The sequence below is a fragment of the Poecilia latipinna genome, unplaced genomic scaffold, assembly GCF_001443285.1.
Source record: "Poecilia latipinna isolate Pla-1442-1.1 unplaced genomic scaffold, P_latipinna-1.0 Scaffold2087, whole genome shotgun sequence".
NCBI classification, from domain to species: Eukaryota; Metazoa; Chordata; class Actinopteri; order Cyprinodontiformes; family Poeciliidae; genus Poecilia; species Poecilia latipinna.
In genome coordinates this window covers 115,105-170,007 of record NW_015114703.1, presented here as the reverse complement: position 1 = coordinate 170,007, position 54,903 = coordinate 115,105, and the positions used below count along the sequence as shown (strand labels likewise).

Below are 54,903 nucleotides of genomic sequence, written 5' to 3'. Positions count from 1 at the left end.
CGTCAGTCGGTCTTTGAGTCGCCTTTTTTTCCTCTTTTGTTTGTTAATGGAACCGAAACGCACTAAATTGCGCAACACCTTGTGTTTTTCAGCATCTTTCCATGACCTTATGTGACCTTTGATCTTAAAATAATTAATGAAAACAAAGGTAGGAAGGCTAAAAACTGTAAATAGGTCTCAGTAGTTCAAAAATTTATTAAAAAATGACTTTTGAGATAATCTAGGATGATAAAATAATCTCTTCTTGCAAGGAGACCAGTGAGTTTTGCTCAGGTTCACTGATAGAACTTCACATTTATGCGTTCTTTATGACGCACCAACACACTGTGTACCTGTTTAGTTTATAAATATAGATTTACGTCTGCCAGCATGTTCCACCTTAACAGTCTACAGAAAGACAAGATCAGGTGAGGATAAAAAAAGATATGTAACGTTTACAATTTTTAAGTTGTTCTGTCACCATAATTTCTGTTGCAACCGATAGCTGGTGTAATGCATGATTCTATGACTAATAAATATTTCTTGCAGGATACCCTTTCTATGTGTAATTGGAAATGTGGCGATAAGTCATTTCAAACATGCCTTTTATAGTTTTTGGTGTAATGTTTCTTTACACCTAAGTGTTTCTCACAAAGGACAGAGAGGCAGAGAAGAAACATGACGTAAAGGTGAGGAATGTAAATAGCCCACATTACTATGTTATGAATGTAAGCCTGAAAGATTTACATGTATATATCTTTCTCTCTGTTTCTCCCACATGCTGTGTTTTTGGTAAGTTAAATACGCCATTTGTTTTCCTGATACACCTCAGGTGACTGGGCCATGTGTACATTCCTTGGATTCAGTTGGAGAGCTAAAAAAAGCACCACCTATTCCTGTTTCTCTTGATCATGCACTTGATAGTGGAAAGCTGGGCAAACGGCATCAGTCATTTGTCAACAATGTTTCACGGAAGTTTATGCAAGCTTCAGATGCCACAATGAGATAATGATCAAGAAATGAGGGTAGGAATAGCTCACTCATAAGTTTACATCTACTCAACATCGACATAAATGTCGTTTTACCTTGCATTGTTAGGTATTTATTAATCATTTTCTTCACATTTCTTAAATTATTTTTTTAAAACAGAGATTGCCAGTTACAAAAGAAGTATAGTTTGATGAATAAAGATCTCCTATTAGGCATCTATGTCAAGCCAGCAGTTGTTTAAAACTATCTCAAGGATGTGTACAGCCCTTATGTCAATGCTACCAACACTTGATTTGGATGGTTCAAGGATTAAATGGGAGACGGACCTGAGAAGCAGCTATGGAGAAACTTGTGCCGACAGGAGGTCACCTCTATCTTAAATGCTAGATTTAGGCGAGCCTGGCCACTGACTTCCAACTCAAATCCGCTTGATTCTCATCTCTCTTCACTGCTCCATCTGGAATTTCTCCCATTGAAGTAGAATTTCAACCAGGTTATTCAGCAAAACAGAAAGAGAAGATATGAATGACAATATTAGTTTTCTGCACTGTTTTAGGACTGGTGTCTGCCTGTGGTTTTAGGCAGCGGAGGGAGTAAACGCAGCTGTTCAGTTCATGTTCCAAATATTGAAATCACATTCCCAGCTGCCTTGTTCCGTTTGTAACTTCTCTCTTTGCAGTGCAGGATGGTTGTCTTTAGTACAGGCAATTTCCGGTAAGCTTCATAGCATCGAACAGGCGCATATTGTATGTCACGCACAAATGTTAGCAGCTGGGTAAAAATTAAAACTTGAACAGAGTTCACACCTCCAGCAAATCTCAATATCCAAGGGTCAGAACCCTCTGCATAATACAGAGACTAGATTTAGACTACAATTCAGCTTTTTGCATCAGCTGTATTTTATCCTGTGTAAGTTACATAAATATAATTCCAGTGTTTCACCTCTTTGTTTTACATGTGGGATGGAGGTCATTCCTCCCCACTAGTGTGCTAAACTATAGCGATTTTGGCAGCGGGTTCTATCATTACCTGGGTCTGATGAATACATCTGATCGACGAATCGGGGGGCGTTGTTCCCTTTGAATGAGGTAGGCCTCATTTAAAAATACATTGAATGTCTTGTTTTATTTTATTTGATCAGTGTGATTGTTTCATGGAGTGTAATGCAGTTATGCAAAGCTTTTTGGAAAAAAAATAAGTGAAAAAAATACAGTTGAAACCCTTAATGCCTGGGAATTAAGTTGGACATAATGTTGGTTAGATAGTCGTTTATTGTCACTGAGCTGAAAACAGACATGATGTCAACCTATAGCAGGTTTTCTTTATTTCTAACTGGGTGTTTCTGTTGTTGGAAACCAATCTATATATATTCAATCTGTTAGCTCACTCTTCAAATATCACCACAAGCTGCTGCTGCTGCTGATCATCATATGATACATCTTAATTAATCGTTAACTTTTTGTCTTGCCACTGTAAATATATTTCGTGTTAGTTTTACCCCCTCAGGGATATCTAACTTGATTTAATCTTGTCAGTTAGTAACTGTAACCTCCACACCCGCTGCCTCCAGAAGTTTTCAGAAAAAATGTCCCCGAGCAAGTGAAACAGGATGACTTTTACTTGTCAGAACTGGAGGACTTGATTTAATTTGGTTGCCTTCCCTGGAAGGCCTGGCTTTAAAGTTTAGAACAACAACTATCAGTGGGGTTGAGGTGAAGAAGTAAAGTTAATTTTCTGTGTGATTTTGACATCAGTGATCCGTCTGAACACCAAGTTGTGTTCTGTGTCACATCTAGTTGTTGATTTGGGGTTAAGTTTTGTAGCTGAAGTTGCAGCAGAACAGACCCTCATCATGAAGTCACCACCACCATGCTTGACAGTTGACATGTTTATAGGTTTGGAAACCTAACCTTGACGCCTTGATGGGGGGCTTAACTTGTTCAGCTTCATGCATAAAATGGTTTTGAAACAGAATAATGATCCTAAATATGCACTGAAACTCATTTTGGAATGGAGAAAACAGGTCAAAATTATGTTTCTGTGATTGTCTTTCCAACAATAATGTTGAAAAGAGAAGTCTGCAGCAAGAAAACAGACTTTTAAATACTTTTAAAGAAAAATTTTAAAATCCTGAAAGGAAGAGTGATCTAATATTCAACTAGACTAATACAAGGACCTTGGTAATGACTGAAAGTCTGCAGTTGAGGTGTATGATGTTAAGAGACTTTTAACTAAATATTTCTGTGGGTGTAAGTAGTATTTTACCCTGAATACATGGTTTTTCTTTTAGCACTGAATAATATCTATCATAAAACAACAAACTATAAATATTTGTATAATTACTATGGTTTGTTATATCAGTATAATAAACTAGAACCTGCTGTTCCAACAAAAAGTTCTCAATGATTCTCAGAAAAGCTTTTTCCCCCCCTAATTCTAAACTGTAATAACAGTCTAAATGCATCATCACCTAAATAAATGCAGCATTCATGTCTGTGATTTACAGTACTTAAAGCCTAATTTCTAAAGAGTAAAATAAATATTTTCTTTATGACAAAATTGTTAATTAGCGTGAAGGATTAGCAACATCAGCTCTTCAACATGGTAAACTGCCTTTGGACTGCATGCATCAGCTACTGTAAATTTTCTGAGCTTAGTCTGCAAAACAGAAGACATTTCAGTAACTTTCCTCTGTTCTGGCCCAGAGTGGAGTTTTCCTTTTCAGTCATTCTTGGACACAAGGACTTCCAATATTATGACATCTGCTAGTGATTACGTTGTTAGCGTAAGAATCCAGACATGTTCTTTCACATGGCCAAAGTAAATACACGTTTGTTCCTCTTAATGGGGAAGTTTCATTTCCTGCTCTCTCGCCACATTTTAAGCCAACCCTGAGGAATGCCTCGTGGAGCCTCCTACTGCGTTTTGTGGCTCTGCTCTGTGATGAGTTTTAAAGTCATTTAATGGAAATTATAAAGGTGATTCCCGTAAGATGTCTGTTTTTTTCCGCTGACTTTCTTTCCCAGCAGTGGTGTAAAGTAGAGGTCAAAATATGCTTTGCAATGAAACAACAGCTTCTCTTTCAAACTTGGAGTGATACACCTTGACCCGATTTCCCCCAAATACTGGTAGTTTCTGCAGGCAAGTCTACACAGGTGTTAAATTATGCTTAGGGCTAAGATTCCTTCCTGTAAACTTAAAAGTTCAAAGCAGTTCATCCCTTTTGTCATTCTTTGAAAAACACAAATGACAAAGTTTCGTTGACTGAAATTACTGTTTGAGCAAAATCTGAAAATAAAGATCATTCTTATATCTTTATATTTGCTACTTTACATCCTGGTGTTTTTCAGCTCTGGTCATCAGGGCCCACTGTCCTGCATATTTCAGGTGCTTTCCTCTGCCACACTCCCAAGTTTAGTGGATGGATGATTAACAGGCTTCTGCAGAACGTGATGAGATGCCAGAGGATATGAATCAGGTGTGCTGAAGCAGAGACACATTTAAAACATGAAATGGGCCATGAGAACCAGGATTAAGAACCACTATGTTAAATCTATTTAATAGTAAAGTAGGTGTTATTTGAGATGGTGTTTTTAGTTGAAGTTATTCATGCTTCTCAGTCAATAACTGAAGTAAATCCAATCAAATCCATCAAAGTATCATGCATTTCACTTACTTTGACACAGCATCTCTGTAAAACATATTTCTGAATCTTGTGCTAGAAAGAATAGCCTGAAATGACTCAGTCTTTTATATTGTTAATTGCCCTGCAGGAGGCTAATTCACTTACATGAATTCTCGTAAAATGAAGTTTCCAGTTTCAGTTTGAATAAATCCTTTGACTATTGCACCGACAAGCTCAGCTTAAAACCTTCATGTTGTATCATTGCTCATACTGAACTGCATAGGTGCTGGGACTTTTTCACATTTCGTTGCGTACAGCCGCAGACGTTTGGGAGGATTTTATCTAATAAATCATCCCATAAAGTGGAAGGAAGCAGATTCTTTGTAGAAATAACAGCTTTGCACATCTACTGACTGGAATTCTAGCCCAAATATTTCTGCAATGTGTGTGAAGCTAAAATCACATCGGATGGAGACAATCTGTGAGCAGCAATTTTCTTCTTTCTACAAATTGATAATTGCATTGGACTTTGGGTTTTCCACACAAATATACTTTGATCCAATAATACCATTGTAGTTCTGGTTGCATCTTTGAAGTCTTTGTTCTGTTGGGAGGTCAACCTCCACTCTAGTCTCTTGATGGTGTTGGACTTCATTAATTTTTTGTCTCTGTGCTCCACCCAGGTTGGTTAACCAGTTTCAGTACCCGGCCAGAACCCCTCAGTGTAAATTACTTTGAGATGTAATGAAAATTGGTTATATATGAAAGCAGGCTTTAATACCAGAAAATGATCAAATGTTACAAGTCATACAAATGGAACAGGTACAGAGTTACCTTCACCGTCCAGTGCTGGGCCACACTGAGCTCACCTTAGGGGTGAAACCAAGTGAGGCAAAGATTGTAGGGCAAGTTCAGCTTTTTATTCTTCTCCCTAACGGGCAGTCTAATCAGTTTTAGTCTGCTTACATATGTCTGGCAGCAGTCACACATAAACATAGTTATGTAAGCTGCAGTGTGTGCGTGTAAGCAGATAAGAGGCTAAAAGAGATGGAGGAAAAGACAGAATCCATAACAATGGAGATGCATAGATGGAAAGCTTTAAGTCTGCCTCTTGAAGAGAGTCTGAAGGAACTGTGTAACAGGAGCAAACAGCAGAAATACAATTCATATCCTCTTCAGGTCTGATCAGCTTCAGTTCTCCTTGCAGCAACGTGCTGCCACCACCATGTGTTCATTGTGATTTTGAGAGTTTTCTGGTTTCCAAAGATTTTTCTCTGCTGCTCAGAAATTTTACTGTCAGTCTAATCTGGCCAGAGCACCTTCGTGCATATGTTTGTGGGCGGATCGATCCAAAATATAGACAATATTGATACCAAGTCGACAATATAGACACGATATCCTAGTGTTGATAGTGTTGACTCTAGGACTCTCAACTACATAAAATATTTATTTGGGATAAAATGCACAGAAATTTGTTTTGTTTTTCTATAGTTTTAGCTTATCTTTTTGATATGTTAAAGTATTTTTAGAGGCCTATCAACTTTGTCCAAATTCTGTCCGAGGTTTTAACAAAATAATTCAACAGCAAAAAATCCCTGTTTCCCCACAAAGACACACAATGGTCAGAAGTTCGACGATATTATTAAAATATAAATAACAAAAAGTGTCACATCATTATCAGCAATATGGCCCAGTATTTACTTGGTGTCATATCGATACCAAAAAATGCAGTATTGCAAACCTCTTCAATAAAGCCATATGTCCTTCCACTAAAGCTGTATACTAGTTTGTGTTGATGTGTAACATTACATTTGGATAATACAGTGGGCATTAAAGTTTTTGTTTGACAAATGTGCAAAAGTTTGAGGGATATGCAAGAGAGTAAATAAGCTACTTGAAACAAAGAATACATAGAAACAAAAATGGAAAACCAAGAGAGGCAAGTTACACATAAAAGGTTTTTTCATCCAAATGTTATGTCTGCACAGATGCTTGCCAGTCGTAGCGTCTGAAAGGACTTAAGGGAAACGAACACTGGTCTGAGCCACTTTCTTTGTGATTCATGGTGAGCAATGACCTTTCTTCTCTAAATGTTTTCCAGCTTATACAATGGTGCAAATGTCCTAACTATAGCAATAAAATTAAATACCAAAAACATAAGAAGCAGGATAAAATTGTCATTTTTAGGTATTCGATTACAGAAAAATGTAATCAAGGACAAAAGCATTGACTTACTGTTTGTATCTATCAAACAAAATTCTCATTCATTAACTGTTCAAATTTATACACACAAAAAAACTATGTGAAAGTTTATGCTCTGATATTATCTAAGCCCAAGAAGAGGAAGTTTTTATAACAGAGTTATAACCATTTTAGCATAAAATACAAAAACAAAAAAGAAATAAAAATTAGCATGAAGCATAGCTTGCAATGTGCCCTAATAGCTGCATGACATATGAAAAAAGGAACAGGTGGAGCTAAGGTTAAGAAACGTCACAATGGTTTGTAATAACTCTGGTAACAGGAAACAGTTTTGCATGTTCTGAATTAGGTCTCGACTTACTGAAAATGTTTGGCTATGTTCAGTAAGTAAATGGTCTTGCAAACTAGATTAAAATTAGTTTCTTATTTGGCTTGTTGAGAATGAGTCTCGTTTAGGAAAGTTTTGTGGTCAGCAAAAGTAGCATAACTAAAATTGCATAGTATAATTTGAGCTTCAGCTAACTTTGTACATGTTTAGCATAGTTTTGTGAAGAGAAATATTTAAAAGTTCAGAAAAAAGCCCATTCTAAGGAAATGTTTCGACATGGCAAGTGGGGGGTGGGGAGGGACGCATGGCACCCACATCTGCAGGCCTGTGCACATGCATGAAAAGCTGGTAATGTGAGGGCTCAGGACAGGATTCAACAGAGAAGTGATTCAGAGCTTTTGCAATGGACCTCAGTTTATCAATTATCTTATCTTCTAGTTTTAGCTCCTTAGTTTCTCTACTTCTGTTATATGTCCTATTTCCTTACTTATTATAATGACTGAACAAAAAAATAGCACTGAAATCTAGATTTCTTTTACAGTCTTGTTTCTATGTCAGTTACAAAGTGACCCTTTTTGTTTTGGGTATTATTACAGGAACCTGGCCATTATAATTGCTAGCTTTTCTCTGTAGCTTCATTGAGATGCTAGTTGAACATCCTCCACTTGTAGACTATTTACTGTACGTCTGATTTCATATTTGTTTGACAGCTCTTTAAAGCCTTCTCTGACTCACAAACTTAATGAGTTTTCTTCCTGAAGACCTCAGACAGCTCCGTGGTTCACTCTTACCTCCTCAGTCGAAGGAAACCAAAATAAACATCTAAGGTTTAAACAGAGAAAAGTCTTTCAAAATGCTGAGGAACCATCTGCTTATCATCCTAATATATTTTAGGATTCTATTCTAATGCCATTTTCAGTTTTAATTCAGTTTATTATTTCACATTTTTCTCCTTTGTGTGTGTTTGCAGTATTACTGAACAAAATTAGGTTGTTATTTGGAATATGTACTGGTATAAATGACAGAAAAACAAATGTAAAAATGTTTTGAGCCTGGACACAGTAAGAAACATTAAAAAGCTCATCCTGCAAAGGTAGAAATTCAGTAAAAATAAAGCCCTTCTCCAATTTTGACCCAGAAAATTTTGATCCAGAAAACCGGAGGAGGGGTTGGATTTCGTTCTTCTTTTTGATTTAAAGTGCTTAAATGAAAAATATTTGTTCATTCATTCACTCGCATATAGATCATCTGAAAATTACAGATGTAATTTTCCTATTTGTCATCTTCCAATTCATAATCTGCAGTGTTCCTGACATTGAGAAATAAGAGAAAGTCACATGAGTCAGGGCAAGGTGGCGCTCAGTCAGCAGATGAGTGGACAAAGACACCCTGACTGCTCTTGTGAGTGTTTCTGTTGCGTAACGTCTTCGCCTACGTACAGGAAGAAGGGAAAGGCTAGTCAGCTCTCACCCGCATACATTTTTGTCCAGTCCCTGTTATATTGTTGATAACCGTTTGTGGATGTTAGTCACTATTCTGCTTTGTTAGTGTTTCCGTTTTTCAAATATGACGTTTGCAAAAACGTTTTTCATTCATTCATGCACTCGTTCATTTGTTTATTTTCCATGCTGGTTTTGTCTGGCTGAGGGGAGGGGAGGGGAGAGTGGGCGGGCGGGCGGGTGAGGCAGAGGGGAGAGTGGGCGGGTGGGTGGGGTGGGTGAGGGCTTTTCCCAGTGTCTGGAAGCTTCTTCAACACCACAGGGAGGAGCTGCAGCAGCATGGAGTAAACGGGAAGGGCTGCTGTAACAGCGAATCAACAAAATAAAGGAAAAATGTCAACTAAAGATTTACAATGTTTACCTCTAGTTGTGTGATAAACATATTATAAAATGGAAGATTCATATCCATTACTGCTCCCAACAAAACTAAGTATTTCCATACATGCTGAATGGAATTTGCACAATCATTTGCTCTGTTCTTACTCATTTTTATTTAACATTTCCAAGATTATAGCATGTCTGTTTTTCCATACTGATATATGATATTTGACATGTAAATACTCCAATGTGTCTATTTCTGTTATAGTTATGTAAAGTATAATTATTAATCTTGTTTTTTATATAAATAGTTTTAAAACTTTAAGAACTTCTTTTGTGAACCTTTATATTTGGTGCTGCTCTTTCCCAATAAAGGTTGTTTCTATTCTATTCTATTCTATTCTATTCTATTCTATTCTATTCTATTCTATTCTATTCTATTCTATGATCTAATTATTTAAGAAGCACAAGCAAAATGCCAGAGAAAAATATTATGTATTATTTTCCTTAAAGGTTTCATCTGTCTTACAAGCAAACACCAAAAAAAAAAAATAAAAAAAATCATTATTTAGGATAAAATGATGTTAATTCCCACCAGTTTATGCCACAAAATGCTGGATTTAAAAAAGAATGATGTCATGTTTCATCAGATATTCCTACTTCCTTAGTTTACAGAGTGATGACAAATGTCAAAGGATGTTCCTTGGCTACAAAGCTTACTTTCAGAGTGAGTAATGATGTTACTACAAACATGAAGCACTTCAGAGCGGTTTAGGTCAGTTTAAACCAGCTGCAGGTTCATTCACAGATCATCTAGTTGTGTTTTCAAACATCCACAGCAAGCTGTGACAGCGACCTAAACTCCAGGAATTTTCATTTCTGAGAACTTGGATAACTGATACTTGATGATTCACGTTTTGTCACGCCACGCAAATTTCAAATTATTTTAGTAGAAATTTTGGTGAAATATTAACACACAGTAGTACATAGTTGCTAAGTGAATAAAGGTTCTTTATTTCATCAATAAAAATCTGAACTGTGCGGAGGGCATTTAAATTCTTCTGCCCTGAGTCGATACTTTGTAAAAGCCATTCTGGCTGCAGGTACAGCTGCAAATCTGTATGGGTGTGTCTTTACTTCAGATTAGGTAGATAAAATCTGTGTGTCATACAGATCAAGTGTCTTACATAGTTTGCAGTCCTTTGCAGCTGCTAACATGCCTCTCTTTCGCTCCATCCATCTTCCAGTCAACCGTCATGCTGCTCTGACCTTCATTATGCTTTTTCTTCAGTGATCTTCTCGAATGAACTTCTGATTCGACATTCCACATTTCTTCACATTTCTTCTAGAAATGTGAAGAAAAAAAAGATAAAATATTTTTGTAAAATATATGTAAAACTCACTGCAGGATCAACTTTAAGATCCTGGTGTAAAATAAGTGTGCTTCAATAAGTAACTAGTGCTTTATTTAATGTTTTTAAGGACTTCTGAAGGCAGCTTACTGCACTTTTTAAAAAAATTAGCGTTAAGAGTAAAAAAGGCAAACATTTCAGGTTTTCTATGGCTTTCCTTCCACTTCCCCAACTTTGTGTTGCTCTATCATAAATAAGTTAAGGGGATGTTAAAACCTTTTTTGTTTGTTTATTTGCATAATTTGTATTTCCATTTGTTTTGAATTAAATTATTGTAGAAATATGAAGAAACTAATTATTTTATAGAAAACCACAGGAATGCACGTATAAGGATCACTTATCAGAGAATAAGTAAAAAAAATACTTTTATAGATCATTTTAAAAATTGTCAAGAAAGTTTCTATCCTTGGAAACACAATACAAAGGAAAAATGGATGACTCAAGACTGGATAGTCCTGTGTTTGTAAGACATAATATACTGACAGAAACCAGTTATTGCAGAAAATCTGTATGCGCTTCAACGCTCTCCACTCCTCTTCCGTTCTGGCTCCTGTTTCCACCTCCTTTATCCCACCATGACTCATCCAGTGTAAACATACACAAACTCTAAGGTTTTCCAGTGTTGTCTCAAGAATTATGTTATCATCTTAAATATGAAGAATCGCTGTTTTTGCAATCACTGCCGTTGCTCCTGACATGACATCATGCTCCCAGAAAATACAAATGCTAGATAGTTGACCAAAGAGAAGTAGCATTGTATCACATTCTAAGTTATACTGGCTACTCTACATTTGCACAAAATGCTCAGGATTACAATTTTTTATTTGTTTCAATCGAATATTTAGAAGTGGATTTATGAAACCAACACTGATATTTCGCAGCTTGGTGACTGATTCCTGACTTTTTTCCTGTCCAAATGATCCGCAGACATAACTCTACAAGCAAGTCCTCAAAGTTGTGTGTTTAAATACAATCGTGGTCAAGTAGGTGAATTACAGCCAATAAATATGTGACTTTATGTCTGGTCACAAAATATACACTGTCTAAGAAAGGAGGTTTATTTGTGGTAGCATTATGTTGCAATTTACATCCATGTTTTTTTTTTATAGTCAACACTACTAAATCATTAAATAAATATGAATGTTTCTTCTGTTACAAGGTGAATTTCTGGTGAATTACTTGTGTTTGTTTCTTTTATGCTCACCATTGTTTGTCCCTTCAGGTACTGCAGCCAGGTCAGGTGTGTGGGACGGCTGGCCAACATTTCCTCTTTGAATTGGTGCCACTGATTGCATCACTGGGTAGAACCAAATGGAGGATTTTCCTTTTGTATTACGTTGTTTATTCTCTTTAAAGGAACCTCCCCACTTGCGCTGTTTTAAATGTTTTAGTTTGCAGGCCGGTTAGTTGTGTAGATGAATATGAATGAATATGTAAATTAGTTTAGACTTTGTTGTGTGGTTCGACCTATTTAGTGGTACAGATTAATGCAATGCAGGTGTGTTTCTAATCCCGTTTAAAACTAGTAAGGTTTTTCATGTCAGAAAACAAAGACAGCAAAGAATAAAATCCACCAGGAGGAGCATTGAACAGTCTGCTGATTTCTTGCCACCTTTCTTGACGCTCTGACTCCACTGCATCACACACTGAGGCACAGACTTATTTTATTATAGGAGGATTTATTTCAGACTCCGACATCTGAGTGCAGTTCACACAGCTTCCCATATTTGACATTTTTAAACAGCCCCACCTATATAAAACCATGGACTTCCTTCTCTGCAGGCTCACACTTCCCAAATATGGCTGTTGCTTTGACTGTCTGTAAACACTGTTGGCCATCCATAACTTTCCTTCTTAGTCACTCTAGTGAATCCCTGTGTCATTGAAATCTCCTCCTGAGACATAATGAAAGCTAATATGCTATCAGACACTTCACAGATATTCTTAGGAAGATGTATCAATGCGGAAATGAGGATTGTGTCTCATCTTAGTTGACAAGCAATTTTTTACGTGTGTGTGCTAGAATTACACTATCAATGAAATTAAGGAAGTTGATAAAAGGCTCCTACGTATCGGAAAACAAAAGTAAAAGTAGAAACTAATGACTGCTACCCATATACGCAGTAGATTGTGCACAATATTTGTTACAACATTTAGAGGACTCTGGAAGGATTGATGGAAAAATATTTTGGAAAAATCTAAAATAGAGATGCTTTTTTTTTTTCTTATTAAAAAAATTTCGTTTTTTGGCTTGGTGTCCCATGTCACACTCTTGGGTTCTTCTCTGTTTAATGTAAGATTTTTTTATTTATTTATCATTTTTTTTCAATTCAAATGATTCTGCTTACTTCCTGTCATGGTTTGTCATGAATTCCTTTCAATTCGTGACAAAGCAACCTTGCCTGGAAATTCTGTTATTCATCTGTTCACCAAATTGGAAGAGTTTTTCTTCTTTTACTGCTGGATTTAGACAAAGCACGGGATCCAATTTGTGCGAACATTAACATTTAGAGATTGATGTGCAGCATGACTCAGGCATTTGAACTTTAACAGGTTCAACATTTCAGGTTTTTACGTTGAATGTTCAGACTGTGACTCACTGAAAGAGGAGACATATTGCACACAATAAAGACACGTTCACGAATTCAGTTTGTAGGGGACTATAATTAACTAAGACAATAAGTGAATATAGAAAACATCAAACTGAAAATTTCCACTGAAATTCCACTGGATGTGAGGCAACATGAGCAGAACAGTAACAGGGAGTATAAACTGAGCATCAGGGTCTAACTACGTAGATAGTGACAAAGGAGGAGCCAGAGGGAGGAAAACTGAACTAAAGGGGAAATTTATCTGCAAACAATGAACTGCAGAACCTGGTTTGCATAATTTTACTGGAAATAAACACAACTAATGATAAACAGGAACAAGAGAACAGAGATAAGGTTTGCACAACCAAGAGAACCAACCAAAGAAAGAGCAAACCTAAAACATACCAACCTTCACAATCTCTAACCTACACATCTTAAGCTCTTTGATAAGTGAAAATAAAGGTTTTGCGGTAAATAAAATAAGACATTATAATCATATCAATCCGATTCCACTTTCGTCCACCTTAAACATCGGGTGCCTTTCCATTTAATGAGAGTGAGGCTGCGTCACTGCGTTGCCTGAGAGGTTTTGGGGAATGTAGTGTGAAAATCATTAAACCACAACTTATCTGTGAAGCTTATCTCGTGCCAGCCATGTTAAGCTTTACTTTCCATCACGTCAAATGAATAGGAATGAGGAAACCACCTGCAGGTTATTAATGGTAGCACTAAAAACTAATCAAAACGTTTTTCTAATGGGTGCTGTGGGGGCGCAGGGGCAAAGCACAACCCATGTATTGAGGCTTTAGTCCTCATGCCAATGGTTGCAGGTTCAATTCCTGGCCTGATGACATTTGCCACATGTCTTCCACTTCTCTTATAACCCTCTTTCCTACCAAACTACTTTCAAATAAAGGCCACTCGAGCCAACAAAACCCTTAAAAGAAAAAAAAGTTTTTCTATGAAAGTGTAATAATAGTTTCACACCGAGTGAGTAAAGGGAAACACAAGAGAATGTAGCGTTCAAGTGAGGGAAATATATGCTGATCTTCATAAGCTGAGAAATTACAGCTGGCCTAAACTTGCCCTGGTCAGAATAATAAAAACAACTGGAACTGTAACAAACAAGGGTGGACACCACACACAATGAGAAGAAGAGTAAAAATCCCCAAACTCTGTTATCAAGGTCCTGTTAGAGCTGTGACTGAAGCTGCACTTCACACCTTGTGAATAACTCCAAAACTTATGAGTCCACAGTCTTTCCAAGGCTGTGACTTTATGTGACTTTATGTTTTTCCTTCCACTAAATTTTCCATTACTAAGCATATCATTAGCAGATGTCTTTTGCCTTGTGGTATTGTGGAGAGTGGCAACGCGTGTTTCACAATGATTTCCTCATGACTACCTTGATCATGACAATGTCACAACTACGTGTTACTGTGTCATTAATTTTATAGGTTTCATGTTATATTTTTATTTTTGGTTTTATATATTCTCCATTATAAAATAAATGTATATAACACTGAAGGATTACTGGAATAAATTAACTTTTTGATCATATTATATTCTTTGCGATGTGGTTTAGTCAAATAAAAAACATTATTATTTGAGTCTGATACTTATATTTTTGTATCTCTTTTATTGAAATTCTCTACTTTTTAGCATTAAGTCTTCACAAAAACTTAAAAATTTTGTCTCTGGCATTAAATTAAGTGTATTTCTCACAGAGCTTCAGTTTAAATGTGGGAGAAAATGTCACCTTGTTTAACCCACATTCACAACATTGTTCATCAGCTGCTACGTGCAGAATCTCAACACCAATTAGATGTTGTTTTACTGAATGTTCTCCTCTGGGTGTTCTGTGAATGTCCTGCCAAATAATACCTCTGTCCTCCCTCTGATTCAGAGAGCTCTTTGATTGAGATTCATACTTCTTTTTATTTACCCAAATGAAATTAATTAAGAGTTTTCTGGAAATATTTTATCACGCAAACATTACAAGAGGAGTTCCTGTCTGGAATGAACCTTTTCACAAAACAAATTACACATTAAGGTTTTTGTTCACTCACCATTTTTACTCCCATGCAATAGTTTTACAGCAACTGAAAAGGTAGATATTACATGGAAAAATTTGCTTAAATTGTGAAAGGCCTTTGACTGACACCTTAAATATGTCCCTGAGACATCCTATTACTAATATGGGAAAGGGACAAAATCTAACAGATGTCATTTTACAATTGTGTTTTGGCATTAGTCACCATGTCTGATGAACAGACTAACTGATCAACACAGATACCAAAATGTGACTGATAACAGGTGTTAGTCTTTCTTTATGAATCACATCATTCACAACATTTTAATTTGAAAGAGTGTACCCAAGGATTAAGACGTTCATTTGGAAATATTTTACTTTGGGTCAAATATTTAGTTTGGGTTAAATATTTAATCTGGGCTGTGTGAATACAAGGTGTGTATTCACACATGGTTTATGGTTATGATGCCCCACAGTCTCATTCACAGCTAAATGATCAATAAACGAAGCATAACAAACACATTTTGTCTAAGTACATGTGCTGCCCCTCACACAGAAGGACTCCTGGGTGAAGAGCCACATTACCAATATCAGGACCTGAAACCGTGGCTGTAATTTCACACATTAGGGGGAATTCAGAATCAACAATAAGCTTCACATGCAAAGTTTTTGAATAAAATACCTGCCCAGCTCACACAGAAACGTCCCTGATTCAGAAGCTGTGAGAGCAAACACAAACTACGCCACCTGTTTCAACACCTAGATTATAAAAATCAGTAACACTCCTGTCTACTAAAGTTTTACAAAAGGTAAATACAGAGCCATGTCAGTTATTTAAGAGGAGAGTCGAGATTGGTAAAGTCAACAAATGGTCTTTGTACTATGTAAAAGACCAACACCACAAATGTTTAACCAACATTTGTGGTGTTACTATTTTAGACATTGGTTTATTTTTTTTAATGCATAAAAAGTTGGGTAAACCTTAACTTCATAAGAAATTTATATTCTTAAGGAAGTGCTAGTTTTCCAAAGTTATTTTACAATAAATAAACTGTGCTGTTATTTCATCAAATCTATCTTAAGCCTATCACTGGTATGCAGGAGGCAATGAACGGAAAAATGTTGTCTTCTCCCAACAAAGCAACACTAATTAGTATCCAAAAAAACTAAACTTCTCCTGAGGATTTCTAAATATATTCTTATTAGTTTTCCGTGCAGCTCAGACAGTGAAACCTGATAAACGGTATCTCTCCCAACATTTCTGGCACGCTATTTCGTCTGTTGAATCTTCTTTCCATAGATGGCTGCAGGGCCATGCAGAGACCTTTGGAGGGGCAGGGGCTCAACCCCCCCGACGCACCCCTCTGCACATGCCTGGATGGCCGTGTTTAACATATTAGAGTGATGAGAGAGAGTGTGTCTGATGGACGAGCAACTATATTGTCGATGTAATCTCATGTTGACTTGTGACTGTTTTAGGTTTTTCTGTGTCTCTTTATCTTACGTAACACATTTTGATATATAAACAATATTGTTTACTGTGTTACACGCAACTCCACAAGCAGCTTACATTTTGAAGATGTTTTAGTGTTCAAACTCTTAAAAACTGGACGCTTGAAGCGTATTGTAAACAGCGGACCTTTTCAACTGTAGCCTGAATGTTTCGTGGAAAAAAACCTTAACTTTGTAAAGATGCTGGTAGAGATGAAGCTTATGAACAGTTTTAAGGATGCTTGTTTAACCAATGGAGGATCAATGATTTACTCAGAAATAAGACTGTCAGCAAATTCAGGCAAAAAAAATGAACGCCTTCAAAACTTCCTTAGAATTATGATGTAAAGCTTCAGGGAAGTGAAAGTAATCAAATTCATTTCATTAATTCATCAGCAAGTTGGAACACCTCTACACAAGCCAAAGGCATTTCAGTTTACTGGTATTGAATAAAATGTCAAGCTGGAAAGACGTCAGAAAGAATCTTTGAAAGCTATTGTTGCTGTAGGCTGAAAGTGCTTCAATGACATTTTTGAAATAACTTGAGGTTGGAACAATTTGAGTAGAATCAAACTGACAAGTGATTGAACCTAACATAGGTGACAATTACTAGATAAAGAAAACGTGGTTGTTAGTGAAGAGGGGAGGAAGAGAGAACAGAGTGAACATATTGAGAGGAATGACTTATTGAAATAAAATGACACAATGAAAACACAGGGATCTGACTAAATATCTTAAACAAGATGTAACCCCCCCATTACGCCTAAAAAGACTAAATACAAAATACAAAGCTACAACACAGAAACACAAGAAGGGATGTAAAGACAAACCACAAAACTCAAAGTGCTTAAATCCTAAGAGCCAAAACATACCAATTTCAGACTCTTCAAGTCTCAGTTAAAGACAGGATGATTAGAAAAAGATTGTACATTTATTAAAAATGATCCTCTGGAGAAAAACTCCTCGAGGAAAAAAACAACATGGCAGCTTGACTTAAGTTTAGTTTGGCTCAAATTATAGGCGATTGAATGAAGAAAACCAAACAGAATATCGTCAGTTTAACCAGCTGTTAAACATGGTGGTGAAGGGCTTCCTGTCACTGAGTCACATTCGAACTCTTTGTTTTGCAAATGAGAGGCCATCAGTGCTATAGTTGAACTTTGACCCCAAAATGGATCATACAATTGAAGTAATGTCTAAAAGACACCAAAGTAATGACAGACATTAATTGTCATTCGGAAACTGTGTTATTTGTGCCAGAAGGTGTGTGCAAGCTTTTGAATACCTTTACAGACATCATTGGCAGTCATGAAATGTTTCTCTCTGTTTTGTATCGGCACCACAGACTTCTTGGCAAAGAATCAGTGTCAAATGCTATCAGACACCACCCACACCCTGTCAGTTTCTGAAATTAAAACTATGAAAATAAAATATTTTAAATGGTTTTGAGTAAGGAAGTGATACCCAAACCGTTATTTACTGAAAACTGAATCTCTTTAATTTGTTTAATTTTTCCCTTTGGGGGTGTGAAGGGTCTCACGCCCCGTCTTTTGTCCTCTACTTATCAATGGTCGTTAGATAGTGGACATTAAATTTGTGACTAATAAAACACAGAGCCCCCATGCCACCCAAGACATTGTAATGTTTACAGTTTCTTAGGTCAGGATAGATCCTATTAAGGTAATTTTGGTGTGAGAAGTGATGTTGAAATTGAACGCATTGCTCATTGCTTTGGCAGTTTCTATGTGCTTCTGAACTGCAGTCATCATGTGTAACATCTGGATTGTAAATGAAAAAGTATCTCACACCGAAAGTCGCCGATGGATGAAGTGGTGACATTGGAATGAGGATAAGGAAAAAGTGTTTTAATGTTTGAATTATTTACGTTTTCTATCATTTGTCTCTATTCTTGATACACATGCTTCCTTGTTTGCTTTTTAATTTGGTAGAGTATGTTATTAACCTGATTCCCTTAAGGTCGTTATTGTCAGGAGTCAATAAAACAGAAAAAGTAGTAATCAATTTTTAGATCTCTTCCTCCTTGGCACACAATACCTTATTGTTGGAGGAAATTTCTCTTTCTCTGGCTTTTTCCTGAACTTTCTGAAGGAACCGCTTCTTGTTTTAGGCGTTTTCTGTAACAAAGCCGTGTGAATAAAAACTTTTTTTAAAATCAAAGTCTGACATTTCTTCCTCTGCGTCATATTTCATAGACTGCTTTTCTTTTTTAATCCGTCTTTTTATTACCTGATGTGAGAACTGACTGTGGACTCACGTGTCCACAAACCACCTGACATGTTTATGGGTAAACCCACAACTACCTACAAAGTTTTGTCAATAACCATGGTAACATTTTATGAATTTTAACAGGCCAAACCTAATAAAACATTAAAACTATTTGTTGGTAGTTTTCACTTAGCCTTGAATTCCCCCCTCATCAGCCCCAGGCTCGTTTCCTGTCACCATTACCTCAACGGTTTGTTTCTAGTTGAGGTATGACAAACGTGTTATTAGCTGGGATGCGTCAAACCCTGAAGCAAAACCTCCATCATTAAGAAAGAATGACATGAGGATGTTCCCTGCAGCTAAGGAGCAGGATTGTTGAGTCTTACACCAACATTGAAAATAGAACCCTAACAAGTCATATGATCAGTTTGCTTTTATTTGAGTTTATACATTTTTTTTAACATACTTTGTACTGTACAAACCAAGGTATTCAAAGTGAAGGTTAAAAAAATTCAGTGTCCATTTTATAACTGATTTGTGTTAAACCTCACAATGATTTTTCTAGATTTTTATGGTAATTTTTATAGCTTTTACAGGAAGTGTGAGTTATGTGTGTTTAGATGTTCAGAGAATATTTAAAGTCCTCACCTTCCCTTTTACATTTGGGTGGAAAAGTCTGTGATTAAAAGGAAAAATATACAGTACAACAATGGAATAAATTCTGACCACATCATTGTTGCAGCTTAAATAGGATTTAGGAGGGAAAATAGCAGCAAGGTGCTTCGGATATAAGTATGAGATTAACAAACGGTGTGTGTTAACTCAATGTGCTAGCAGAAAACACATCAGCACTGACTTTAGAGAAGAAACTGTTGCTGCCTATAAATGTCAAGTCAAGTTTTAACTGATTTATAATAGTTTTTCACTTGATTGCTCAGGTTCGACGTGAGTTTTGAGGGACTTCTAGAAAAACTAATTTAATTCACGACAATTCAGAGCCACATTTCCTTTGTGCCTTTGCACCACTTTCCAGCTGACCTACGCTGCACCACTTGCAAGGTGTCACGTAATTCTGGTGGTGGTCCCACTCCCACTGTAAGTCTGGCTCCCGAGCAGTGAGAAGGACAAAAAACATGCTGAGCTGTCCTGATCATCTCCTGCACTCGGGCCCACGTTCTGTTCATGCTCATTAGATCCACACAAAGCAAGATGGGTTCCCCATGCCCGATCTCATAAAGCAGGATCTGAGCAGGCCACACATTGACGTACAACCAAACAATAATAGTCACAGTCATGCCCTGGCATCAGACAGTGAGGAAATAACAACTAACTAATAATGCCCCCACACAATCAGGTCGTTTTCGTGCTGTGATAGGCCAAGTTCTTCCAGCGGGATATCCCGAGCCAAACATTATGTGATGGAGAAGCAACTCTTTATGAGGATGAGCTGAGATGACAACTGATGCACATGACTTAATTAATACAATGCTCTTAGTTCTGCATGTGGGTGTGTTTTCATTTGGATGTGGAAGCTGATTCTTTTGTGAGAAATGCGATGGAAAACTTTCTATTGAGGTTAGAGAGGATGATGTCTAGTGCTGGCGAGCTGATTCACGACGCCATGCTGCCTGTCACATCAGCATTTTTGTCACCGTGTTTGACTTGGACAGGGTCCTCTGGAGACTTTATCCTCCACCCACTTGCTGTATCTCTTCCAGCAGAGGCTCGGTGTATGTTTTCAGAATGGGTGGTTTTTCTTACATCAATTACAGTAAAGCAGTTTTTTCCTCCAGAACCTTTTCCCAGAAATGTTGACTGCTGGAAACCATAATAATGCCACATTTTGTGTGATAATTTCCCTATTTCTCTTTCATTACACACAATGTAAGGAAATGTCATCTTTAAACACTGAAGAGTTTATGAAATAAGCCAGTAAATCTCAAAAAAACATAAAAGTTTAAGAGAAATGCACTGAAGCCACCTGAACCATTTCATCTCGTTACTTATCTGCGCTGCCTTGGCATAAATCTCGTTGGGTCAGACAAGCTTCTACATGTTTTATCTGTTCTGTTGAGATGTGAAAGCTCTTGTAGCTGCACAAAAATGTGAGCGTAGGCTGAGTAAATCCTGCACAGAATACTCAGAGTACTACTGCTGGTTTATTAAAGCTCACTGGAGCTTTCATATCAGTCACATTTATTCTCCTGCTAAAAGAGCTCAGGAGCAGAAGTACAATACTGAAGAGGTGAAACATTCACCAATAAAATGATCAGTCAGGTGTTTGCTTTGTTCGGTGCCATTTAAAGGTAAACAACTCAGATTAATAATTACATTGTTGTTCCCATTTTCATGAGAACAGATAGGGTGTTTATATTTATATATATATGTTTAGTGTGAATGGCAACTTCACTTCTTGTAAAGTGTGAATGTCAAAGTTCTTGACCTTGTGAAGCACAGCTGACTGAATATTTCATAACAGGAAAGCAGAACTATGTCCTTTTGTCACTGTTTGACCTCTTCTTGTATTTGTGAAATTAATTCCCATGACAATTTGGGATCTGGTTGCTAAAATTTAACTCAGCTTAATGATTTGAAACATGTAAATGGGAAATAAAAGCAAAGACAAAAGAAAGCTGTGAGGTGGGATATACATTTGTAAAGTATTGCCAATGCAAAAACTACTCTGCAAGAGTCAGAATCCTGTTTTTTGTTCTGTGGACTGTGTCCGATTAAAATGGGGACGAGTACATGAGAATGTGCGATTTAAGAACGAAATGCATGTTGATGATCAGAATTCAGGAAAGGGCTACCAAAAGTAGATACTTGCCTAAAATTGCACAGCCAGAGCAAGAAATAAAAAGTTTAAAACAAGTGAAAATGGTGAGGACTAAATCTGACTGGAGGGACAATTTATTTTAAAATTTTTTACGTTTATCTTCCAGGTGTGGCAGTAATTTTGGATGGAGCTGTACTTGAGGCTCAAAAACATCAAGTTAGTTATCTAGAGAAATAAGCAGCAACAACAAAGGGTGTGTTTTCTTTTTTTCATTGGTAGGCTGATTAATACATTTAAATGATTGCAAACAGGCCTAAAAAATTCTTGAAACAAGAAGTTTCAAGAATTTGAAAATGTGTGCTTTAAGTTTAAAGTAGTCAGAAAGGAAATACAAAAAATCTTCCAGTTCTGTCAGAGTTTATTCAATTCAAACAACATATCATATAATGCTTGTAAGTCATATTACAGAATTGACAATATTTCATTTGAATATTTCTGCAGTTTAGACACATATAAACACACATTCTGCACATATACTCACATAACAGTCCAAGTTTTCTTTTATTAAAAAAATAAATCTGTGAATTAGTAGAAAAAATAGAAATGCATCGGAGCTATAAATAAGTCATGGTGAGTATAACCATGTAGGCTTCCAGTTTTAGTCATATGTGTGCAAATCTACAGAAATTATCCTCATGAAACAATAGAAATACAATAAGTACGACTGAGGCTGAAAGTCTACCACTTCAAGTATTAGGTGTCAATGAAGTTATTAATTCTTTTTAAATTACAAAAATAACTTAAGGCACTTAATAAATTAACACATTGGTGGAGAAAAGATGAATAAATAAAAAACATAAATACACAATAAATATTAAATAACATATTTTCTTTTGAACTGAGTATTTAGAGCTCAGAAGTCCTTTCTTTCAGAATAACTGTGGGGTTGGGGTTACTGCCGCGCGACTGCGACGTGCTCGAGTTGATGGTCATGGATCCGGTCTCTTTGATGTCAGGCACATAAAAGGACGCCACGGGACAGGGGCCTTGAACGTTGTTGCAAACCAGCCTCTGCAGGGAGGCGGTGTTGACGATGTCAAAGCCGACTGAGCCTCCAAAGGTGCTGGGCTTCCAGTACTCTGGCGAGCAAATGGGATTCCCCATCAGGCCTTTGAGGGAGAAAGGAGCCCCCATCTCCACCATCGTCTCCCCAAAAATGGCGTTCGGCCGGGGCTTCTCCACAAGCAGGCCGGGGTAGAGCTCCACAGCGTCGACGTCACCGTACAGCTCTTCCAGTATGGCGGCCATTTCTTTGTCTCCTGTAGAGAAGAAGATAAACAGTTTTAGCTTGTGGTTCAGTCTGGCTCGTCTCACTTGCACCACTTCTTAACTTTCCAACTTGATCTTTCCTTTGTCTCCTCACATCTAACCTTTTCCTCAATAGCCTCTTAATACATCTTGGGGTAGTTTTCCTATCCCTCCCTGGAGCTGCTGGTCTCCCTTGTAAGTTTACATCTTTGCTCTTTGTAATGACAATCTGCTTACATTATGCCAGGATGTAATGAACATCTGCCTCTTACAGACATGGAAATAAACATTGAACCTCCGAAACTGCTGGGGTGGAAGTCCAAAAGCATGTCCTTAATAATACCAAAGCGCTGTCGAGAGCTGTGTTCAGTAGTTTTAGGTATGCTTTTCAAACTTCTTGACAATTAGACAAAGCAGCGAGAGTCTGGAATTACGTAGAAGAGTCAATAATAATCTCCTGCTAATCCTTTTGCGTCATCTGCTCCACCTACATGTATCAGACTTTGTTGGTGGTGTTGAATTTGTCTCACCTGTCATGTCTTCAAACGAGGAGTAGGGCTTCATGGAGAATCTCTTCCTGTAGGCATTGAGGGATTGGTAGCGCATCTTTCTGCTGTTCTCGATGGACTTGATGGCGACGTACAAGATGGGTCCCGGAACGTTCCGCCCACCAGCAACCTGTTACAAGGGAATAAAATGTTTAAAGTCATGAAGCTTTAGAGCCATGTTGGGGTTAAAATGTGGCTGTTCCTGCAGCTGCATTGAGAGTCCTTACCCGTCCTGCAGTCTGCTTGGTGAATGAATCCACCAGGTTGCCGATGCCATGCTCGGTCATCACAGTGGTGTTGAAGACAAACTCTTTGTAGCTGTAATCCCTCTCCTCGATGTGGAAGCTGTCAGGCATCAGAGGGTGCCAGTGGTAAAGTGTGTTGAACTCGGATGCGATGCGGTTTTGGTACTGGAAGCGTTTGCTGAAGAGCAGCTCTGGGTCAAACTTCAGTTTGAAGTGATAACCGCTCAGGTGCTGCACGTAGTCCTCGATCACAATCTTGATGGTCTCACCTACAGAGATCAAATATGTAATCAAATTTTTTTCTGCTTAATTTGCATTTTAAATATAATATTTCCTCTACCGGCTGCAAAAAGGAAACTGACATTTCATTACTGCCAAGCCAAAACACATTCCTGTGATTATCATCAATAGCTCTATTCAAGGAATACCAAAGCTGAAACCACAACTTCCCCTGCTCGAAACTAATATCAGTCATTCCGCCTCCACGGCGCCGTTGCAGGAAATATCTTTAAAAACTGTTTGCAGAAGTCAAAATTTCTCACCAATAAGGATGAGCCGAGAAGTCTGAAAGAGTCTTTCGTCATCCCAGTCTGGGTGAACTTCCTTCAAAACGTCACACACCCGGTTGTGCTCACGGAGCCAGATGGTGGCGTACATCATGAGGCCTGGGACCAGACCGAACGCCTCGTGGCCAACAGCGAAGCGCTGAGAGTCTGGGACGTGTGGCGGGTAGTGCATTTCAGCACCAACATCCTTAACCAGCGGAGGGTACACCTCTCCGTTTACAATCTGTAGCGTTACACAAGAAGGACATACAGGAAGCGTGAGACACAGATGTGCATTTGAAGCCTTCGTCTTAATGAAATGTGGCTCTCTGCTCTTACCTGATACTTAAGCTTTCCATCCTTGAAAAGCCTCAGTTTATGTTGCCTCTCCAGGTTGTCACCATAAATGTGGCCGAGATCAACCTAAACAAAGGAAACATTTTCAGGTCATGATTTAATTTTTTTTTACAAGACTTCTTGTTTAATAATCTATTCTGAATTAGATTTGGCTACTCACCCCATGGCCTTTAGCCACTGTGAAAGCAGGTCCGTTCTTCATATCAGACTTGAAGAACTGGTGTGTGAAGTGTTGCGCGAAGAATGCAAACATCAAGCTGGTACCCTGCGGGTCTGGAATAAACCGTCTCCTCACCAAGAGCTTTTCCGCCAAAACCTTTACATCAGGTAGCTCCTTTTTACCTGAAAACAACAAGATAAACATCAGCTCAAAGTGCAGCAGGAAGCTGGCTTGTTATGATAGGATTACAGGGCAAACGCTTTCTTTGTTGCATGCTGGGACAGGTTTGGGCTCGATTCATAAGACTGTTTCCTCTCACACCAGCAGATAAACAAAAGGTTTTATTGTGATCTTCCACTGATGTAATAGGAACGGGATGCTCTTGTGCTCTAAATAGGAATCTAAGAAAACTGGTTCTCCTGAAGCGCAGAAAGTGAACTCACCTACGACTCCCATAGGGGTTGGGCAGTCCGCCGGAACTGGAGGAAGGGCACGAGTGTAGTAGGATAGGTTGGAATAGGCTTCCCAGCTTTTGTATCCATAGTCCGCGTTGTAAGTAGGAGGACTGTCAATCATATGGGATCGTGCTAGAAAGAGGAAGGACATTTATTTATTATTCATTTATGTTGCATAAACCTATTACTTGTCTCTGTATAAATTACTTAATTTCTCCACTGAGTAAAAAGCAGAGGACTTACATGTCAAGACGTATTTCATGATGGCATCTCTGAGAAATGAAATACTGTTGATGATGTTCCAGAAACCCTTGAAGTGGGTGAGGATGTAGTGCACCGTGTTGGGCGAAGGCTTTAGGGAAACTTTTATCCAAGTGAGGAACTCAGCTGCAGATGACAGAAATGGGGAAGATGAGTTAAGATGTCAACAGCAGCTCCAATGTAACAATTTGAAATACAATCTGGGTTTCTTTTTATATACTTACGTGTTGTGCAGTTTTGTCCATAAAAACCAGTACGTGTGCAGTCACATTCATAGTTTTCTGAACCCATCGCTGTGCACACACCCCTGTTCTGGCATGGCTCTGAGCAGCAGGGGTTACCTACAGCGGAGACATTTAGTCAAAATAAAGATCAATATCCTAGAAAGCACTTTAAACATTTCAAATACATCTTTCAGACACAGACTGGAGAATCAAACTTTAATCTAAAACAAAAAAAACTTAGTTCTAAAGTAATGTATCTAACTTAAAATTCATACGAAATTAATTTTAAAGTCATTTTCTTACCTCCTCTGCATAAAGAAAAACTGATTGCCAGCAGTAAAGTAGAAAATGTTATGAGATCCATTCTGCGATGTACTCTATTCATTTTGCGAGCCTGTCTCTTTGTCTGCTGGAAGCAAATAGGAGGTATCGCAGAACTGACTCTACATTTATACTCTCTAGTCCCGCCCACTCTGCCAATGACTGACCTATTACCAACCGGAAGTCTGATTATGGTCTAATAACCGAAGAAAAAAAGGAAAATGTTACAGAACACTCAAATTTCATAAAAGAAATGTATTTTATTAAAATGGTGTTTGACATTATTATAATTATGTTTATTAGATTTTCTATATGTTACTCTCGAAAATTGAGATAGATAAAAAATATTACAAGGAAAGACAAAAGGGGTTGACTTTGAGACTTTTTAAATTAATTGCATAAATAAATAGTTATTCTTTTCATCATCGGTTTTAAAATTTATTGTTAAATTAAATAATTTCAAGAATTTGTGCTAACAGTGTTGGTCCAGAAAAATGAGACCCAGTAGCCTCGATGTAAATCAGATGAGGATCGGACAGAGTGGTTTTAACGAGGAGGACGGCAACGCGATTTAGTTTATGTAGAAAAACAAATATATGTATGAACATCAAAATAAAAAATCTTATAGTATTTGACCTAAATGTAATACATCAACCTGAATGCATTCCATAGCATTTTTTTATTATTCTTCCGATGTATTAATCATACAGATGACAATTACATTGACTTTTCAAGCCGAAATGAAAGGTCCGCAACGAATTGCAGAAACATAAATCAATGTTCTTGTTGGATAAATTAAGTTAAAGTGATGTGATAGTATTTAAAAAATAGATGGAAAACTTTAATCATACTATAATTAAAAAACCCACAGTGACTAGGGACAGCAAATTGATCTAGTCTGGATTGTATTGAAAAAAAGTTATGAGAGGTCTTGTCGTCATTGCTGTGTCATATTCGCTATTATCTCACCAAAGTGAAAAAAGTGCCCTCGTGTGGAGGAAATTACGCGTTGGAGCCCATTTGGAAAAGTTCTCTGGGGGGAGTTACCAGCACTGTAGTCCTGCTGAGTCAACTTCTGACTTTTTTTTACTGTGAGATTTCCACACTGTTTACTTTGACAAATTAAACTTTTTTTCCTTTTGAATTTTTTCCTTTCTTCATCTAACTCAATTTTATCTGTTGCATTAGTTTGGCCGCTGAACTACCCGACTACCGGGTGCCGAGAAGCGCCTCCTCCTCCATCTTCATTCTTGCACTACGATTATGCTCGCTCAACATGACACATTTAAATGGACTTATAAATTGAAACGCGATCTTGCTCAGGTAAGTTTTTGTTTCCTTCTCTATCTGCACACGGTCTCTCGCCTTTTGTGAAAGAAATTCGGACAGATGTGTGAAAGTGTGTCCATAAACTCGGCTACTACTGGAGCCTGGTTTTGAAGAGTTAACGCAGTGGACGCTCACACAGAATAAGGAAGCTGAAAATACATTATTTACGCGCATTAACGTGCATTTTAAAAGTCCAGTTCATAAATGTCTGTTTCAACAGCTAAATTTGACAGATTATTGTAAATATAGCTTCTTGCTGGAGGATGAGACAGAGAAAATCCGTACACAAGGAGCGTATAAGTTAATAAGAGTGAGCTTGTATTTTAATGTGTAGCTCTCATTGTCATCTGCATTGTTTTGCATGATCAAAACCAATGGATTAAAATCAATAAATGTGCACAGCCATAACACTGTCAATCCGTCTCCAAAGAATCAGGCCAAACCAGTCGTTGGTGTCGAGTGGCCGGTTTTTAGAGACGCTTGGGAAAGACTGGAAAGTTTTCTCACAGTAAAAGTCCTTCTAAAAAGTTCACAGTGATTCATACACGTAATCCTCCATAGTTTTTGTTGTTTTAATGCCTCAGAGTATTTGTAGCAAAACGAGGAAGCTTTCTGTATGTGCTATAGTTTGAACTACTGCAGCTGTTTTGCATCATGGCAGCTTGGTTGCTGTACTTTATGAAAATGTTAGTGCCGCGGGGGCCGTCCGTGGAGCTATTTTGGCCGCCTGCATGCGCTCATTGTGTGCCGCTGAACCAGGGCAGCCAGCGAGGAGAGCTGGCACCGACACAAGTTGAAGCTTTTTGCTGAAAACTACGTGACGGCTGGAGTGAACACAGAGACCCTCTACGTGCTCTCTGTCCACTTGATAACAGCACGCTTTGATGAGCAGCTGAAAAAAAAAGACTCAATGAACTTCAGCTGCGTTATCCGCACTGTACATGTACATTTGCGCACCATTCATGCAAATTTCTAAAGAGTGAAAATATTTATGCGCGGCTAAAAATAATCACCTTGTCATCTCTTTTGCAAATATACACCAAGCTTTACATTTTACTGCTGGTTATGTGACACAGCAACTTTGTCACAACTTTGTTTATTCTCATTGAGTCTTCTGAAAGTATCTATACCCCTTGTCTGGATGTTACAACCACAAACTTTAGTGGATTTCATTGCGGTTTATGTGATTAAACAACACAACATCTTGCTAATTACAGAAACAGTCATGAATTCTGGTTGCTCTGAGGGAGCTGCAGAGATCTATTGCTCAAGTAGTGAAATATTTTGGCAATATAACTATTAGTCATAATAGTTATCTTATTATAACTATTAATAAGATGACTGTGGCTCCACAAATATCTGAATTTGTGGAGTCAGATATGCTCCACAAATCTGACTTGTATTAAAAATGGCAAGATGAAAGCCATTGGAAAAGTGATAATTACGCCATAAATGGGAGGCAACAACATTTGACTGAAAAGCTCCACACTGAACTTTTATGGCTTACATGCAAAACAACGTGTTGGTCAAAAAAACTAATCTTGCCCATCTCACTTACCACAAAAAAAAACAACAAAACAAGCAAACAAACAAACAAACAAACAAACAAAAAAACAAACAAACAAACAAACAAACACACTGTAAAACATGATGGTGGCAGCATCATGCTGTGGGGATGCTTTCCTTCAACAGGGACAGGGAAGCTAGTCAGGGGAAGATGGATGGAGCTAAATCCAGAATGATCCAGAAGGAAAACCTGGGAGGGAGGTTCATCCCCCTCCCAGGTGGAAAATGGAAAATGATCCTAAACATTCAGTCAGAGTCAGACTGAGACGTTCAGAGCAGGAGTGTCAAACATTTTGTAACGTGGGTCAAAACTGGCAACTTGAGTATTCACAGGCCAAAAAAAAAAAAAAATTCTGAACTATAATCATCAATTTCCTGCGCAACAACAATCTAGACACATTAATTAAGCAGAGAACATGTTTTTTATTTTTTCTGTGGAAACAATGTCTAAATCATTGTAGATTCAAAGCTTCAAAAGGGTTTTGCATGTTTTTTTTTATTGGAAGAAAGACATTCACTTTACTAGTTTAACATATTTAGTCTATTATTACAAATAAAAACATAATTTAGGACAATCTTTATTTGAAAAAAGCTTTAATATTGTAAATAAAATCAGACTTGGGTCCACCCAAGTCTGCATTAGCATATAAATCAATGGATCAATGCCGTCCCATCTAGAAAGCACAAAAGCTTGGTCCTTAAAAGATGAATACTTTGTGCTGTATCTAACATTTTTATGAGAAAATTTTAACTTATGGGTTATAGTTTTGTCCTAATTGGATTAAAAAGCCTTCATCTATCACCTGCACTGGTGGGATTCATTTGTGTCATTCAGGGGCCACACAAAATCAGTCCAGGGGCCATAAATCATATTTAGCTGTATGTTAGAATGTCCCAGTTTAAGTTCAGGCCTTGGAAATTTGTTGTCAATACTTGAACATGTATGCTTAAAGACACTCTCTCCAATCTGACAAAGCTTGAGCTTTCTGTGAAGATGAGTGAGCAGGAATTTCACCCTGCATGAGCAACGACTGTATAGATAAGCACATAAAACATGTCCCAGTAACTACACTGAACATATTAATTCTCAGGGGAGCTGAATATTTAATACTTGCCACAGATTTTAAGGTTTTAGTTGTAAAGCAAAGACAAAACATTTAATATTAAACAACTTTGGACTCAACAGACTCACATTTTGACGGTTCTTGGTGCTCTAACTTATCCTCTCAAGAACTGCCTGACAAAAAGATGTATGAAACACACACATTCATACACACATTTGCTTTTGGTCTGGTTGTCTTATCACAATTAGTGGCTCAGCACACTTCCTGTTGGGCCTGCCAAGATGCGAAGGGTTGTGCTGATAATGACGGTTCTGGTCTGCACAGTGGAGCAAATGTTGAAACTTTTGCCTTTTAGTACCAAGGTATTGGGTTCAAATCCCAGCCTGGAATCTGTCTGCATGGATTTTGTATCATCACTCTGTGTGCTAATGGGTAATCCATCAGCGCACCAACCAGTCGTCCATAATTGAAACTTATCGCAAATACATTTTAAAATGTTTTATAAACTTTTCTTATTAAATGTATGAAAATTCTAACTGCAGTTTGTCAGAAATAATATATTTCTGATGCCTTTTTAATTTTTAGTTGAATAAAAAATAGACATTTTTGGGATGTTACCTTGTTGCATGGTGATAATTTTTTCTTTGCCCTTTTATTTGGTGTTGGACTCAAAACTCATACCTTCAAAAAGAAGCTGCATAGATTATTTTTTTCCATGGTTAACTCCTTGTTGTAGTTAACTGCTGACCTTAATCAAAGCTAACCTGTGCAAAGTTTTGTTTGCTTTAGTTCTAGGGGGAAAAAAATCAGAACTTAATCTAAATCGGCTTCTTTTGTTGTTGTTTCAGGCCAACTGCATCAGTGTGTGACTGAGATGCTCTGAGTCAAAGTTTGCATCACGTCGAGGGCTTTCCTGAGAATTACTCTCCAAACATTGCAATGGCTTCCAATATAATTGTGAGTATGGGACGCTGTGATATTTCTAGCATAAATGAAGTGAAAAAGAATGGTGCTTGGCATGTGCTAGGATGAGATGCTCATGGTATGACGTGAAAATATCACAGTGTTTCATGTTATCAGGGTACTAAGACAAAAATTTGAGAACAAAAATGTACCTGACGTTCCAACTGGCTTTATAAAAAAAAGGGCAGCAATCAAAGACTTTATAATCTGTAACATTTAGTATCATTTTGACTTTTAAGGAAAAATATTAAAGGAAGTTCTTGGAGTTTACGTTTCTTAATTTATATATATATAAAAAACTGAGCTAAAATCACTGTGTTAGCTTCTTTGTGCCATTAAATAAGAAATCAACAACAAAAACTAGCTATACACTCAAATTAGTTTAGTTTTGTGTATTACACTTTAAAATGTTATTATTTAAAATGTCTTTATGAAATGGCACCTCAGTATCTTGCAGATCATCACAGAGTTTTATTCAAATCAACTAATTTTACAGGTTCTGTAGTCCAGGCTGAAAAACAATCAGGACCAAAACTCTGGATCACTCGTTTCAATTAACATCTGTTCAGGAATACGAAAAATTTAAGGGAACTTCTGACAGCTTTCTGCCCTGGTTGAGCTTCTTTTTATTAGTTTATTTTATTATATTGTTCACCTGATTTATTGAGCTGGATTTGCAGTAATTTGTACAGCAAATATGTGCATCATAGATTGTCTTAAATGTGCTTACTGGTTTTGAATGTGTAGCTTTTTAATAATTTCATTGTACCTTCATACATGTAGCTGCTCTATGCCAACAAGTAAAACATATCTCAGGTGGTTCAGTCGTTCCACAGAACGACTCGGATCATTTTCCTTCAACAAATACAGATTCAAGTTTCAAAAACCCAAACTGCTAATGTAGAGATCAGAGGTTTTTTATTAATTTGAACACAACTTTGAGATAATCTTTGTCAGACTTGTATTCCTGACAATCCAGTGCCATCTTGAATTTGTTATATTTCCTGTGTTTAGAGTTTTAAAACTAAAATGTCCTTTAGGAGTAAAATGATATCCACTGAGGTGACAGTGTTCTTGAAAAATGACCTAAAAATGACTCTGGATGTAACAAGGTATCGTAACAACAGACGAAAAGAAACACAAGTTCTGTTTTTTTAATAGAACAAATGGATGACGCCCACAGTTTAGGCGCAGCTAACACAATCTATTTATAACCTGTCAAAATTGTTGTAAGGACAAAAAAAAAAAAAAGAAGTAATCTTAGATTTTACAAATTAATGTGTAACATTGCATAACATTGCAATTTCCTCTGTAATTCCTAGGGTGTGATCAATGGGCAGAAATAGATGCATACCTAAGCCTATCACTGATCATACCAAAGAAACAAGCGATGTTTGATTTTGAGCTGTGACTCAGCACCTCCTGTCTGTCTTATTGTGATAGTTTGATAAATGGTTATAACATTCTCAGCTCATGAATACAACCGGGTGGATTCTGTTTAAACTGGAGTGTTGCCAACACATTTAAATATAGTATTAACTTTTTTAAAATTTATTTAGAAATATCTGAAGCAATAATTACTGTAATTGTGTCACATAATTCTGGGGAAAGTTCAGTTTTTGCACTGGGGAGTATACTTACCGTACAGGAAACAAATATGTTCTCTAAGGAACATAGCAGTGATCCAAGTTTGGAGAAACAAAAATTTGAAGTCAAGCTCCCAACTATTCAGAGTAGAAACAACTTGAAGTGTAATTTTCTGTCATTTTACACAAACTTAAAACCTTAGGTTCAAGCCCAGCAAACTTTAGTGCTTTATTCCACTTTTGCCTCAACGAGTTGTCTTCTTTGTGGCTTTTTTTTGTTTATCAACCAAACAATGTTTGTGTTTCCATTGGCGATGTCCCAATCAAAGCATTTTTGAATATCATTGTCAGTATAGTTGACTGCGTCCAACCATAATAGCTTTTGTCGTCATTCATTACTGTTGTATCAAGTTGGTCGCACCCTAAAAGTCGTCATCTTCCAAAAAACATTGAAAAGATGGAATGTGCCGGAAGTGCTGGAAATACGTCTGTAGTTAGCAATTATTAAAAAAAAAAAAAAAAACGGAAGTTGTTTAGCTGCCTGTATTAGTCTATAACTAATCCGCACAACCGTGGAAATAAAAAATAAATGTATCTTTAACTGTATAGTAAATGCTTACATGTTTTCAATCAAAGTGGCACAAAGTGAAGCGTTTCACGATGGGTTTGATTGTCAGCTGTCATGCCAAACCCCCTGCATGTTTTCTCTGGTTGACGACTCATTTTGCAACCGACAGATCTGTTATCATTTTCTTTACGCTGGTTTCACATATTTTCTCACACAGAATACTAAAGTTGTTTTGAACTAAACATGAACTGTGTTGTAGGTGGAATATCAAATCTCTCATAAATTCACTGTGACTGTCGTTCGTGCTGAAAGTGTTACCAAAGGAGCACTTGGTGACCTGCGTAAGTATTTAGGAGTATTTTAAACAATTATGAATCTGAATGCTACATGGATTCATTGTTTAGAGTAGAGAAGTTGATTTTTGTACTTATGTTCATTAAAAATGTAAAATAAATATAATTAATGGCGTCTGAAATGCTAATTAGGCAAGAAATTCCATCATTTACACTGCTTTTTTTTTTGGTAAGACATTATGGTTGTGAGATGAAAATGTAGCGTAAGGATAATAGGAGATGTTGTAATAATCCATAATCTGGGTTACGGGGAGAATGTCAGTATTAAATAAAAGTAACCCCAGAATAGAACCTTGAGGAACTTTATATATATAAATATGTTTGCTCATATTTCTGATTTCCAAATGACACGAAGGAGTGTCTTTCTGCCACATTAGATCTGATCATTTAGTAAATCTACCCAATCTGTTGCGTGTTTAGTGGATACTCCAGATCCATATGTGGAGCTGTTCATCCCAACCGCTCCGGAGAGCAGGAAGAGGACGAAGCACATAGACAACAACATCAACCCAAAGTGGAATGAGACTTTTCATTTCATTTTAGACCCCGGCCAGCCAAATGTGTTGGAGGTGAGATTTGCATTTGAAAGTCCAGTTCTAGTTCTGCAGAAGATGACTGAGTAATGATGCAACACAGCAGTAGCACTGCAGCTATGAAACAGGATTATGACTCAAAATGTTTCGTTTTTTTGCTTAGACAATTTTCCAATGTTTGTTTAATTTAATCTTGGTGAAGCTAAACAGAATTAACATGTTCAACAGCATAAACTCTACTGTTTATTCCAATCAGCTGACATTAATGGATGCCAACTATGTCATGGACGAGACACTTGGGACGGCGTCCTTTGACATCACCAAGCTCAAAGTGGGCCAGAAAAAGCTGGAAATTTTCAAATTTGGAAAAGTAAGGCTGTCACTTTAGTTTACACAACCTAATATTCATATGTTTGAATGGCAAATGTTGTTGGAAAATCTTTTCCCGATGATTTAAATTCTCGCAAATGACTTCGAAATGAATTATGTAAATGTGCGTTACTGCAGAAATGAGTGCTTCAGACGAATGCTAGGAAAGCGTCAGTGAAAAAATCTCATGAATGATGATATATTTACATGTTTATTGAGGTGGTTGTGTGCCAAGAGTGTAACATTTTTCCATTTGGATAGTTTGTTTCCTGCTGTGGCCTCCGTCACACTTAAATAACCACATAATGTTTATTTTTACAGGCAACCAAAGTACACTTGGAGATGATGTTGGAAATCTGGTATGTTTTTAAATCAAAATTAAATGTTATTTAGTTATATTTAATAAGTAATATTGGTTTATAAAGGTGCTGTCACACTAGAACCAGACTAGTTGCCTAACAAAGTAAATGAGTAATCAAATCTGCAGCTGATTCCTTCCCGTAATTGCATTTAATGTAATGTTCCAGAAAAGGTTTGTAATTATATGAAGGTGAGTGATAAAGATGAAAAAGTTTGTAGGTGAGTTTCACAGCAGACCACCTGACAGCAGATCTTATCAGACAAAGAAGATCAGTTTTGATCATCCTGTCAGAAGATTTTATTCTCTAACCACGTTCTGCTCGACATGAGTCGGCGTTTTCGTGAAACCTAAATCTTATTTTCTGCATCTTCAGCACAAACCAGGACCTGAGGTTCAGCCTGGCCTTGTGTGACAAAGAGAAGGAGTTTCGACACACCCGCAGAGAAAGAGTGATGCTCGGCATTAAAAAGCTCCTCGACATGGAGAAGCCTTGCTTCCTCCCCAGCGCTCCGCACGAGGTGAGTGCAGAAACGCAGAGGCATTTTTTTACATTTACAATCGAAATGACAGCTGGTTCCTGAAGTGACAGCTTAAATTCTCAGTTTTACTCACTTTGTACTCCTACCTAGAAACAGGCAGGAATGTAATGACTCAGCGTGTTATTAACACACTTTTTTGTGTCATTTTTCATACATTTTAAATGGCCACATTTAAGTTCTTACTTGTGAAAACTTCACCTGTTTGAATTAAAAAAGTAAACACTGCTTGCACTTCACATGTACAACTTCTGTGCTGTTTTTCAATTACTTAGCGCCTAAATAACACACAACACAATGAGGTGTTCACAGAGTCTTGCAAAAGTATCCAGTGCTTTCAACTTTTTCTCACGTTATACCCTTGACATTCATTGCATGTTATTTTATGAGAAACCTGAAGTAGCAGACAATTATGGACGAGACGAAAAATTACAGTTTTCAATTTTGTTTTTTAAAATAATGTCTGGATTGGGTTTAACTTACGTTTGTTTTTTAGACCCTTTTCTTTAGTTACAATGGATGGTTTAAATCAAACCAAATTTATGTGTTAGAATGACCTAGTCAAAGTCCAGACGTAACGGAGGTAAGAAAGCAATTTTCACAAATGCTTTCCATCCATTTTGACTGAGCTGGAGCTATTTGGAAAATTTCGAAAACATATGATTTTCCCTCTCTCACTTATTTACCACTTTAGTTTGGTTCATGGAATCAAATCAGAATTAAATACATTGAAGTTTATGCTTGCAGTCTGAAAAAACAAAAGTTTATGAGGAATAATGTTTTTGGTAAAGCACTGAAACTCTCACATGGTATCAGGCCCAGAAGAAACAGAAACAACATGGCTGCCATTAGGTTAAAAAAAAAATCATCAGGAGTTTGTATGCTGGTGGTAAAATAATTATAAATTATATAATATTTTATTTAAAAAAAACTGAACAGATTTAAACAGCAAACAATACTTTGTTCAGTGTTGATTCTCTCTACAAAAAGCATAAAACTTTATTTTGGTCAGTGACCCATAATAAGGAAGCACTTTGATCTGGTTCACAGTCAGCGCAATGCAAAATCAAAACTTTTTTTTTTTTTTTTTATCAGAAAGGTAAACTACTGTTTATCCTGTCGCCTCACTGATAACCTGAAAAACAGGAAGGGCTGATATTGGCCCTAAAACTGTTTCCATAATGGATTATGTTAACCCTGCCGCTGACATGAAGCAACACGATATTTCCTGCATTTCTACTCTACTGAGTTTATTCTTTTTTATAAAGTAGTGATGGTTCTGATGTGTGCTTACAGTAGCATTTGCTCTACTCCATATTCCTGCTTATCTTTAGCTCCGTCCAGGAAAGGTTATTGACCAGAGGAAAAACAGTCCAAAGCATTAAGGTCTGTTGCCTTTAGACATTGTAATCAAGCTTCAGTGCAGACTTGCTGACATGAAGTGGAAATCTCTGACGCAAAACTTCAACCTTTTCTCCCATGCATTTAGTTTAGCTTCCTTTCCCGCCAGAGCTGTTTTGGTGTGGTGCCCCTGCTAGCTGGCGATAAGCTCTGGCCAGTGGTTCCCTCTCCTCATTGTACGAGAACTTGCAGAGGGATGAAGTATCCTGTTACAGCCTTTTACTGTGAAGGCCGTCCTCCAACTCCCTTTGACTGTAGAAATATTCAGAAATTATGGATTGCACGGGCCGGGTGTTGCACAATAAGAATTAGGAAATAGCTGAAGTTGTTAAAACACAACTTAGGCAAAGGACTGTGATAGGTACTTTTTCTCGAACCTATATAAAAAGACCACAGACAACGTATATGAATTTCATAGACAAAGCTTTTGCAAAAGGAGAACTCTCCATCAACAACCTCATCAGCCGTTCACAGAGAATTCTGGTCTGCTTTCGCGTGAGCCCCTGTTTTATTGTCAAGCAGAACAGCCAGAAAAAAAACAACAGAGGTCGTAAAACATTTAACCTAAACAAACCAGCAACTCAGTTCCAGGTGTGATATCTGATCTACGGTCTGAGCCCAGTTCAGCTCTAGGTCAAACTAACACAAGAAGAATTTAAGGTCTGGGAAACACAGAGTTAACTGTCTCACATGAAGATGAAACAGTCAGTCGTAACCTCCAGGTCAGTTTATACACACATAAGGAAGAGAACACTTTAAACAGAAAATCACAATAATACTGATTAACATTAGACTGAATATGAACTAAAGTAAGACTGAATATGAACTAAAGTAATAACAAAATGATAATACCAAAAAATATCTAACAGACTGCTGCAAAGGCATGATGTAACTAGCTTGGCATTCAAGCTGTGCAAAGGGAAGTTACTGAAGCTGGAAGAATAATCCAGATTGAATCCACTGTTTTTAAAGCCTGTAGGTTATAATGATGTTGTTAAGCATATCTTTCTTCATCTTATTATAAATTTGCTTACTGTTCCAGGTTCCAGTGATAGCCATTGCAGGTTCAGGTGGAGGTTTTCGTGCAATGGTCGGGTTTTCTGGAGTGATGAAGGCCCTGTTTGAGTCTGGGGTCTTAGACTGTGCCACGTATGTTGCAGGCCTCTCTGGGTCCACATGGTACGTGTTTACCTGCCCTGTTTTCTTCATGTCTCACCTTCATCATGCTTGTTTCTTTGACTTTTCTTTATTTATCAGTATTTTCTTTTCTCTTACTTTGTCTCTGCACTACAATCATGAACTTCAGTGTACTTTGAGAGGATTTTATGTGATATACCAACACAAACCAGTGCATATCTGGAGAGGGGAAGGAAAATGATTCATGGATTTCAAGGTTTTTATATCCAAAAATATGAAATTGACTCCAGTGACCAAACATATCTGGAGGAGTTGCAGAGGTCAGTTGAGAGATTTGGTTGCATACCTTCCATAAATCTGCCACTGATGGAAGAGAAAACCTTAACTAATAGTAAACATCAGCCAGAACACATGTTGGTAGCAGCAAAATTCAGTTAATAAATAACTGCTCAGTGGGAATGCTTTTCTTCAGTAGGAAGATCGAAACTCGTCCGAGTCAGAGGTGGAAAGACGATGGGAAAACCCCCCCCAAAAAACTGTCTGTTAAAGACTTGGAACATGACTCACATAAAATCACTCCAAAAAATATAAAAACTTGTGGTTGTGCCACAGCAAAAATTACTTATCTGTACTTATTTATTCTGTAATTGTAATTTGAAACCACCTCTTTCTGTCTTTCTTCCACTTTATCTCTCCAGGTATATGTCTACTCTCTACTCCCACCCCGACTTTCCAAACAAGGGTCCGAAAGACATCAACAGCGAGCTGATGAAAAGAGTCAGCAGCAATCCTCTCAGGCTGCTGCTGCCTCAGCACATCACCAACTACATCCAGGCCCTGTGGACCAAAAAAGCATCAGGGCAGCCAGTTACGTTTACTGACGTATTCGGCATGCTCATAGGAGAAACTCTTATACCTGCGGTAGGAGCCACATACAGCTACTATTTATTTTACTCATGAAAACCAGTGAATTCCCCTGATTTAGTGTAACTCAGCTATTAAATGTTTATTTTCTTTAAAAAGAAAATGGTTGTTTCTAACCAAGCAGTGTATTTCTATAGTTAGCATTGAGAGAGGGCAAAGATTTCTTTTCACACATTATCTGTCTCATGTCAAACTGTCACAACATAGTGACATAGTGTTTTAATAAATATGTAAAAAAAAACATTTTAATATAGAAGTTACCTACTGTAGTTTGGGGAATGTAATTATTATTCCTTATTATGATGTTAGAAATGTGAACATTAGTGCGTATGAGCTGATTCAAACATTATGGTCTGTTTATTCAGAGGATGGATATCAAGCTAAGTGACATCCAGGAGAAAATAAACCAGTCCCAGAGCCCTCTACCTCTCTTCACATGTCTACACGTCAAACCAGATGTTTCAGAGCTCATGTTTGCAGGTAATTCGGATTCTTGTTTTATGCTAAAAGCTCATCTCTGACACCTCATATTCCCAGCAGACCTACATTTGCATAAATAACGAGTAATGTATACACATATTCAGTGAGACCACATGCAAAATAAGCAGCCAACACGTATTCCTTGTAATGTAGCATTGGTGTCAAAGACAGGATGTGGCCCGATGTGTTCAGCCGTCTTTTAATTCCGCACTTACAGAAAACATTAGCTGAGCTAAATAAAGGAACTGTCTTAAGCACCAGTTTGTGGTTGTTCTAGGTTTGTCCCATATAACACAACACTTCCTCTTCGTTAGTGTGGGCTCTATGGCAACTGAAGCAGTTAAAACTTTTAAAAAGAGGACTAAACTGCGGCTATTGTAACTCATTTCATCGTTAGTTGGCTCATTATGACAAAAATTGTCAACCGGTCCAGGCTTTAACCTGCCTTCATTGGTATTAGTGCCCAGGGTTTAGCTTAGCTTTTGTTGGATATTAAATATATTAAGACATCTGTAAACAAGAAAACAAAAACATGGAGCTACAACATTAATAAAAAGTTGGATTAGCTCTGGTATTTTAGGATTTCATTGTCTCCTGTTCATTTCACAGAGTGCAACACAAGGAGTTCCAGTCCATAAACAGCATTTCTGACTCGGTTTCCACCATCAATCTTTTAATTTCACTTTGTAGTGATAAAATTTTTTTGTTTTAAATGCTGCTTGACTACAAGTTTTCCAGTGCTGCTAAAAGGAGATAAGCAATCAGCCATTCTTTGTAAAGAGGGAGAAGACTTGACAGATTATCTTACACTTAATTCCATGTAGGGGTGTTTGACAGCAAACAGCCATGATTTATGAAAACTAATCAAAAAGTGGGATGGAGGGAAAAAAGAAGCAAACTTTCCTTCAGTTCAGCATGTAGGAGATAAACTTGTTTCTTTAAAGTCAGTTGAAACCATGAGATTTTACTGAACACACAGTATTAACCACTTCCTTTTGATTGCTTATATAAATGAGCATTTTCATTTCTTGGCTGCACACAACTACTTCTGATGTTGATGCTCATAAAAATATATGTTTTGATAAGTTTTTTGCATTCAAACACTTAAGGATCATTTTCACAATTAAAGGTAGTTTATGTAGTTATTTATGGGAATGATTTAGGGAGATATGTGCAGGAACTTTTCCTGTTAATTTTTTCAATTTGAATGATTTTCTCTTATTTTAAAACAACACAAATCACCTAACTATTGTTCTGTTTTAAAATGTCTGGACAGTGTTGTGGTACATTGCACATTGTAATTGTTCTGAAAGGTTTAATCACTGGTTTAGACATTTGGGTGTTATGGTTTGCATTGTTTTATATCTCTGTCCCACTGATTGCTTGCTCTCTTGTCTTTTTAAAACCCATTTGAAATAAAGAAATAAAATTGCGTGTGAAACAGGCAAAAGCAAAACATGAAAAAAAAACATAAGACTTTTAGGTATTCAGTGCATAAGAAGGCACTGGGAAGTCAATAAGACAGTAAGAGGGTCTTTAAATCTGTCATAGATGAAAAATCTAATACACAACTAAATGCAGACCTCCAGAGTCAAGCAGACAGCTGCTATAAATGGATTGAGATTGACTCAACACAGGAAAACCCAATCTTCACAATTAGACAGGAGCAGATCAGAGGAAGTAAAGCAGGTTGCAACCACAGAAACTACCAAATTAAAATAGGAACTACAAATGGGGCTTACAAAATGCTATTGCAAGAACAAAATGTAACACTACTAAAATAAATAAAGCCATGAAGATGAATGTAAAAAAGACTACATAACCTCACAATGACTTTTAAAAACATAATCTTTGGAAGGAAAGCGCAGACTCAGCAGTGCGGTCAACTTGCTGTAAAATCTTTGTAGTTAATCACATCCCAAACGTCTTATCGTTCGCCTGAGTGTTATCAGCTGAGCTGCACTGAACCTGAACTCTAACATCCTGAATAACTTTTCAAAATGTTCCTTTTGAATTTGTACATTTTCCAATGTACAGTATATAGATTTACGTCTCTGGAAGTAAATGTGACGTCACAGACGCACCAGCAGGTGCGTAATTTGACAGTTAAATATAGTTTACAGATGAATCACATTTTCTTTCCTCCTGCTACATTTATTTATTTGCATCAGATAATTACTGAATTATTCCGAGAAGGGGTCACCCACAATCTTGTGGGGAGATATTTCACTGTGGGCCGATTTACTGAGAAATTTCCCTTGCGACTTGATCCACAGAGGTTTCTGTTTATCATAAATGTGCGCAGGGCTCTGCTCTTACAATAGCCTCTGTGAGAAAACTGATCCAGAGTAAGGTATTCCCTCTCTTGTTGCCGTTGAAAAGATACTATTGTGAAGAGCCACTTCGACATGTATTTACGAAGATGACGCAAAACCTGTACCCAATCTGGAATTACACGTTTCTCTTTTCTTATCGCACAGCAGCAGTACCTAACAGTTAAAGAAAAACTGTCTCGATGACAAACATTGCAACCATTGCAGAGCTAGTGTGAAAATGACATTTACTACCTTAGGTAGTTGTTCAACCGTGAAGCATTTTAGTTTCGTTGATGTGATTAGTAATGTTTGAAATGTGGTCGTGGATGTTTCTACAAACTTAGGAATGTCTACACACACATTCACATACACTGGAAGAAAGTTATTTTTAGAGCCAATTATTCAGAAGACATAAATTATATCACTCATGATTGGGTGAAGCCATTTACTGTTATCCTGCTGTGCTATTTTTTTTTTTTTCAATTATATTGACATCAGAAACTTCCCAAATGGCTCTGATCAAATATTGACAGCTTGATGTCTGGTTTTTTTTTGTTTTTTTTTTTGTAGATGAAGTACTTTATTTTCTCAGATAATAAATATGTCGGTTCTTCTTGGAGAAAAGCCTCCAGTCCCTTTAAGGTCTGGGTTGTCTTAAAGGAACTGCGTGTTTGATTTTGTCCTAAAGTACCTCAATGATATGAGGCCAGGAGACTAAAGCTGCAACTCTTGACTCTCAATTCCCAATTTTTGCTGAAATCTGATTGTCACAAGCAGCGCATTGTTTACAGAGGCAATAATAAACGGAGTCGTTTCATAGTGTGATTGTAAAGTTAACAGAACAATGGGAGCCAAAAGTATTGTCACAAGATTGCAACAACACAAAGGAAGGTAATAAAAAGAAAACACAACTGATATTAATGGCTCTTTGTGGAGCACTGACTGCAGTTTCCTTAGTGAAATCTGTTTGGATGCGCAGTGCGCTTCACTGACAGACTTCTTTTATAAGTTAATCATAATTTTTATCAATTGTTTATGTCTGGATTTGCTGCGTCTGACTTTTTTTGGTGCAGGAAAATGATTTGTGTCTCACATCAGTGACATGAAAGTCAGATTAAATGTGACATTACATTTGTAAGTGGCACAGATCAGATATTATTGGGGTGAAAAGTTCATGGAAGTTCAAACTGTGGGTCTCAGTCACCTGCTGTGTGAACACAGCCTCCGATGGTTGCTCCAGAAACTTTTTGCTGCTCAAGACTGACGTGGTCAAATCCCAGAAGTACTGAATCCCTACATAGGCTATTTATGAGGCAACTATGTTTGGTGGATGTACCAAAAGAGGAGGCAAAAACAAATTTAAAAACTACTGTGGTTCCTGGCAAAGGCAGCTTTTAAAGTTTTGCTTTTATTACATCTAAAGTGGATACCTCTCCTCATAGCACTATCATCTCACAATAATTAGGTGTTTAATATTATTTGGTGAGTAACACTTTTTCACATTAACTCTAATTCCAACCTCCAGATTGGGTTGAGTTCAGCCCGTATGAAATAGGAATGGCAAAGTATGGTACCTTCATGACGCCCGACCTGTTTGGAAGCAAGTTCTTCATGGGAACAGTTGTGAAGAAGTACGAAGAGAACCCTCTTCACTTCCTGATGGGTAAGGATGAACCATTTCAACTGGAGCACATGATTTGGGTGTTCGATACTGACTGAGCATGTTTTGGTGTGGCAGGCGTGTGGGGAAGTGCCTTCTCCATTCTGTTCAACCGAGTGCTGGGAGTCAAGGACACAGCCGGAGGCAGCACCATGGAGGAGGAGTTAGGTAAGCTGTTACCCTGCTTTCTCCTTTTTTTGGAGACAAAATGAATGGGAAATGTAACAAAACTGTTTCACCAAGTTAGCTTAGAGATTTTTAAATGTATATCCCCTCTCTAGTTTTCTATACCCGACTGAAATTTAAAAACAAACATATGATTGATATTTTGGGGGAAAAAAGACTAATAAAAGTTTCTTAAAATATATATTTTTTGCAAATATTACAGCAAAGGCTGATCTAATGAAAGAAAGAAATTTGTAAATTGCAGATGAATGTAAATAAATTAAAATAAATGTGGGTGCACCTCAGTGAATGAGATAATTAGAAAGGAGAATTTATTTCAGCAAATAAATGTAAAAAAAAAAAGCTGGTCACATATTTAGATTCATTACACACAGAACAATATATTTAGTTTTTTAGAAATAAATTTTCATGATTTCTTTTTCAAGACGTTAATTGAAAAACGAGTTAAGGGGAAAAACGTGGTAGGAAAAATTGCACAATCAAAGTTGATAAGCAGATTAAATCCCCTTTTTTGGCTTATTTAAATATTTACAAAATTACCACACAGCCACATCAAAATTACCTGAAAGAAATGTTTAAGATGTATCTGTTTGTTACAGCCACATCTAAGAGTTTTACTTTTTTGAATTGCATTGCTAAAATAAATTGAGATCTCAGTGACACACCTGTAAAAACATTTTGGAGCAGAACGATTCTGAATTTGTCATAAAATGGTGAAAAGAAAGATTCAAAAACAAAAATGTCGGGATGAATCCAAATACTACAGAACAAGGAACCACAGGATGATCTGACAAAGAGCTGACAGACAGACAGATATATCTGCATGGGAGGTGATTATTGAACAAGAAGTAGGTGGTTGATTAGAAAGTGGGAACAGCAGTGAAGGAAGGCAAGTAACTGAAGTTAAATTTAAAGGAAATAAACCAAGATAAAAAGAGAACGATAACGATAAAGACTGCAGATAATAGCTGAACAAAAACACAAACACCAGAGTACTACAAGTAATCTTAAACCTAAAAAATCAACTGAATATAAAAAGCAAAACAAGACCTTTGGTCCAAAGTTCATGACAGAATTTTACTAAGTAAATATAATGTATAATATTCCTATAGTAGTTAAAATTGAGGATATTCAGGTTGTGATTGCAAGAGTGTTTTAGATTAGTTTGTAAATGTTGAAGTCTGTGTGAGCACAATCAGACATCTGCAGTCATGGGTCACTTGTGTTAGTTTTCTTTTTCTACATCTCTGATTGAAATCAGTTTCCATGGAACATCCTCACACTGCGATGGAAATCACTGCATACCTGAGATCCTTTTGTCATAAATGTGTCCGGAGGTTGGTTTTAGTCACTTCATCTCACACCTTCAAAGAGCTTTTTAAAAAATGCAGTTTGGGTACCAGTGACAACCCAGCTGTGAGGGGACATATTAACTTCATGACAGCTCATTAGCTCTTCGTTTGATTGAATGCTTTTGTAATTGGTGGCGTTTACGCCATACAGTCAGACTGTGACAATGTAGTTCTCACGAAGATAAGCAGCTGATGGTAATATGATAATGCCACAAAACCTTACAAAACAGGAAATCAGGTTAACTTTAAAACTTAAAATAAACTTGTTTAAGGACTTGCAGAGTGAAGAATTGTTTTGTACGTCTTACAGAGCAGATCAAACCCCAGCACATTGTTGGAGAAGACAGCCTGGACAATGACGATGAACCCAGAAAAGGTAAGCTGAGAAATGCATAAAGGATTTAATGCACAGCTGATTTACAGTGAATAATTGTAACACTGATGTGTTTGAAGCAAAGTTTCCATTTGCATCAGCTGGCGTGACAGCTGCATGAGAAAAATCACTTTGCTTAAGAGGCTCTGCTGATTAATGAGTGTTTCACTTAGACTTTAGAAAAGCTGTCTATTGTGATTAAAAAAACTAGACTTTTACTGAAAAAAAGCTATAAATAGAAAAAAAGGACAATGTGTGGGAGAGAAAGAGAGAGACAGGTTTGAGAAAAAGGGTGTGTCAGAAAAAGAAAGACGTTGGTTTCAAATGAACTCTGTTCCTGCATGTGAAGATGTCTAATGTTTCTCTTTTTAAAGCTGCACGACTTTAAGTAACAAATAACCAATTCATGTTCCAATGCGTGCATAAGCCTTAGAAGGTGTGTCAGAGTTTTCTATATTTAGATGAAATTTAAAACAAACAGTTTCTGACGGCCAACACTAACCAGCTGTAATAAAAGCATGACGGTGCCACTATCATGTTCCACTGTGGGGATGTTCTGTTCAGTGTAAAACTTTTGTTCACGCATTTTGCATATGGGTAATATAATCGTTAAATTTTGGTGTCTTCTGACCAGCGCACACATATTCTGTATCTAAAGATTTAAATGTGACTTCTTCTATTGGCATGGGCATCTTTCTTGCATGACAAAAATTTTCTTGGTCTTGGTTCAAATCTCTTTAGAAACTGTTTTCTAAACTTTTTTAAATTATTTAATCTCAGAAGTCCTCAGAATTGGACTTTTCTTATGCATAGATACAGGTGTTAAGAAATATGTATTAAACAGGGAGCAAACGCATGAGAAAAAAACACTATAAAATCAACTATTTTTTAAAGATTTAAAAGGTTATTGACTTGTTATATTTTTGCCTGATTTGCTCAGTGTAGGCCTCTCTCCATTTCTGCAAGCAAAAAGTTGATTAGCGAGTTAATGTTTGAGATCTAACCATGATAAGATTATCTACCATAATTATCTCACAGTTCTTTCTGTTACAACACGTGGAAGCCGTTGCTTTTGTAGAGAATTTTTAAGAGGAAGTCACTTAGATTAAAATAAAACTACAGGTATGATGGTAGCCAAATACTTGAAATGTTTTATGGTTTACTGTTTATCAAGGTCAGATGACAAAATCCAAAACATGTTTGAAAACTCCTAATCCAAAAGGTTAAAAAATACAAGTTCATTTTCACAAATCGGCGTGAAGCGTTGAGAGCTGAATGATGTCATTGTGAAATTCTTTGGTATAAAAACAGAAGCAGGATTAGAGAGTAAAGTCCTTTTGTGTTGACTTTCATAGACTTTTTTCTTCACGTCTCATTGTTAGTGGCATTTTGTCACTAGACTCCATTTATCTTCCTTTTCTTTATGTACTTTTGTTTTACAGCACGTAGTACAAACCAAGCATGGTTAGTAAAACTCAGTTTGTTTTCTCAGGTATTTCCTCCTCTTTCATTTGAAGTTAGGGGAAAAAAAATATTTATACAGTTCAAATTTTCTTGGCATGACTCATGAGTTGCTTAGCTTGCTCTTTTGTTGTACAACGATTCACGTTATATAGACCTTGGTGGGCTAAATCAGTGAGTGATTAATGGCCAGTTTACTTCCTAAGTAACTAAAACTCGAGATAACTCACTGACTCGTTAGAAAACCTCTGTAGAGCTAAATGTGACATGCTGAGGAAGAAACAACGCATGTGGGCCAATCAAAGCTGATTACACTTATAAATATTTTTTTAAAAACATGAAAAGGTAATTAACATAATCCATAAATTTTCTGTACACCCTTGTAAGTTATGTAAAGGCCAAGTATGTGTGTTTGTGTACATTTTGGTTTTTAGGTGGAACAGAAAACCAAGATGCAGAGGAGGAGTACAGCCGCACCGCTCAGGCCAGCTGGGTTCAGAGAATGTTCACCTCGCTCTTTAGTGACTCTGCCCTGTTCAACACAAGAGAGGGTCGAGCTGGAAAGGTGCACTACTTAAACGTCAGCACAGGTCGATCTGCATTTTCTTTGTCTAAAATCTCCTTTTATCGCCTCACCAGGTGCATAACTTCATGCTGGGCCTGAACCTGAACACCAGCGTCCCCTTCTCTCCTCTAACGGACGTACAATATACTGTGCTTACACCTGAAGACGAAGTGGATGCTGTAACAGGTAAGATGAAAATAACGATGCACTGTTCACTCTTTACATCAAGATGGGTCAGGATCGTTTTACACAGTTTTACTATGATCCACGATACCTTCGCCGTTTCTTCTTAATCCGTTTAGAGATTAAATTCTGATGCGACCAGAATAATTCAGAAGTCAAAGCTTTGTTCACTTTTTCTTACCTTGTTTTTGGTCTCCTTGTGCTTGTTTATTGTTTTAGTTTCTAATGATTCAAATGATCAAGTTTTCTATGAAATTAGATTTTAGCTGCAGTTTGAAAATATTTTGTGTGGTGATTTGTTGAGTGTGTATAGTTTTTATTTGGCTGTTTTCTTTACATCACTCCAGAAAGTGATGCTTTGATCTGAAACTTTTGTACAATAAATACCACATTATTTGTCAGTTTTATTTATTACATGGCGTTTTGACATAAAGCCTTTAGGCAACTAAACTACATGCAGTGTAGTGAAAGTGTCTTGCAAAAACCATTAAATTGTTCACATCTTACCAGTGTTGTGATCTGTGTTTTCTGTGTATTTATTTTGAGGTTTTTCTGTGTTTATTAGCCTGTGAGTCTCTGTCTTCCCTGTTGATTGAGCCCAGCCGTGTCTCGTTTCTTTGATTACCCTCCCAGTGTATTTAGTCCCACCTGTTGAAAGATTTTCAAAATGTGAAAGAGTTTTACCTACCCTGTACTCATAGCAGCAAGCTTGTGGCTTCAAGTGTGAATATTGCAACTTTTTAAAATATGTTCAAGCTACACTCTATTCAAGTTACTCAAGGAAAAACAGCAGTAATGAAATCCAAAGTTAATGTCACTTAGGAAAAATCTCATTTGAATGGATTTGTGTAGAACGATGATCTCATGATTAGCTTTTGGAAAACCTGTAGCTTGGATTAGATTACATGATATTACCCAGTTTGTTTCTTCAGTTGAATTATCGTTGGAAACCATTTCTCTTTAGACAAGTGCTATGATGTCATGAGTCAGGATCCAGTGTATTTAGGTGACAAGTTGTGGCAAACAGCAAACATTATTTCTGTGAAGCTAGAAGTTTACTTAGCTTTGCTTAAAGAGACTCTGTTCTTGAACACAGAACAGCATTCATGTATTTAGTCACCATTTATACCCAATCTGTGTCACTCAAATAACACAGATTGGGTTTTTTTTCCCTATGAGATCATTTGAAAGGCTGTACTTCCTTCTTCCAGTTGCATGTGTCATACACCCTGTATTTCTTTTATTCCATCCAACTCAAGGTTGGGTTAGATGGAATAAAATAAATGTAGTTGTCATTCTTTGTGTTTTTGTAGACCCCGATGAGTTTGACCGTATTTACGAACCTCTGGACGTGAAGAGTAAGAAGATCCATGTGGTAGACAGCGGCCTGACCTACAACCTCCCCTACCCGCTCATTCTACGGCCGCAACGCGGCGTTGACCTCATCATCTCATTTGATTTTTCTGCTCGACCGAGCGACTCCAGCCCCCCATTCAAGGTTAGAAACTTCTTAAATCCACTGAAATCAAAACTCACCAAAAAACATGATCTAATTAGTAAAAATGTCCCACAGGAGCTGCTGTTAGCAGAAAAGTGGGCCAGAATGAACAAGCTCCAGTTCCCTAAGATTGACCCAAAAGTGTTCGATCGCGAGGGTCTGAAGGAATGCTACGTCTTCAAACCCAGGAAGGGGGAAAAGAATTGCCCGACTGTGATCCACTTTGTCCTGGTCAACATTAACTTCAGGAAATTCAAGGCGCCTGGTGAGTGTGAGCATGTGCAGAGATGTTTACAGAGCTGGAAGGGTCAATGTTACAAGACCATGTCTTATCATGATTACACTAATTTCCTGTTAGCGCAAATGGTAAGTTTGACTCTGGAAATGTGAGGAATTTTGATGTGAAAAGAATGTGGGAATGCAATCATAATCAGTTAGCAGTAGAATGCGCTTCGCGTTTTTCCCAAAAGTTACACGCTTTATCTGAGGGCCCCAAAAGGAAACCATCTGCTCAAGGTCTAGGAGGAATTGGTGCATATGTACACATGCAAAAATGAGTCACAGTGTCTTCAGCTTTTATGACTCACCCCTCTAATATATGGCTCCTGTAGGATCCAGGTGCAGATGGGGAATCCTGCATCCTGCAGTGTAGTTTGTAGAAACAAACCATCATGCAAAGACACAGAATCTCCTCCTTTCCATTCGTGTCTCTTTGCGTTTCTGTTAGTCATCTGCCCACTGACTTTCGAAGGCTGTTTATATGATACCAAACATTTTGTTTTTGCTCTCAAAGCCAAAAGACATCTGAGGAAATGAAACCGTAAATGAAATTCCAGTGTCTGCACTTTCTAACTTTTAACCTGCATGTGTAAAAAGTTGGAATAAAACTCATAACGGTTCAAATGTAGTTCAACATAGACTACATTTGCTAAAACTGCATTCGTGTCAGTGAATAAACCAGATTATTTATTTCACTCCCTGTTCATGTTTGATCTGTCCACAGGGGTTCCTAGAGAGACAGAAAAGGAGAAGGAGTTGGCTGATTTCGACATCTTTGATGACCCGGAGTCGCCGTTTTCAACTTTCAACTTCCAGTACTCCAACGAGGCTTTCACCCGACTCCATGACCTGATGGAGTTCAACACCCTCAACAACCTCGAGGTCAGCTTGGTGATGTTGCAAGACTGGCACAAATGAAATTTCCGCAACAAGAACCAATTACGATGTCGGCAGTAAATTTTGCAATGTGTAAGAACATAAGGTCATGAAGGGATTGGAGAGTGATTCAGAAACGTCTCAAATAAGCCGTAGTCATCTATCTTTATTAACTTCTGTCAGTAAGGAAGTTTTGGATTCCTTAGTATATTATTGGGCAACATCAAAAACTTTAAGAATTACAAAGGAAGTCTGGCTCATGCTTGTTTGATTTACTGTCTGAGGAATGCTCTTACTTAGCCAACTGCATTTGAATCACTTCTGTGCTGAATGATTCAAGTTTCACTGGAGATTTTATTTCACCCATACATCATACAGTTTTCTCTGGTAGTAGTAGTTTTTTTCTTGCCAACATTATTTAGTGAAAAGGAATCTCAAGAGTGTGGGCATGTCATGGTACGCAGAATATGCACAACCTTTTTTCCACCAATCATATCGTACATATAACACATATAACATGTTCTTTAACTAAATATGAATTAAATATGAAAATCTGAATGCTATACTTTAGCTTTATTTAACAAAAAGTGGGGCGAGGAGGAAAACGCAGAGAAAAATATAAAAACTTTCTATGAAATTGCTTTTGAATATTTATAAATTTGTAAGGCTGCAGCAATGCATCACTTGACTGCTGTAGTACTCAAGCTTCAGCTGCTGAAGTGGATTTGTATTTAACTCTAGTACTTTGGTGCTTCTAAGTAAACCCAAATGATCATCCTTCGTTCTTGACAGTTGGGAAGAATCTGTCCTTATTTTTCCGTGTTTGGAGTTTGCTAGAGATTGTGCTGCGCATTATAGCCATACAATTCCAGATCAGTAAAATCTGTCCTTCTACAATAGGCTGTTCTGACAGCATTTTTTCAGGAGTCTTGCAGTGTATTTCGACACAAGTTTATAATTACACGTCATTGCACCAGGCACTTTTTAAAAAAGGAGGTTTTCTCATCGTAATCCCTACAAATGAGTGATACGTGTTCAAGCTTGTCCAGTAATGGCACTTTACACGCTAACTGGGTTCGAAAATGGATTGAATTTCTGGAGTTCATTAAGCAATTGTACAAACCAGCCTCAGATTAAACTTGGTGAAATATCCACTGCTGGGAAGCTTTTCTTTTTTTTTTTTTTTACCTTTATTTAAGAAGAAAGTCCCTTTATGTCAACATCTCTGTTTCGCAGGAGACCTGGACAAGAAAACACACAGCTGTGAGCTAAAAATTTTTAATTAATGTGAAAATAAGTCAGTCAACATAATACAGTTTCTAAACTCTCCCAGAGAAACAAAAGCTTTAACAGTGAGAACATTATGAAGGTTATTCCCCAACCAATGTCCAAAATAATAATAATTAAAAAAAACACAATTTCTGCCATATTAAGAAAAAAATGTATGTACTCTAGACAAAATACAGAATCTAAACCTCAAAGTTGTCAGCATAAGCAGCATACAAAAAATGTCACCACATTGAAGAACTTAAAAAAAAACCAACTAATTGAGCATTTTATTTTACTTATTGATAAAAAAACTAATTCATCTTGAGACTAAAGTTCTCATGAACTCTGTGAACTCTGAAAGAAATTACATCAAGCCACTAAATACCAAATATAGATAGGATCATGCCATCTCGATAAGGTCTGAATTATAATCACCTGATGGTAAAAGTATGGCCTTCTTCATCTAGTTGTAAACTTTGGTGTCATCTGCATAAAGGTGCACTTTGATGTTAGCACATTTTTCCTAGTGCTATTCAGCAAAAATGTAAACTAAAACTAACCCTTTTCTGCATTGTGACGCGCCTCATTTGATGCGTCATGGAGTCTTAGGACTGCCCACAGAATCACAGTCGAGCAGATTCTCATGTAATATGTACAGATACAAAAAGAGAGCTGCTGAAGAGCTAAAGCAGTAAGACGGATGATGGCTGGAGGTCAGCATAGCCAGGGAGGGAGTGATTACTAGAAACAAATGAGACCAATTAACTGAGTATGAACATCTGGAGGAGGAGAGATTACACAAAATAAGGGGACAGAATAATCACAGAAAATAAAAACATGTAATTTTTCTGATTATTTTAATTTGGTTTTTACTTTATTATAATAATGTCTCGTTGCTTCCTAAATGTCTAGACTCTAGTAAATATGGAAAGTTCAGAAGAAGCACTAATATATGGGAAAACATTTTAGAGCTTGCTGCCAGCCAAATGTTTTTACCAGCTGTGACTTTATATAAGTCTATTTATTACACGAGTTGTTCCTTTCTTTTGGCATTTTTGGGTGTTCTGCATCACTGCAATTTATATTTAATTCTTCTATTTGTGCTTTTTGTTGTAGGTTATTAAAGAGGCCATCAAGGAGTGCATTGTGAAACGGAAGGAGATGCCCTCAAGCCACTCCCTTCCCTTCTCCCTCAGCAGCATCCCTAAAAAGAAGTTTTTCAAAAGAGATCCCGATTCAAAACCCTGGAATCACCTGGAAAAGGATGGGCAGTAGTTCCAGGATAAGACTTTGAATAAAGAGACTTCTTCTAGTTTTGGTGATTTTGCCTTAAAGTTAAGTGTTTAACTTTAGGAAAATGCTCCTGTCCTGATCTGCAGGACGACTTGATGTGATTCAGAGATAAGACCTGAGAAAAATGACGTTTTGTGTGGAAAATCTCTGATGAAAATCTTGGGATTGGACTCCATTGCAACAGCATTCTCATCTGGTTTTATGTTCACATGTGATTTCTGGAAAAACACAAACAGCCGATAATTATTTGACACCCCAATGCAATTTCATGGCTTCAGCTGCAGTCAACACAGTGTTGTTAGGGAGACCTTTTCGTTCGCCCAAACCCTGTCGCTTTTTTATTTTTTGACTCGTCTTTGTCAAAGCTTTTTACTCATCTGATTTTTCTCCCTATGAAAACATTCCCAATAGTTTTGGACGCGTCTCTTTGAGCTTCATTTGCATCTTCATTTGCAGAGAAATATTTTGGCATCCTGTTGCTCATAAATTCTACTGTCAAATTACCTTAAGAATCCTCATTTGTGGTTTGCCGTTTTTGTGGGCTGACCTTTTTTCAAACTGAATGTGTGGCTGTAGAGCATGCACTTTTTAAAAATATTTTTTTCCATTATATCGCCTGTCTTAACTTGTAATCTTGTTTAAAGACTTGGATGGGGGAGCTCATAACTACTGTTTGTGTGTGATGGTAGCTCCTAAACACGCAACCTGCACCCCCTCTGGATATTTTAAACATCTTAAGGATGTTTACCCACCTACGTAGCAGGAGCACTCCCTGCTGCCCGGAAGGGAGTGCCAAATTAAAGCTATCATTTTGGAAAAAACAAAACGCATTACCATAGCAACAGCTCTTCACTCTCTTCCTTTAACATTTGTGTTTTAGCACCCGTGTAAATATCTGGTTATTCACCTGACCAGTTTGGTTCAAAATGCAAACTTTTCTTGACTATCACTTGCTCCAAAAAAACAAAAAAGAAAAAGCTGTGCTTCCAGATGCTTTAGACTTCCTAATCAAGTGTGGGTGGAGTGGAGTATGCTGTTACAAGTGCCTGCTCACATCTCTTAGAACGACGGCCCTCTAGTCAACAATACCGGGTGGAATTTTACACACTACACCTACACCTGCAGCAGTAAAGGCCTGGAATCTCACACACTACACCTAATGCCTGCAGGGGCCTGAAAGGCTGCAAACACAGAGGGGAGGGATTTTTTTTACTGAAGCACTTCCAAGCTCTCTGCAGTCATGTTTCGACCATGGCTGATTGGAAACAATCTGAGATAAAGGGTAGAATCAAGCTTCAGGGTTGTGTGATCAGGGAATATTTCAGTTTAATTTTTTATTCCCAATTTGTGTCTTTCTTTTAGTCTTATTTATGTTTGTAAAGGTTGTGGTAATCTTGTGTGTTCTTAAAAAAAAAGACCTTTTGGGGAAATAATTCATTCACCATCTCAGATAGATTCATAGCAAAGATTGAACATTTTCCTACGTCTACACAGGGAGGAGTATTGGGACTGAAAATTTTCAGTGTATTTTATTTGGTTTCTCATATTCGAGCAAGACAAAATAGTAAAGGTACAATCTGAATACTTTGCTGTGTATTTTTATTCACCCAACCTAATTTAATACTTTGTTGAAATACCAACTGCTATAATTACATCTGCAACTCTTTTGATGTTCTCCACCAAAAGAGTTGCAACCAACTTTGCTCACCTAGCAACTAACATTTTAGCTAATTCTTATTTGGAAAATTTCTGAAGCTCATTTATATGGTGAACATCTGTGAAAACGTGTCTTCATATCTTGTTCCAGATTCTCAATTAGAATTAGTTTAGGACTTTGACCTGGTATCAAAGTAAGCCGGGTGAATACATATGCATATGTTTGGATTTTCATTTGTTAAGATTTTGTGCCACTTTGTTTTGCTCTGATGCATAAAATTCCAATAAAATACTTTATGGTTTGTGTTGTAAAGTGACAAAGTACTGGAGACCGGAAAGACGGTTTAGAGTTGGCTTGAAATTCGTAGATAAGTTCAAAGTTGATTACAAATCTGAGCCAACAGTGGTTGGCTTTTTAATCACAGAAAACCCGTTAAGGACTTTATACTGGAAACGTATTCATTTGTTTATTTATCTTGCTCCTGCAGAGCATTATTAAGTTTATTTTAGACAAATTCTGCCAATTCAATGGCCACAAATATTTATAAAAATATATTTATGCTCACTATTTCTTCTTAATAAACTCCAGATGGAAAATAATGACAGTCTGAGAAAACCTTAATATTAAAAATATCTTAATCTCATTATTTCTTTTTTTTTCTTTTGGTTTGTTTTAAACAAAACCTTCTGGCTTTTTCATGCTACTTTGTTCACCGTTCTCATCTGCCTGCGTAAAAGACAATGAATAGGGGGCCTTCCTCAGTGTAATCTGTTGGGTTTTTAATAAAGCGATGATTTTTTTTTTTTTTTTTTTTTTTTTTTTTTTTTTTTTCCATTCTTCTTTTTTAAGAGGGGCTATTTTTTTTTTTTTTTT

At 37.2% G+C, this 54,903-nt stretch overlaps 2 protein-coding genes and 1 long non-coding RNA gene across 3 annotated transcripts in view; 2 read left to right on the top strand and 1 right to left on the bottom strand.

Annotated features, from left to right (window-relative positions):
• The window catches only part of LOC106936151 (uncharacterized), a 3,386-nt gene extending 3,303 nt beyond the window's left edge, over positions 1–83 (top strand). Inside the window, exon 3 of the long non-coding RNA XR_001422067.1 lies at positions 7–83. This is a non-coding gene — a long non-coding RNA (uncharacterized LOC106936151). The remainder of the gene's footprint in view (positions 1–6) is intronic.
• Positions 84–21,869: 21,786 nt separating this feature from the next.
• On the bottom strand, positions 21,870–26,017 carry ptgs2b (prostaglandin-endoperoxide synthase 2b). Its single transcript, XM_015016985.1, has 10 exons — positions 25,876–26,017; positions 25,573–25,689; positions 25,331–25,474; positions 25,076–25,219; positions 24,633–24,814; positions 24,455–24,538; positions 24,113–24,359; positions 23,553–23,839; positions 23,308–23,455; positions 21,870–22,788 (listed from the first exon to the last, which is right to left on the bottom strand). Exons 1-10 carry the CDS (start codon positions 25,955–25,957, stop codon positions 22,376–22,378), a joined length of 1,848 nt encoding a protein of 615 aa, XP_014872471.1. The 5' UTR covers positions 25,958–26,017; the 3' UTR covers positions 21,870–22,375.
• Positions 26,018–26,964: 947 nt separating this feature from the next.
• On the top strand, positions 26,965–53,337 carry pla2g4ab (phospholipase A2, group IVAb (cytosolic, calcium-dependent)). Its single transcript, XM_015016983.1, has 19 exons — positions 26,965–27,216; positions 30,701–30,809; positions 33,229–33,310; positions 33,743–33,891; positions 34,112–34,225; positions 34,546–34,583; positions 34,959–35,103; positions 37,565–37,701; positions 38,358–38,580; positions 38,949–39,063; positions 42,904–43,041; positions 43,117–43,206; positions 44,887–44,952; positions 46,845–46,975; positions 47,050–47,161; positions 48,472–48,656; positions 48,732–48,921; positions 49,660–49,817; positions 52,197–53,337. Exons 2-19 carry the CDS (start codon positions 30,792–30,794, stop codon positions 52,353–52,355), a joined length of 2,250 nt encoding a protein of 749 aa, XP_014872469.1. The 5' UTR covers positions 26,965–27,216; positions 30,701–30,791; the 3' UTR covers positions 52,356–53,337.
• Positions 53,338–54,903: the final 1,566 nt, after the last annotated feature.

Coding starts and splice junctions, on each gene's coding strand:
- ptgs2b (XM_015016985.1), bottom strand. CDS start 25,957: ATGAATAGAGTACATCGCAGAATGGATCTCATAACATTTTCTACTTTA. Junction 25,475..25,572: donor TGGACAAAACTGCACAACAC/GTAAGTATATAA, acceptor TGTCATCTGCAG/CTGAGTTCCTCACTTGGATA. Junction 24,539..24,632: donor CAGTGGCTAAAGGCCATGGG/GTGAGTAGCCAA, acceptor TCCTTTGTTTAG/GTTGATCTCGGCCACATTTA.
- pla2g4ab (XM_015016983.1), top strand. Junction 38,581..38,948: donor GAGAAACTCTTATACCTGCG/GTAGGAGCCACA, acceptor CTGTTTATTCAG/AGGATGGATATCAAGCTAAG. Junction 44,953..46,844: donor TGACGATGAACCCAGAAAAG/GTAAGCTGAGAA, acceptor TTTGGTTTTTAG/GTGGAACAGAAAACCAAGAT.